This window comes from Setaria viridis, chromosome 4, assembly GCF_005286985.2.
Source record: "Setaria viridis chromosome 4, Setaria_viridis_v4.0, whole genome shotgun sequence".
In the NCBI taxonomy this organism is placed as follows: Eukaryota; Viridiplantae; Streptophyta; class Magnoliopsida; order Poales; family Poaceae; genus Setaria; species Setaria viridis.
Genome location: NC_048266.2, coordinates 32518262 through 32588258, shown reverse-complemented (window position 1 = coordinate 32588258; position 69997 = coordinate 32518262). Strand labels below are relative to the sequence as shown.

Genomic DNA, 69997 nt, shown 5'->3' with positions numbered 1-69997 from the left:
AAAAAGTTTGCTGCTGCTGGTTGAGTCTTTGAGATGGGATGGGGACAGGTTGATTAGTTATTTTATTTGCCCTAGCCGTGTCTTCTTTTTTGAGAGAGGGTCCTAGCCGTGTCTTCTGATGGTCTGTCTGCACCAGTCCCAGGGCGTACGGTCTCTTTTCTGGGCCGTGCCCTGGGCCTCTCGTACGTAGCCCAAAAAACTGGCTGTCGTGCTGGCCCCTATTTTTCGCGCCGATCAGCGGAGAAGGCCAGCCCAGTGGGCAGCGGAGGGAAATTCAAATTAAGGCCACCAGCGTTGAGCAAGCTCCCGCCCCGAGGAAGTCCGATCCCGCCGTGCAGGTGGGAGATGATGCCGTCCAAGGCAAAGACCCAATACCAACGAGAGTGGAGACCGATGAGGTGAAAAAAGGAAGGGAGAAAAGCACTTGACAGCAAACTTCTAAGGAGGCGACCAAAAACGAAAAGTCCAGAGCAGAGGCAACGAACTGAGACCTAGCAGAGCCTCATCGGAGGTACCTAACGTAACTGAGACCTAGCAGAACCGCATAAGTCAGCGTGTTGGTTTGGGAGAACCAAATTGGGGTGATTGCGGTGGAGGATGGCAGGAAAGAGACCTTGCTCGCCGTGCACTCAGTAACACAAATGAACTATTTGAATACAAATGAATTGAGACCTTGCTTCCTGGCTGATTTCGTATTTGATGACACAACCTATTTGAATACAAATGAACCGCTACCAGTTCAAAAGGTAAGGCAAAAGCAATAAATAACGAAAAGGTTCCATTGTTTCAGAAGCATGCACACAAATGTTATCGTCAATGTAGAAATGTGACACAAATGTTTGAAATCACATTGCAATTGAATATCATCTAGGTTCTAAATCTGTTACTGTCAGTTTATTTGATGAAGGATCTTCTTATGTGGAGCATTCAGGTCGCTCATTGACACAGCAATTGACGTTAGTATCATCACCACCATGATCCTATAAATTAACGTTGGTTCCGGATAGGGCCAAGGGCAGGAATTTTATCGGGGTTGGGGGGGGGGGGGGGGGGGGGGGGGGGGCAGTTCAAAATCATTCGTTCAATCACATATATAGTCAACTAATCGTATAGCAAAAGAACAACATGTTGGTTCCAAGTAAGATCGTTCCCAAAGGCATAAAGTACGACTAAAAAGGATAATAAATACAAAATAAAATGCTTGATGTTCATTTTAGTTCCACACGATACCATTTTTTTAATCGAAATCATCCACGCTAGAATGGGGGGGGGGGGGTCACGCCCCCGGTAGCCCCTAGTTTTGCCTCATCCCTGGTTCCTCTCGAATTAACTTGATTACATAAAAGTTTAATTTGTATACTTGAGGACATTATCTTCAAAAGAGATGGTACGCAGTGATGGATGCAATACATGTATTATTATCCTATTAATCCAATTCTCCCATACCTGTACAAAACAATTACGCGTCAGAACTCAGGATTAACATATCACACATTCAAACTAGAAATCACTAAAAACCATTTACCAACTTTAATCAGAAGAAGACTATCGTTGTATCTCCTCCCAGTTAGTATCTCCAGGATTATTATTCCAAAGATGTAAACATCTGTGGGACACTTCACCCTTGATAATGTATTGAGGAGCCATATAACCAATGCAAGTTTGAAAGCACCTAAGCTCTGGGGTGAAATAAAAGTAATAAAGCTGAATTATTAAAAATGCCAGTTTGTTGTAGTTCACGTACTATGTCCCTGCTCGGCGTCTTGTTATACGATTTGAGTGACCCTTGGTAACACTCACAAGCCCAAAGTCTGATATTTTTGGATTGAAATCTGCCTCTAGCAATATGTTGTCGGCTTTAAGTCTATGTGGTAACCCTCAAATGACAGTCATTATATAAACATACTAAACCCCATGTAATACCGCAAATTATCTTATATCATGTACTCCAAGAAATGGCGGAGCTTGAAGAGATATTCAGAGGGGGCAAAGCTAAGGAAAAAAAGGGAGCTTGAAGAGATATTTAGAGGGGGCAAAGCTAAGGAAAAAAAGAACTCCGCGTCGACCGCCGCCGCGTTGTGCAGGTGCAGACTCGTGCGCATCGACGACCAATCTGTTGTTCCTGTTCGTTGTTCCTCACTCCTCAGGCTGTTCCTGTTTGCTTTTCCTCAGGCTGTTCGTGAATTGTGACTCATCCTGTCGTGCACTCGTGACCTCAGGGCTCAGGCTGTTCCTGTTTGCTGCCTGTTCCTGAGTCCTAACCAGACTGTTCCTCAGACGATTGATGTGTTGACTGTTGAGAGCTCTGTTCTACAAAGTTTAGCTTGCGGACCTTGCGGTTGGCAACAATTCGCTTCTGTGATCAGGTGATTCGATTATCAATTCCCCAATTCTTCATATCATTAATTATTAATTCACTATTACAAGTTATTTAAATTTCAACTGATTAATAACTATTGTGTATTTATAATAATTTCAGCATTGTGGGATATCATGTCCTCTAGAAAATATGAATCAGGTAACGAGAAAAGGAAAAGAAAAAGACGTGTCGATGAGTTGATAGAATCAAAGAGAGGAGCTATGGATAAATTTTACAAGAGTAATCAGGGACCTAAGAGTAATACGGGCGCTTCGACGAACCCTGAGTTGGTAATAGTTGTTGTGGATGAAACAACTAATGAAAATCATGAAGAAAATGTTAACATCAACGTCAATGATAACAATGTAAGTGACTCTGAGAACACAGTAAATGCATCAGGTGCACATGCACAGTTTGCTAGTGTTGATGAGGAACCAGTTTACACTTAAGATATTTATAATCCAAGAAATTGGGATAATCTTGATAATAAAGCAAGAGACATGTTAGTTGAGAAAGGGCATATAAGAGAAGAAAATATCGAATTTCCTCTAGATGCTGCCTCAAGATATTTTTCATATGCTCATTATTCTAGAAATTTAAGCAATGGAGAGGTACATGATAGAAAATGGTTAGTTCATTCGAAGCATGTTGACAAAAAATTTTATTTCTGCTGTAAGATCTTCAAGTCTAGCACTAGCAAGAGTCGTAGTTCCTTAGCAGGTGATAGGTTTAGAAATTGGAGGCGTATCAGTGAGAAGCTTAGAGAACATGAAAATAGTGTCGAGCATATTAGTAACATGAACAGTTGGAATAATTTAAGAGCTAGATTGCGGAAAAATGAAAAAATTGATAAAGAATTGCAGCAACAAATCACAAAGGAGAAAGAATGGTTGAGGCAAGTTTTGTTAAGAATAATAGCCATTGTGAAATTTCTTGGTAAGCGCAATTTGGCTTTTAGAGGAAGCAGTGAGCAGCTTTATAATGATAGTAATGGTAATTTCTTAGCTTGTGCTGAGATGATTGTAGAATTTGACTCGATAATGCAAGACCACCTTAGACGCATTCAGAACAAAGAAATTCATTATCATTATCTCAGTTAAAAAATTCAGAATGAGTTGATATCTCTTCTGGCTTCTGAAATCACAAGTTCTATCATAAAGGTTGTTAAGGAGGCCAAGTATTTCTCCATTATCCTAGATTGTACCCCTGATGTCAGTCATCAAGAACAAATGACTTTATTAGTTTGATGTGTTAATTTGTCTGATGGTAAGATAAAAATTGAGGAGTACTTTTTGGGGTTCTTGAAGGTGGATGACACATCTGGTTTGGAGCTTTTTAATGTATTGCTTGAATCTATGGAGTCCTTTGACCTAAATATTAGTAACATAGGGGTCAAGGCTATGACAATGGTTCTAGTATGAAAGGAAAATACAAAGGGGTAAAAACACGGTTATTTAATATCAATCCAAGAGCATTGTATATGCCATGAGCATGCCATAGTCTAAATCTTACTCTTTGTGATATGGTAAAATCTAATGGGACAACTGTTTCATTTTTTGGAATTGTTCAACGCATATATGTATTATTTGCTGGTTCTACGAAAAGGTGGAATGTTTTACTTAAACATGTTCCTAGTCTAACTGTGAAATCATTGTCCAATACTCATTGGGAGAGTCGAATCAAAAGTGTTACAGCAATAAGATATCAAGCTACTAAGTTAAGATTTGCTTTGTCTGAGTTACATCATGCTTCTGATATTGAACCTAAGGATAGAAGTGATGCAAAAAATTTATTTGATGCACTTGGTAGCTTTGAGTTTCTACTTGGTATGGTTATCTGGCATGATATTTTATTTGCTGTAAATAAAATGAGAAAGAAGTTGCAATCGCCAGCTATACGTATTGACTCTACTTTGAAACAAATACAAGGTATAACGCAATACTTTGAGAATTACTAAAATGAGGGGTTTTCTTATAGTCCGATCATCATCAAAGGTATTGCAATGGATATGGGTGTAGAGGCATCATTTTCAGAAAAACGTCGTGCTACAAGGAAGAAACGGTTTGATAAAAGTAATTGCCAAAAAGAAACTCTTGAAGTTGAGAAGGCTTTTGAAGTTGAATATTTTTTTGTTTTGGTTGATATGACGATCGCTTCTTTGAAGAACATATTTGAAGAACTCATGGTGTTTAAAGATATATTCGGATTTTTGATGAGCTCAAGCGCTTTGAAGTCATTAAATGATAATGAACTTGAAGAATGTTGCACTAAATTTGAAGAAACTTTTTCTTTTGATGGTTCATCTGATGTTGAGGTATATAATCTTATTTCTGAATTAAAGATTATGAAATTCACTTTGCCAAATGGCGTAATGTATGCTATGGAGATTTTTGAGCATGTCAGGGATGTGGATTGTTATCCTAATGTCTCCATTGCTTACCGACTCTTATTTACTAGGCCTGTGACTGTCGCATCAGCTGAAAGAAGCTTTTCAAAGTTGAAGTTATTGAGAAACTATTTGAGGTCAACAATGACTCAGGAGAGGTTAAATGCTTTGGTAACATTATGCATCGAGAAGAAATTGTTGGATGAGATTGACATCAATCCTATCATAAGTGACTTTGCATCGAGGAATGTTAGAAGAAACTTTTAAGGTAATATGTATAAATAATTTGATATAAATATTACTTTTAGATACATTAAAGTATTTATTGGTAACGTTTCATATATATTTGTTATAATATTTATATTAAATGGCCCCGAGTTTTACTTTCACCCCGGACCTCCCAAATCTCAAAACTGGCCCTAACTAAGATTTGCCCCTTACTCCAAGATAAATGTGCTTCTAACAATGAATTAGATGATATGTAGAACATACAACCCATAAAATATATATTAAGTTTATCTTATATACTTTCCAAAATCTGCTTTCGCCAAGTTCATTTTCTTCTACGAAATTTTCTATCGTTATTCTTATTATGGAAAGAGTAGTGACTTAAATTCTTCCATATCCTCTAAATATGTTGTGTCTACATTTCAAATCGAGAAGATATAGCTTGTTTTCACGTTGAAAAAGAAGCTTAAAAAAGAAGCTTATACTATACTATACAAAATACTTCATCGTCTAAAAACATTCTATAACAAATAGAAAACCAAATATAACCACCCTAACACATGGGTCTTCAATAGTTACAAATATGTACTTGCTTACTATAATTTTTTTTATTATGAAAAGTCTTGCTTACTAAGTTTTTTAAATACGTGCGTGTCGTACATGCACTTTACTAGTAATAATAATGTACCAAAGATCCAATATCTACACAAACAAAATATGCACCACTTTTTAAGACTTTATGGCTGCAAGTTATCTCTAGATGATTATGTGATCACCATAAATATTATTTCATGATGCTCTTGCTCTCCCCTTAAGATGGTTTCACACAAGCTATGGCATGTGAAGTGAAATATCAAGGGCGAGAACATGACAATCTCTGTAAACATACCTTAAAAATAACGCATCGTGTCAAAACCAACATGCATCTATATATACTATAAAGATCGAGAAAACAATTGAAAACTTTTTTCATTCAAATTAGGATCACCGTACCCTTCATGCTGGACCCACCTGTCAGGCCGCGAGGGGTGGGAGTGGTTGCATACCCATAAAAATTGTGAGTTAGAAAATATTTCTGCCGAAAACATAATTTTTTTCTCACCGTCCCGTTTTTTACCCGCGCGGCGTACACACGATTTTACCCGCCGAGCTGATGCGCACGCGGCGCGCTCCTCCGCCCCCGCCCGAGGCCGCTCCCCGGACCGGATGCGCGGCGCGCTCCCTACAGCTCCTCCGACCCCTCGCCGTGCCGTGCGACTCTCCCGACCCCATGTCGCGGCGCGCTCCCACGACCCCTTTGCTCATCCCGCGACGCTCCTGCCGCCACTTCCCCGCGCTCCGTCGTCGCCCCGTATAATTCTTCCTCCACCGCCTCCGCACCCGCCGACCGCCGCCCCGCGACCGGCGTCTCTGCCAGTGCCCCGATTCCCAGCGTCAGGCCCCGCGCGCGTGGCCTCCCTGATCAGGGTGCGGGGGGGGGGGGGGGGGGGTGTGGGTCTCCACGGGCCGCTCTACAAGTTACTCAGAGGCTGCAGTGACGACGCCCGAAGGATGAAGGCGGACAAGGGGTTCCATCTCCTCAAGTCCGAGGAGGTGAAGCTGCTGGGTGTCTGCTCCTGCCCGCTCGCTCACGACGCGCAGCTCCGCCCGGGGCGGCTCTACTTCCTCGAGTAAAATATTACTGTCGATTCACTGTTATCCTGCAAGTTTCAATTTGATTTTCCTAACAGATTGCATCCATTGATTGCTGATTTGGCATTTGAACCAGATTTTGATTGATCATCATGCCTCGACACCACAGGCTACCAGGTGCAGCTAAATTTTGTCTTTCTCTCCGTCTGTTTTGATTCCGTATCAGTTTGGATAGAAAGTACTGAAATATACACAAACATACGACGATAATCTTTGCAGTTTAATTATGGTTATCTATTTTCAATTTTGAATCTCTATATTCTGAATCTTACTTTTGCTAGCTCTTGACATGATTGTTTTAGTGCCAAAATTTCAATTCAATAGGAGGATGCACAATTCCTTTTTTTTAATTATGCATAGATTTCAGATTATTAATCACAGCAACTATGTTCATAAACCAATCTTAAGAATGCATCATGTACAGTTAGCAAGTAAAAATATGAGGAATAGGTTTATCTGCAACGTCAAACAATACACACCATATCTTGCCATCTTGTGAATTCAAATGTGTCTATTCTTATTTTTTAGGTAGCTAAAATGGAACAGTAGGTGTTTATGTGCTATGAGCCTATGAGAAAGCAGCGATGATAGAAAGTGATAAATCCTTCTGATTCTAGGCAAGATCTGCCTGACCTTGTTCCTTATGTAATCTAATTGCGGGATGGTGTATCATGCACCATCTATGAAAGCTAATTGTAGTGTTAGATTATTGGACTCACACATTCTAGAATGGTTAAAAACAAGATTCATTCTGGATAGAGTAAAATGCAAATGATCTTGTAAACAATTGGGATTGGGAAGCTTAATGAAGGTAATTGTACTGAATACTGATTACATTAAGTGGTGGTAGGCATGGTAGTTTCAGTAATTAATAGAGGAGGGAGGAGCGACAAGGGCTGGGGAGACGGCCATGAACGTGACGGAGGAGGTCTTGCTAAGATACATTTGTTGAAGTATGTTCCATAGTAATCATTTCTGTCTCATGCTATGGTATTTGTCATATTGTTATTAATACAACAATTTGAACTATATTTTTCAAAAAATTTGTTGAAAATTCGGTAATAGAAATAGTTTATGCAATACTCTGCTATTTACGTTGGTTCAATAAAAAAAAGTCTTGTTTAATGAGTAGATATAAAGTTCTTTGAAAATATTGTTTTTAAAAATGAACTTGGTGGTTTCATCCGGTTCAAGTGCAATTAATCTACTGAGTTTAAACTGACTTAATAATGTGCTCACAAAAATTATGTGGTGTTCAATAGATTTTTTCTAAAACAATTTTTTTCTAAAACATGTGCATTTTACTAGTGACTTAAAAAGATCATGGGGAAGGTAAATAATTTTGATTGTTAGAAATGTGCTCAAATTTTTTTCTTATTAATTTTTAATAACTATAATTATATGCACCCCGAAATTAATGATAATTGAAACCTTAGGGAATGATTTGGCTTCAACATAATGCTAAACATTTTTTGAGCGGGACTAAGGTCTGTTTGGATAGGGGGTGTTAAAATTTAACACCCCTTTTAACACATTTTTAAGAAATTTGCTGTCAAATACTTGTGTTAAAAGAGTAGTGTTAAAGTTTAACACCTCTTTTTTCATAAACACATGGGGGGTGTTAAAACTTGCTAAAAGTGTTAAAAGTGGTCCCCCTCCTAACTTATTCCCTGGTTGCCCCCCCCTCTCTCTCTCCTCCTCTCTCTCCTACCCGCCGCCTGTGCATCCTCCACTCCCGCATCTGTTCCCCATCCTCCCCTCCCGCATCGCTTCCTCCCCGCCCGCCGCCATCCATCCCGCCCGCAAGTCATCCCTTCCCGCCATCCCCTCACCCCGTTCTTTCCCTCCCGTCACCTTCCCCTCCCCCCCTTTCTTCCCCCCGCCGCCATCCCCGTCTCGCCACTAGGAACTCCCCTCCCACCCTTCTTCGTTTCCTCCCACCGTGCCCCAGATCCACGACATCCACGCCGCCAGGAGTGCGCCACGTTGCCCTGAACCCTTCCCCGGGGCTCATGGACGGGCACGACGATGATGGATTGCAAGACCTTTTCTCCCACGTGGATCCACCTTTTCCCGCCAGCGGCTTCAACTTCTTCTCGCAGGAGGAATCTTCTGGAGCTCCTCGTGAGGGTTTGCAAGCCCTGGATCTCAACTCCCAGGCCGAAGATTTCCCCGACCTCAACTCCTACTCCGAGATGCTTCGTGGAGAAGGAGCACCCTGAGGCTGCGGCAGTCGTACCCTCGGCTTACGCGTGCCTCGCAATGGAGGAAGAGGAGGCGGCGGCAGCAGGGGAGGTGGTGGCGGCAGAGGCGGCGGCGGCAGCAAAGGCGTCAGCGGTAGCCGGGGAGGCGCCAGCAAAGTGTCTGTGACGAGGTCTCTCTTCGTTGGTTCGTTGCCCGATGGTGCCGACAACAGCGGAGGACGTCCCTGCGGCCGCGGAAGACGTTCCGATGGTCGTGGAGGAATAGCCAGTGCTGATGATACAGTGCCCTTTGGTGGAGAGGATTGGGTTGATGTTGACAACCAAGATGGTGGTGCACAGAATGTCGAACTTATTTTCCCCACCTCCAAGGTTAATTCTTATACTCATCCTCTTCTTTTTGGTTGATCTGTTCATAGTTTTGGATGGTTAAATTTGATGGTTACAATGATGAAATGGCTATAATGTGTGTCTGCTTAGTCCTTGATGGTCAGAAAGATTAAATAGTTAGAATGTGTGGATGCTTCAAGGCAATGTCATGGTTCATCTGTTTTTGTTGTGGTTAGTTAGAAACATGAATTTCTGTTCAATTTGTGATGGTTTGTACAACAAATCGTAGATTATTTGTATGGTTGTATTGTAATGATATTGACAACCTTTGTGCACTCTTTGTGTTGTATTGTGTTTATAGGACAATACAAATAATTTGAATGTTTTTTCTCCTTCAGTTCTCTGATTTGGCCGAATGAGAAAAAAAAACCAAACGTAAGAGCAGCAACAACAACCGTTTCAGGACTTGGCGCCAAAACTCAACGCCGGAAAGAGGAAGCACAGGGGTATTAGGCAGCCATTAAAAGCATTAATTGAGGGGTAATGGTGCTATTTTCCAGCAAAGGTGTTAACTATCCTAAGATACTCTTTTCAAAGGCGATAGTGACTTGGCTCTGGCCTGTTGTACACGTGGACGACGAAGCCCAATAATCGATTTCACATTTGAGCTTCTAACTCATAGTATATCATCATGGTCTCATGGAATCCAAATTCAGAAGCTAATACGAAATCAGAGACGCTATTCGTTGGACGTCATCCAGTAGACAACGGAGTCGCAGTACAGTTGGTCGGTGAATACCATGCAATGCAGGTCGTCCAAACAGACGTTTGCCAGTTCTTCTCCTCCTAGACTCCGCCGGGCAAAGGGAAATGAACCAAGAGCCCCGCCGTCCGTCACTATATACAGCTGGTCCCGGGCTCCGATCGACCAAAAGAGTCGTCGGCGGGGACAGGCATGGCGCACGCGGCGGCGGCGTCGCACGGCGCCACCACCGTGACGAGGCCCCGTGCTGGCGGCGACGAGGAGGAGGAGGCGCGGCGCCTTTGGGCGGAGCTGGAGCGACTGCCCACGCCCCAGCGCGCCCGCAGCGCGGTCGTGACGCTAGAGGAGGAGGAGGGGGAGGATGGAGGGGCCGACGTCGGCGCCGCCCGCAGGAAGGCGGTGGTCGACGTCGGCCGGCTCGGCGCGGAGCAGCGGCGGGCGATGGTGGGCCGCCTCGTGAGCTCCGTCGACCGCGACAACGAGCGGTTCCTGCGCGAGCTCAGGGAGCGCATCGACCGGTACGTACGCACGTGCTCATTGATGGCCTCATCGTGCTCGAGCTCCAGCCTACATTGCGATCAGTTTGATTAGAAATGATGCGAGATTGGGCGACTTCTATAGTAAACCAAATTAGTTTGGGGTAAATTAAGGTTATGTTCTAGCAATCCAGGCAGTATGTTTTTCTTTCATGAACACGCGGCATGGCATGGGGCTGAGAGGGACGTCTAGAGTGGGATCGCTTTAGCCGTATTTGGGTGAAGTTTGTCGGACAGTCTCGGATCCACCGTCAGCAATTGGAATTGTCGGAATCTAGGATGACGTAGGAGTATCTGCGTACCTAAGTATTTTATATTAGGGATTGATCCTTGACCGTTATTAGACCCATGCATGATCAAGCCGGATATTCCTACAATTAGTTAACTACAATTTCATCCAAGTACGAGAGTGATGGTTATTGCTCATGTAGCCATGTCATATTTTTTTTTCAAGACATCCAACCTGTTCGCTTCAGCTTATAAGCCGGCTGAAAAGCTGAAACGGCTGATTTATTGTGAGAGAAAAACACTGTTTGGTAACTGATAAGCCGGCTGAATAAGCTGAAGCGAACAGGCCCATCAGCGATGACGTGAGCCGCTGGATGACGCAATTAAGCGATCGACGGCGTGACCCGGCCCGGGGAAGGCTCACGGTTCATCTTCTTTCTCTAGTCTTCTTCTTTTATTTATTTTCACATTTAGGCATACTAAATCTTTTTCATTCCAAATATCCCCGTATTTTGTTTGCCACTGTAATCTAAACTTGAAAGTGAAAGTGGGAAAATTCCTGTACTATCGCTTGCTGGACTGGTCGAGCCAGAACCGTTCAGCCCTTCCATTCTCTCCATCGACTCGGCTTCCAGCGTGGCTGCCCGACGCCCTCCGCCACCGCCGCCATCTTCCCCTAGCGCTCCCTCCGCGCGGAGGCCGCCGCAGTTCGCTGCGGCGTCTACCGCCGCGCCGCCCCTAGGAGTTCCGAACCAATAAAACTCTGCCATTGCCGGGACTGGAGGTATCTGCCGCGCCCGCACGGCCCGCAGCCGTGCACCCAAGCGCTCATGTGCCGTCCCCACTCCCCACACGATCGACGGCTCGACGTCATGCTCGCCGTCTCCATTGACCATTGTCTGGAAATTTCATGTCAGTTTGTGGAGATGGACTGGAGCAATGGGAGGGGTTGGAGGCGAGTCGACGCGCTCGTCCTTTACCCGTAACCGTAAGATTTTGTATTTTCTTTGGCTTCTCAACGCGCGCATATTATTTGCCGGTTTTTCAGTTCAATACAGCGAGGAAAGTCGTGATCTTTTTGCTAGGTTGCCATTAACCTAGGACTGAATGTATCAAACCGGTTCATTTCTTCTCATTGCTTATGTTGATTGCAGCGTTGGGATCGTTCTGCCGACAATTGAGGTGCGTTTCGAGAATCTTAAGGCATATGCTGAAGTTCACGTTGGGACCAGGGGCCTGCCAACCATTCTGAACTCAGTGACTAACATTTTTGAGGTATAATAACATCTATCTGCCCCTGTACAGTACATGCAACACTGACTCTGAACTTCATATTTCTTTAAAATTCATATGGTTTGGGATTTTCTTTGTTTCTTGATCAGGGAGCTGCAAATGCTCTGCGCATATTGCCAAGCAGGAAGCAGACGATGCCAATTATCAATGGCATCAGTGGTATCATCAAGCCTAAGAGGTATAGCTTCTCCAGTGGGCTTGTGCTTCACGAGTTCATGTAGTTACCTTGCTCTGGTTCTTCTGCAGAATGACTCTGCTGCTCGGCCCACCAGGGTCAGGAAAGACCACATTGCTGCTTGCATTGGCTGGGAGGCTTGGCAAAGATCTTAAGGTATTAAATTGTGCATTCATTTCTTATAGCTAAATGCTTTTCTTGGAAAAGAAATTTGCAGGAGGCTGAATGCATCTATATGAAGAACAGAGCTTTTAGCTCTGGTATTTCTATAGAAAGTGCTTTGCACCGCTTATATTCATGTGTCCATGGTCCCAACTCCCAAGTAGGCAAGTACCAGTTTTTGGTACTGAATATATCTAATTAAATAAATTTTATTTGGCTTCCATTTGAAACTACTACTCGAAAATGTTCTGCTTTCCTTTATTCGTTAACTTTGGGCATTGTTTAGGACTTTAGGTTAGGCATTGAAGCTACAATCACACGCCAAATTCCTCTCCTATTTCACAGGTTTCAGGAAATGTCACTTATAATGGGCATGGAATGAATGATTTTGTACCCCAGAGGACAGCTGCCTATGTAAGCCAGCATGATCTTCACATAGGGGAGATGACCGTGCGGGAAACGCTTGCCTTCTCTGCAAGGTGCCAAGGAGTTGGATATTTCTATGGTATGGTGCACCATTTAAGTAATCACAATAACAAACACTGTTGGTACTTAGAAATCTCTTGATTGGTACTGTCTTTCCTTTCATTACTCAGATTTATTGTGTGACTTGTTAAGGCGAGAGAAAGAGGTAAACATTAAGCCTGATGCCGACCTTGACGCTTTCATGAAGGTATGACATACGAAAACCATACACAAATAAATATTTTTTTTATGCTTCCTTGTGATTTACATGATCACTAATCATATGGTTCACACTAGATGCTTTATGCTCATTTCAGGCAGCTGCACTGGGAGGGCAAGAAGCCAATGTGGTGGCAGAGTACATGCTTAAGGTATGTAAAAACTGGAGATTACTTGTAGACTGCAATATTGCATGGCCTGATGCTGACTTGTTAGGTTTACCAATCATTGCTGTAGATATTAGGACTAGAGGTATGCGCAGACACAATGGTAGGGGATGAGATGTTCAGGGGCATATCTGGAGGACAACGGAAACGTGTTACTGCAGGTACAGACATAACAACCAACAGTTATGTCCTGGATTTGGAACACTGAGTTTACCATTTTTCCTGTAGGAATTAAACTATAACTGATTGTCTGGTTGTATTTAACTTTGGTACGTCCTGTAGGTGAGATATTGGTTGGCTCAGCGAGAGCGCTGTTCATGGATGAGATCTCCAATGGGCTTGATAGCTCCACGACATTCCAGATTATCAACTCCCTCCGACAGGCTATCCACATCCTTGGCGGCACGGCAGTAATTTCCTTGCTGCAGCCTGCACCCGAGACATACAACTTGTTTGATGACATTATACTCCTCTCGGATGGCCAGATCGTGTACCATGGGCCCCGTGAGGATGTTCTTGATTTCTTTGAGTCCATGGGGTTCAGATGCCCTGACAGGAAGGGTGTTGCTGACTTCTTGCAAGAAGTATGAGCGCCTGCACCATGTTAATGGTACTTACATTTATGTGCAATTTTTAGTAAAATGTGTTAACTCTCTGGTTAGGTAACGTCAAAAAAAGATCAGAAGCAGTACTGGGCTCACCATGACCAGCCCTACTGCTACATATCAGTGAAGGAATTTGCAGAGTCATTTCACTCATTCCATGTTGGCCAGGTCATGGCAAATGAGATTGCCGTGCCATTCGACAAGAGCATGAGCCACCCGTCAGCTTTGGCAGTCTCAAAGTACGGTGTAAGCACAAAAGAGCTTCTGAAAGCCAATATCGACAGGGAGATTCTGCTGATGAAGAGGAACTCATTTTTCTACATGTTCAGAGTTGTACAGGTAATTGTCCCCTGAACTTCAGAAGTCTCAGTTCAAAATACTATTTATGCACCTACAATAGCTTTGGTCGGTGGAGCGGTTTGTCCCTCTTCTTACCCAGCAGTCTATTGTGTACTGTTGTATGCTGCTAAAAGACAATAGTCAAAGTTCTTTTTTTGAATTAGCTAGTGGTAAAATGCCCACAAGGAAGGTGATTTCCTAACATATAAGTAGCATAAACATATTTCCTTTGTCAAATATGTCGCATGCTTCACCAACTAGCAAGTTAGGATGATCCTATTAGGTGGCGTTTAATTGGAAAAGTCCCAGTATCTATTGCCTTCGGAATGTAGGGGTTTAAAGAAAATACAATTCCTATAGAAATATGCAAAATTACCGCATCCCTAATGGAGCCTTATGGTTTCAAATGCCATGAATATTAATGAAGCTTAGTTATACAGAAGATGGCCAATGAGTGGTTGATTAACACGAGCAGTTATATGTTGCATTCATTACTTAACAAAATATGCAATTGTGTCTACCTGTTCTTTTGGCACCACAGCTGATAATGTTGTCAGTCATTGAGATGACACTTTTCTTCCGTACGGAAATGCACCGTGATTCCGTGGCGAATGGAGGCATCTACATGGGCGCACTCTTCTTCACAACGCTCATGATCATATTCAATGGCTTCTCTGAGCTTACCCTAACTATTTTTAAGCTACCTATTTTCTTCAAGCAAAGGGATCTCCTCTTCTATCCTGCTTGGACTTACACTGTACCATCATGGATTCTCAAGATCCCAATCACATTCCTTGAGGTTGGTGGGTTTGTTTTCATAACCTACTATGCCATTGGGTTTGATCCAGATGTAATCAGGTGGGTTTCACTAATTATGTCCTATTTTTTTCTATAATGTATCTAATAGCTTTGCATGCTTGCTCTTTTTTATGACCGCCTGACAAAGTTTCATTATCCTCAGGCTTTTCAAGCAATATCTGCTTTTCTTAGCAGCTAATCAGATGGCAGCTTCACTCTTCCGGTTCATTGCTGGAGCAGCAAGAAACATGATAGTTGCATATGTCTTTGGATCATTTGCAATTTTAGTTGTTATGCTTTTGGGTGGATTTGTTGTTTCTAGAGGTACTAATCAGTCATCCTGTTCCATGATGCTGAACTCATACTGCAGCCCTCCACGCTGCTAAGTTGCCCCTTCCTTTCATGACTTCCAGATAACATAAACAAATGGTGGATTTGGGGATACTGGACCTCTCCGATGATGTATGCGCAAAATGCTGTGTCGGTGAACGAGTTCTTGGGACAAAGCTGGCAGAAGGTCTTGCCAGGAACGACCGAGCCCCTTGGTGTGCTTGTCCTGAAATCTCGTGGAATATTTCCGGAAGCCAAGTGGTACTGGATTGGCTTTGGTGCTTTACTTGGATTCACAGTTCTCTTCAACTCTCTATTCACGCTCTGCCTTGCATACCTCGAGTGTGAGTGCACGCCTTCTGGACTTATTTACTAAGTAGTGTCTTTCTGGCAGCATCATCGAGTGATCAAAACTCGGTACATCAGTTACACTGTACGAACCGAAACAAAAAACTGCAATACTTTACTGAATGCGTTCAAGCTTCAGTCCACCAAATAGCCAGACGGCTTTGCTAAGAGACATGCCCTCTTTGGTTTTACAGCATATGGTCACTCCTATCCATCAGTATCAGAAGAGACGCTGAAGGAGAAGCATGCAAATTTGACTGGTGTGGCTGTAGAAGTTCCCTTACATAAAGGGAAGGGACTAGGAAGTAATTGCCAGTCATCTGAAAGTGCTTGTCAGGCAACAGGCAGCTACAATGAAACAAAATTGGCAAGTGTTGATGCCAATTCTATGCCTGCACCAAGAGGGATGGTTCTCCCCTTTGTTCCACTCTCACTAACTTTCGACAGTATCAGATATTCTGTCGATGTCCCACAGGTAAGTTTTATATAAGAGTGAGCAAATAATTATAATTTTTTAACTATCGTTATTCTCATTTTTTTCCTGAACTATAAGCAAATAATGTCGATGCAAAACTTTAGGAAATGAAAACGCAAGTTCTAGAAGATAAATTGGAGATCCTAAAGGGTGTTAGTGGGTCATTCAGACCAGGAGTACTGACTGCCCTGATGGGCATCAGTGGTGCTGGTAAGACAACTCTGATGGATGTTCTGGCAGGAAGAAAGACCAGTGGATACATCAAGGGAAGTATCAGCATTTCTGGATATCCAAAGAAACAAGAAACATTTGCTCGTGTATCAGGGTACTGTGAACAAGATGATATTCACTCTCCACAGGTTACGGTGCACGAATCACTGCTGTTTTCAGCGTGGCTCCGACTGTCAGGGGACGTGAATTCAAAAACAAGAAAGGTCAGTTGAATTTGATAACCACTCACTTTTAGTTGATTGTTTTCCGAAATTTCGTGATTTGTGGATGCAGATGTTTATTGAGGAGGTGATGGAGCTTGTGGAGCTCACGCCAGTGCGAGATGCTCTGGTTGGGTTACCTGGAGTAAATGGCCTGTCAACCGAGCAGAGGAAGAGGTTGACAATTGCTGTGGAGCTTGTTGCAAACCCTTCGATCATTTTCATGGACGAGCCAACATCGGGACTCGATGCTCGCGCTGCAGCAATTGTGATGAGGACAGTGAGGAACACTGTCGATACTGGTCGAACAGTCGTCTGCACAATCCATCAGCCAAGCATTGACATATTTGAAGCTTTTGATGAGGTGCATGGGATGTTGCCTTAAATCATTAGGAAAATTATTTTGAGCAGACCTCATTTCCCCTATAATATTTTTTTTTATCACTTTCCCCTACAATAGTTAATGCTAAATTCAACTGAGTTTAGCTCAGTTTTGTGGGATAGTCTGAGCTTATTGTTATTATAAAGATGCATAGTTCCTGTGAGGTCTTATACATAAAATTTTATTTTTGAACAAACTTTAGTCCCTAGCAATACCATTTAACCAAGCAAGCCATAAGAATTTACAAGAGGAAATGGGGAGGAATGTGAGGGTACTAGAACAGCGTTACTCGCTTGAACAGATGAAACTATGGCAATTAGCAATGGAATTAGCGATTTTTTATTTAATCCTGAATGATGCTGAGAATCCTGAAATTCATGATTCTATTCTTGCAGCTTTTACTGTTGAAGCAAGGTGGAGAGGAGATCTATTTTGGTCCACTGGGGCATCATTCCTCAGAAATGATAAACTATTTTGAGGTAAATGGATGGCCTCAACTTCAAATGTTTCTACACTTCAATTTCGAGATCTCGTGTTCTTCCATTTTGTTCAGGATATTGAAGGAGTTGCCAAAATCAAGGATGGCTATAATCCAGCGACCTGGATGCTGGAAGTGACAACAGTCTCACAAGAATTTGCGCTAGGTGTTGATTTCAGTGACATATACAAGAATTCCGAACTCTACCAGTCAGTAACCTACTTTCAACCTTACGAGTATCTGCATATAAAACTATAAATGCTACTTCTAGAGCTGTAGTTTTTGGTTTTAAATGGTTAACTGTTAGAGTTGTAGTTTTTGGTTTTAGATGGCTAACCGTTTGTATCATTTTTCCAGTTTGGTTGCTACTGTAACTTGGCAACCAAAAGCATTTCTTGTTGTAATAACTAACAGCACCATTAATGTTTATCTTTTACATTTTACAGGAGGAACAAGGCCTCGATATATGAACTGAGTACTCCACCACCAGGTTCAAGCGACCTACACTTCCCCACCACACACTCACGGTCGTTCTTCACGCAATGCCTGGCTTGCCTCTGGAAGCAGAACCTTTCCTACTGGAGGAACCCGCAGTACAATGCTGTCAGGTTTTTCTTCACCGCCATTATAGCTCTACTTTTCGGCACCATATTCTGGGGCCTTGGCGCCAAAAGGTTGAGCCCTCTACACTGTAGTTCATACATAGCAAAGATGGCATGATCCTGGTATCACCTTAATTAAGTGGCCATTATTCTCTTTCGCCTCTTAATCCAGGGAGAAACCACAGGACCTGTTCAACGCCATGGGGTCCATGTACGCTGCTGTTCTAACCATAGGCGTGTTCAGCTCAGCGTCAGTTCAGCCAGTGGTGTCCATTGAGCGAACGGCCTTCTACCGGGAAAGAGCTGCAGGCATGTACTCAGCTTTCCCGTATGCGCTTGGTCAGGTAGTTTCTACAAACTTTTCCGCCTTCGATGCCATGAGAAAACATGTACTGCCTGAAAATGTAGTGTTAACTTTGGAAGCTCTCGTCACACCAGTGAGTGTCTCTGTTTCAGGTTTTGATTGAGCTGCCTTACACGTTAGTTCAGACCTGCATATATGGTGCCATAGTGTATGGCATGATGGGGTTCAAGTGGACAGCTGCTAAATTCTTCTGGTATCTCTTCTTCATATACTTCACGCTGCTGTACTTCATCTTCTGCGGGATGATGTCGATCGGGCTGACACGTAACCACACCGTAGCATCCATTGTATCTGCAGCGTTCCAGGCAACATGGAACCTCTTCTCCGGTTTTCTGATCCCCCGAACGGTAAGTCGTCTTTAGTTCTTATTGCATTTTGAACGAATTGGCTTTTAAAATTTGAACCTTGAGACAACAGCTACCTGATCTGTTCTGTTCCAACACCATCATTCAGAAAATTCCTATCTGGTGGAGTTGGTACTACTGGCTCTGCCCTGTTGCGTGGAGCTTGTACGGGATGGTTGTGTCGCAGTATGGTGATGACGTCGACACTCCGCTCTTCGATGGAGTCAGCAACACCACCGTGGCGGATTTCGTCAGGGACTACTTCGGCTTCAACCACAGCTTCCTCGGGGTGGTTGCCGTGGTGGTTGTGGCATTCGGGGTCCTTTTTGCCGTGTCGTTCGGCCTTGCCATAATGAAGCTGAATTTCCAAAGGAAATAACCAGAGAACTTGACGCCTTTGGAAATGGCAGAGAGAACTTGAGACCTTTGGAAATGGCAGAGAGAACTTGATTTGTAATTTTGGAGACGCTAGTAAATTTTGTTCTTCAGAACAAGAACAATTAGGCTATTATTCTTTCAATCTCAACATTGTAATTTCTTTGTTGGCCAATTAAGGGTCACGATCCAGCAACCTGTCCTGTGTGCTGGAACTGGAGACTTTCCTACCAGCACTCACGATATGCTGTCCAGATTATCTGTACCATCAATACAGTTCCACAACCATGGCACCCAAAAACCAAAACGTAGTACGCACATCAGCCAGGACGGGACATCAACCAAATGATTCGGGCGTCGTCTTCCTTCTGTGACGACGCCTAATCGCACAAACACAGACGTAGAAGAAGAGAGCAGCAGCAGCACCAACAAAACGGTAAATATATTTATTATAAACTATTATAGTATTACATTATTCAGTGAAAACAATGACATCAATGTTACAAGCCTATGGTGCATTACTTTGTTACAGATGCCTTGTGCTTTATTGACTGCGCAATATCTTCTGCCATTCTAGTGTCATCCTATCTTCTGCAATGCCCCGAAGGACCTAGTTACAACAACTGTATGCAAGAATCAACCTTCTTTACTGTACATGTGAACCTACATGGTCTTAATAAGGCCTTCAAAGACCTTGCCAACAATCAACTCAATGTTTCTCAAAAAATGCAACAACCGGGCTTTTGGTTGTGGCTCACAGGAAGTAATAGTTGCCCTGATCGAAATGCTTTCAATGGTCCCCGACAGCACATGGCGGAAACGACTTGTTAACATGTAATCTGCTAGGGCCATGTGGCTCCTCTCTTCAGGAGCAAGGTTGATCCCTATAGTAAGCAACATGGCCATTTCTGATTAGAAGGTCAAGTTTTGTCAGTGGCAGAGTAACACGGAGCATTTAATATATCGCACCTTGGAAGGGCTGGTGCTCCAAACGGTGGTGATCATGTGGTCGGTCTGGTCATTGTTGAAAGACCCCGGCCTCCCATGGGAGCCATGCCATGAAGATCCATATCAGCCTCATCATCTGCATTTCAAACAAAAAAGGGATAAAACCACAACAGATGACATAATCTTGGATGTGTTTAGCCAATATATGCTGTTACCCCTCATGCGAACAAGTTACATGACACAAAATGGCTGTTTTATTTACGACGGAGTACTATTCTTGCTCAAGTTTGAAAACAATTCGGGCTGATTAGTGTAAACAGTAAGGTTAGGAACTATTTTTGGTAATTGAATAACTTCCGGTTCATTTTTACTTATTGCTTTCAGACATGAACACACACCTTTGATCATTACTCTTTTTTCTATATACCTACTGAAAAAAGATGGACTAAATCAATATAGAAGTATTTCTCATAATGAACACACTAATACCATTCTCATGATAAATCTATGTAATTTGATATATAATAGTGACCACATGATTAAAGTTTAACTTAGCATTAGTAGCTTATTACCATTTGTATCTTCACCAGATTCAGCACCAGCAATTCCAATGCAAGCAAACAAAGAAGAATCGTCAACTTTCAGATGCTCATATGCAAGATACAAATCCTCGATTGTGGCGCTTTCATATAATGTCGTCAATTCCTTGATACATGATACGTCCTGCAGTTTTGGAGCACATGAATGATATTAAGACAACAAACCAGCAAAAGCAACAAAAAAACAGAGATGCAAATTGAGCTTTTGAAGTTAATAAATTAAGGATAAGATGCAGAAGAGCTCCATCAACTAATAATAAATGGATAGGTCCTATAAGCAATATAAGTTAATAGATGAAGGAAAAGATGCAGAACTCCATTCAACACTAACATGATTAGATATTAGCACTACTTTCTTTTGCCCACAACACGCCCAGCTACTGTTCTAGATTCTTCATAACCAAAAAAGGTCCATAGCAAGCATTTAGTTCAAGTTCAGACATCTAGACATGATACTTTTCAGATTTAATCATTGTTCTTCCCCACTCATGGCCATCTTCTGGGTGGAGTTCAGTTAGAACTTAGAAACCAGAAGAGCAATTTTAATAAACCAACTGAATTCAATAGAACTTCTTTCTTAATATACCGTGTGCGGGAAGCTGACAGGTTTCCTAAGTTCCAACAAATAAGTTACAAATACTAAATGCCATCCACATTTATTGTTTCTGTTTCTTCATATACCATCAAATTCAATAGAACTTCTTTCTCAATATACCATGCTGGGAAGATTACAACTGCAGCCAGGTGACATGGCCTACAATATCGTTTCTGTTTTCCTTCTGTTGCAGAGAGAACTGCTGCCAAATTTTGTTCAGGCCAGTAGAGTAATTTTAGTTTCATTTTTGGTAAGAGTTGCTATTACTTTCCCAGTTTAAAAACCCTGTATTGCATGTGGCTGTAAACTCCTTTTCATCTCAATACTAATAAATAGCTCTCCTGCATATTCTTGAAAAAACTGTGACTAGATATTATATTTTGTCATAGCATGCCCAAGGGATGGTATCAGGTCAGCAGGCTTGCCAAAGTTACATTCAGAAACTATTCAAAGTTGCCAACAATCTAGCAAGATTAGCTAGAACATGAGTTTCTAGCAAGGAAAACAGTGCCAATGCAAGAAAAGCTCAAGAAGATAATCACTTCATTTTGGTTCCTTAGTTCTTGAGGATATGTGATGACAAACAATAAATGAATTTTTACCTTTCTTGGCACAGATGAAGACTGTAGATGGGCTAGCAAACCAAGCCAGTAGGCATTTGTCTTTGTCTCAGCCTCGTGTTTCATCAATAGCGTCCTCTTTGCCTGAAATTATGCATTTCAGATGATAAAAGAGCATTTTAAGTTCAATATACCTCAAACTTTCAAAATGTGTATTCAAACAAAAAGTATTTTAAAGTGTATACCTCAAACTTTCAAAATGTGTATTCAAAGTATTTAAAATTACATGTATAATTAATATGCCAAAACTTAATCTTTTTATACTGATTCACGCCATAGATCTACAAGAACCATATTCCTACACATACTGGCTCTGCGATATTGACTACAGAATGAAAAAGAATTGCAAAGTTCAACTAACCCGGTCGAGCTCCCTTTCCACAATTCGGCTACTATGTAATCCTCTCAGGACACCTTTGCATGCATCAACAGCTTTATGGACCTGGCATCAAAGATGATAAGATGTATTATAAAATGTAGCACACAAAATACTTGAATTCAATAGGACTAAGTAAAATACCTTGCTTGGAGTTGAAGTGACCGCGATCACATACCAACCAAGATCCAATTTGTCAAAAAGGTTTAATTCAAAAGAAACATCATATGTTAATCCCATGGAATCTCGAACTGTTGTAAATAGCCTGGCAACAAAACAGTGCAGCACATTATGTTAGGCCTGCCAGCTAAATACCCAACAAAACTTTCCCTCAAAAAAAGAAGAAAACTATCCATCGCACAAACACTATCAATAATGTGATCTAGTCAGGACTGGTGAGGCTAGCATATAACCGGTATGTACAAACACATTCAAATTTATAGGGACAAATTCAGGTTTAGTACATGCCAAACCACAGCATGATGAACTAGTATTAGCGCAGCTACCCGCACTTCATAGATGGTATGCAAACTATTGACATTGTCATGTTTGAAAAAGCTGTAATAATCTTACAGGAGAATCATATAGAAAAGTTTTTACCTAGAATTGATAATTTCAGCAAGCAGACTCAAAGTGATGCCGAAGAAAAGAGGATGGCTACGAACATCAATGTGTTTCTTCCCTGTTAGATCCAAGTTTACTGGTTCGGATATTTCTGCTGCAATAGCATGACAAATATCAGCCAATATACTAACAACACATCTATGCAATCACTAGCATATACCAGGCCTAACTTGCAAGGTATTTGGATCAACTAGGAGATGAAGTGCAAATCTAGCCACATATCAAATTGATATTACCATCAGCACCAGATCTCCGAATGACATTAAACAGGTCATTTCCTTCAGTAGCGAATCCCCAACGATTAGGTGCAGGGCCTGCAATATACGCACAGGCTCTCTCATCTGTGTCCTTTATATAAACCTGGAGAAGCAGCAGCACAATCAACAAACATGTCTTGAAAGCACATGCATTAGAAACAGTAAAAGATTTGAGAGCTATGGTTCAAAATACATAATTATAAGGCAATGAAATATTTAAGCACGTGTTTTTCATTCCTCGTCAACGTTTCAACTAATCAGTATTGTAACGACAATGTAACAATATATTAATGCTTCAACTAACATCAGTATTGAAATGACCATGTAATCATCTCTCATGTTGTTGTGCCAAAAGAAAACAGTGAAACTAGAAAAAAAAAGTTCAGCTAAAATAATAGAAACAATTATGATAACATATGACGCAGGAGACTTCATACTTGCTGGAAATGCAGATCTGATGGAAATGGTCGGAAGGAAATCTTTTCAATACGCTCCTCTGTGTTTGGAGAACTTGCAGCCCTCACAGTTCCAAGATAATCAAGTACACAAGATTCTACTTCTTCTTCAGTGAAATCACCAACAATGCTGACCTGGAGAAAATATTTCAATACAAATCGATACAAAATTAAATAAATGTAGAAAATCATAAATTAAACATATATGTTGGAGCAAGCAAAAGTGACATGAGAACACTTTAAGAGAAAAGAGAAGAAATACAAGAAGGAAAAAGTAATTCACGAACCTCCATGTTGCTACCCACAAACTGGTTCATCACAGCATCTTTAACTGACTGAAGAGTCAACTTCTGCAATGAATGTGGTGATGGCTCTACAAACCTTTCGTCATGGTTTAGCATGGCCAACATAAGCTTATGAGCTGTAGAACGTTCCAAACTTTTGGGGATAGAGCGATAGTAGGACAGATATAACTGAGTGGCTCTATCAAATGCATCTTCTAGCCACACATTATGCTGTAATACAAAGGGGGAAATGTTACAAGTATCAGACCTCCTTTGCTTGGAAAGAACTAGTTCTCAGTGAGGCAGGTGACTGTGTTATGTTGTAAAAAAATATCCATACCTCAAGGACCATGTGGAGGAGTTGGAAAGCAGCACGCATGCCATTGTCTCTTAAAGCGAATCTAAATTCCATAAATATGAATTCCTCATTGGATTCCAGGGAGCAGTTGATAAGATTATTCACGCAGAAAAGTTCAACCTGAAATTAATATCCATGAACTTCTATGAACACAGCCAAACAAGTAGTACCGAACAGACATTAGCATTCAGAAGATGAAAGGCAACCCAAAATGTCACTTTTTATGACTTAAGAGGGTAGTTTTTGTATTATTATGGAGATAAAAGGATGGACTACAATATCATCGTAGAAATGAGACCCCATAGGTAGAATATACCTGTTCCCTTGAAAAGTTACCAACACAGCCACCTTCACTCAGGGTACGAACACCAACAATGACAGATCCCTTTGACTCAGAATCTTCCGTTGCTCTCCCTCCGCCTACTATCAGCCGCATAACACCAACCCTTGCTTCATTTTGCGTGATCTGTGATATCATAAACCAACTTTCAGTAAGGCTGTAAAGGACATGGAAAAAGCTGAAATACATGCAAATAGGCACATAATGTGAAGATTCTTCTATCCACTGAAGAATAGCAAGAGGCAAACAGTTGAGCAAATTACCTTGTAGTTGATGGAAATTCCATTAGAAAGACGGCGCTGTGCTATACCAGTTTCAGTGTCAAACACTTTCACCACATCCTCTTCTTCGGTTAAAGGAACGAATGACGGTTTGTGTTGCAATTTCAGTTTATTGAGCTCTGATTGAGTAATCAATTCCTTTGGCACTTCAAGCTGCAACAGGAATAAACGTAGTCAATTAAACAGCCCAGAGCCCCAGGACACCATGTGCTGCTTGGATGCTTCCAGTTTTCAGAGGTTCAGAGAGACTTTAAACTCTGTTGAACTGAGTTAACCCAATAAATTGCTTCAACAGGAACCAAGAGATACGGAAACAGATCATCATACCTCAGGCTCTGGGTAAATAGGTTCGCCAAGGCCTGCCTTGATAGCCTCAGTGATTCCGTCTGGATATATCTCAAAATCAGTTTCACCTACGCCATCAATATGCACCTTTTTGGGGACACAGGCCACAATAGCAGCAGGAAGGGGAGCATTGGGTTTTCCAAAATCCGAAATGAATTCCAATACTTCTGCGCCAACAGTGTTGACCTGCATATGGTAACCACATTAGTATAATAAAAAAAAATAGTGGTTCTTTTTCTAAAAAAGAGGGGGACAGGGGCTGAAAGTGGAGTGAGGCCATCAATTCCTACTGCAATTTGTACAAAGAAATGATAGTACCTCTTCAAGGGTGACAGTTTCAGCAACTGCAAGCAAACTTTCATGTCCCTGCAACTGATCCATAACAGTATGGCCAAGTGCATCACTCTCCATGATAAAGTCCAAGTTGTCGACTGAGGGAACACTGTCAATCATCATAGCCAGCTGCTCACTATCTTTGATTAGTGCATCCATGTAACGGGTCATTTCTCCCATTGTAACACCAAATTCTTTCAGCCTCCGCACCTGAAATAGCACAAAGAAATGTTGAGGACAAAGCACTTATGAAGTGGTAACTGGTGAAATATACATCAAGTCACTTGTGCAGAATAAATCTTTGTTCCGCAATGCTGAAGTAAAATCAGCTCAACAATTGCACCACAATGACAAAAATCAATGGCAGACATTACCCCATTTTCATACATCAGTTGAAATAGCTCAAGAATACTGAATATCAATTGAGCAAAGTAGAGCTCTAGGACTGGATTTGACCTGGTTCAAACACGCTTTAGCTGCTCTTGGCTCTTAACTCTGGTTTGGGCGGAGTTCAGGAGCTTAACATGCCCTTAAGGAAAGGTATAAGGTGGGTTGAGCCCGGATTGGCTTGCATCATAGCGTAGTATTAGGCTAATTCGCGATTGGATTTGCATCATATTTGGCACTGGATTGAATTAGTTGGCTTCAAGATGGACATAGGCTCATAACTAGGACTGGGCAAACTCAAGCATGGTTCATGCTGGCATGATCTTGGTTAATATCATTATCATCCATTTTTTATTCCTTGTTTCTGTTCACTTTCAAAAGTCGTAGTTTCTAGTCGATTTACTTGTGCAAAAAAACAAAGAAGGAACTTTCCATGCACTAAACCAAACAAAACAGTAAAAGTTACCAAGACTTGCATCGTATGACCTCAGAATAAATGGGGTTCTTCTAGTATTGAAATAGTTCAAAGCTTAAACACTTGAAGATTTGTTGTCATCAAAGACACATGTATACATTTCAAGACATACAATACAATGAACTATAACAAGATTTGGAAAACAAACCTCGTGAACAGCAACTTTGATTGCACTTCTCCAGTTCTCGGGTTCAGCAGTTACTGTAAGAGTAGTGACCGTGCACCCTTCTCTTCCTGAGTCACTGTGGTCCAGCTCAACGGACGTAAAAGGAGGGTTTGAGCTCTGTACAAAGTCCAGACAGGAAATTATTCCAAAACCCTCAGATGCAATAGACAAAACCGAAATTTATGAATATCACAAACCTTGTATCTTGTATTAATTCGAAAATGTAGGGCAGACAAAAATATCCTTTTCATGAGTACACTACGCAGGTCCTTGTAGGTCTGAACTTTGCTAACAGGTATCTGTCCAAATGCAAAACAACATTAGGGATATACAATTATGCAGTGTTAAGAAAGTATCCTATTCAAATACAACAGGTCCATATAAATGATCATGTTCAGCAAGCACCATTGTTTACATAAGGATGACACAATTAATGAAGGTGCAAAAGCCATCAAACCTTGCAGGAATTGTGACAAAGGCTGATCTGATTTGTTAACCCAAAAAATATAATAACAGGAACTACTAACAAAACATTTGGCATTACACTCAGGCCACAAAAGCATCACTTAGATTACCAGGCATGAAACTTGAGCATACCTTACAGAACATGTTGATAGAGAAACTTTGAATTAACTCATGCTGAAAAATTGCTGGGGGCTTGGCATCCTGAGCAACTCCAGGAAGGGACCACTTATGCTCCACAGGTGGTCTAACTGCTTGTCTTTCCCTCTTTATAGGCTTTATTTTATCTGTGGTAGGTGATTTCTCACCAGTTAGGTTTGCAGCAAATCCACCTGGGAGCTTTGGTGCAAAAAGGCTTGCCATAGCACCAAATGGACTACCACTCGGTACAGGGTTTCCTTCATTTTCTGAAAGAGTATGTTCGAAGACAGCCTGCAATGCAACAATTCAACCCATCAATCTGCTATAGTTCTACAGTGGCCACCAATTTTTTTTAAAAAAAAACTTGGATATAATTTCTGACTACCTCTATTTCTCGCATAGCTCTAGGAATATCATCAATTTCTCCCACCAGATATAAAGTGGCATTAGCAGGATAGTACCAGCGCTCATGAAATCTGCGGATCTTATCTGGATCCCATTTATGTATTTGCTCTTCAAGTCCAATAGGAAATCTGTTGCTCAGTTTGTTTTCTGAGTGCAGATGTTGCAACAACTGAAACAAATGAAACAAAAGAATCATTATTAGCATACCAAGATGGCACCCTCATACGTTAATCGATTTCGCATGAAATTTCAGGAGCAATAAGGATATAGCCTTCTCAAACAAAGTCCCATATTGGTAAAACAAAGGACACTAGGAGTTTGTAAAAAAAGTTCACTTGCCTGACAATCAACACGATACTCGATTGTGTTCATCATCTGGAGCTCAGAAAGAATTGCTCTCCTCTCCTTCTCAACACGAGATGAAGAGAACTTTGGATGAAAAGCTATCTGGAAAAAATAAATTGGCATAATTGTTATATTCTGCATGACAACTGAAAGAATTTGTTATAAAGTTTCCAAACACCTGAGCAACATTGACCTAAAATTTCAGGTACTGCTTGGACATGCTTCCAATTTCAAATTTGGTAAAAAAAGAAAAGGCCAAAATTGATATTTGACAGATGATAGCTGCAAAAAGGAATGCCATTCAGTAACACATTACCTCATTCAATGCATCCAGCACAGAAGGTAGTAAGTCTTCACCATATTCCTGCGAATATAAGACATGCTAACATGTAAACATTACATGCCACAAGGAAATACATCTAACTAGGATCAATAGTTCTAATAAAAAATTCAAACATCAAAGTCAACAAATATATTTTTTCAGTCTATTTTCATGTGATTTTTCGTGCAAGGACAGCTAAAACAAGAAAACAAAATGGGCTTAAACAAATTAACAAGTTTATTTACAATTTAAAAATGGACATTGAGAACTTTGGCAAAGAAAACTGAAACTCAATAAAGATAGAAAAGTAAAAACCTTTGTTTTAGTTGGGGAGTGGATATGGAACACTGTATGGTGGAAGTCCGTATACGCATTAGACCTTGCACCAGTTCCCAATAGTTTTTCACGCTTTTTACTGCCAAGAAATGCAACATGTTCAATCATATGTGCAATTCCCTGCTCGTCCTCCTCCTCGTCAATTGATCCAACATGGACTTCCATGTGAGCTTCAAACCTGCGAAGTAGTTAAAACTGTAATATACATATCCTCCATATATATCATCGTAATGTTAGGTTGCTTCACAGTTAGCACAAAACTTAGCATGAAAGGATAATATTTTTGCTCGCCTAATCACTAATTACACAGGTCTGTTGTTCAACAAGTCAGATAAACACTTCACACTAGTTCAGATGTTCTAAGACTCCACCTATAGTTGTCAGCTTTCAAGTATATTCAAATTTTGAATTCAAAAATAAAGAAAACCCTCTAATGTCTAAAACCACTAGAAATTAAGAGTAACATCGTCCAAATGATACAATGAAAAAAATCCAGTTGAAAGGAACCAACATTACTAAATGATATCATGTTAGGAAATCAAGTTACAGGACAGCAAACAATGAAAATACTTTTGTGCTAGCGGCAGAAGATATGGAAGTACTTCACCAAAAAAAATTAGAAAAGAGCAGAAAGCTTTCTAACCTGTTTGCAGGAACTTTGTTTGGTAAAATAAGATACCGAAGGCCATTCTTCAATTGGCCCCGAATTAGCTTTGGGTGTTCAGGAAGCGGAGTGTTGAGAACATCTTCAAGCTCTTCCTTACTAATAGCATGATCCAGATCAGGTTTATCAAGGGAAGTTTCAGACCATGTTGGACTTGCAACATGTGGCTCGTCAGGTCCAGCAGCATGTAATATATGACTAGGCCTGACCTGAAAGTTAAAGAAGGATTGATTAAGGCTGTTCACATTCTGCAAATCATAGAAAGGACAAAAAGATGATGCAGGTGTGATTAAGTGCATCAGAACAAACACATAACAACTACCCAGAAGAAATAATTCTTCCAATACAGCACGATTGAGATTAACCATCAGGGTGTTGATGGGACATGGAAAACTATCCTGGTAAAATGTCACTCCTTTATATTGATATTTAGAAGACCTTTCACTAGGTTCAAAATGTGAGGTTAGTTCAACAATTAGCATACCATATATTAAAAAACAACTGTGATTGATCCTTTAATAGATTCTAGAGTTGCGGAAATTAACCCCTCTTTTCTTAACAAAACATGGAAGTAGCACTTAATGTTTTACTGATGAAGAACAAAAAAAAAAAGAAGGTTAAATTTCCAATCCATGCATTTATTGTTCTGAACTGAGCACATGCCCCTTGCATCCCTCACACACCGCTAAGCAAGCAAGCTAACAAAAGCTACCCAGAGAAGTAAGGTACTATAACTTTTTACGGCACTCATCTCACGCAATCCAAAAGTGGCGAGAGCAGCATCGTGATACCTAATCAGACAATCCATTGGAGCCGTAATAGTGGATGAGAACGAACCTTAGCCCCGCTCAACCTGCTGCGAAACGAAAGCCCCGACGCGTGCGGGAGCGCGCACGGCGCGAACCTCGCGAGCCCCGACCGGCCGCGCCTGCTCTTGGGGAAGCACGAGAGGCACCCGTCCCTCCCCGCGGCGGCACCCCAAGTGGACGCCGCTGAATCCGACGCGGACGCCGACGCCGCGCCGAAGCCTTGCGCTCGCCTCCTCGACCTGCAGGGCACGCGACACACCGACGCGAGTCAGAAGGGGGGGGGGGGGGGGGGGGGGGGGCGAGGCGAACCCGCCAACAGGACGGATGGACCCAACAAACTGGAGCTGGCACGGTCAGTGGCACCCACCTGGGCGAGACGGCGCGGCGGTGCGCGCAGCGGAGGGGGTTAGCCGCGGCGGCGGAGGAGCGGAGCGGGAGGGCGGGCCGGCGCGCGGCGGGGCGGAACGAGAGGGAGGAGCGGCGCGCGGCGGCGGCGGCGGCGAAGGGGTGGCGCGGGGCCAGGCGCGGCGGCGCGGAGGCCGCCGCCGCCGCGACGGGCGGGAAGGGAGAGGAGGCCATCGGGGTGGGATGGCCGAGGCCCGAGAGGGGGAGAGAGGAGGATAGGAGGACGCTCTCCTGTTTGTTTTTTATTTTCTCTTTTTCTTAATGCTTTTGTGAAAGGCAAGGAAGCCGGGGAAGGCACGGGCACGGCGGCCGCGTTCCTTCGCGGAGACGAGGCGCAACGCAAATATCGTGGCTCGCGTTGGCGGTGGCGGTGCGGGATTGTGGCTTGGGTTTGGGCTTGGGGTTTTGTGCGTGTTTGGGTTTTTTTTAGGGTGACATGCGTGTTTGGGTTTGAGGACTGGGTTCGGCAGGACTGCGAAGATATTTCTGCTTTGACCACACCAGCCATCGCATGGTGCAAGGCTGTTTTCTGTCCTCTTTTGGGATTTTTTTTTAATTTCAGGAGCTGGTTTTTTTCTTGATGTACAAGTTGAGGCCTATATTCGGGTGACTTCTATTGAACTTAATTCAGCCGTGAGTTCCTCGTAAATTAAGAAGCCAGCCGTGATAAAACAGATAGGATAATAGTATTATTGGGCCTATTTGGATGCAAAGGTATTTTTAGAATTTGGAGGGAATAGTAAAGAAATAGCATAGTATTAAAAAACTTTAAAGCGGTTGGAGCCATCCACTCTTCTTTTGTGATTCTTAAATCCAACTTCTCTTGCCATGCTTTTATGTCCCTTATTGATCATTTCTTATTGTTGAACCAAGGTTTTAAATATCATTTTCAGCATTTTTTTGTCACCATTGAAATGAGCGAAATTCGCAAAATTTCAAGCAAAATTTAAGTTGTTGGAACCACAGTTTTGTCAAACATGCCACGGGTTCAATACCATGAGATATTTTTAGCTACATACTATAGTATTTTATAGATAATGCTCAAAACTATTTTTAAATATACCGAACCGTCAAAATCATATCATCCAAGTTCACTTTAAACCTATTAAAGTAGTAAATTTAAAGAAATGTAAAAATATATGGGCAAGAGTCCCTTTTGCCAACAACTTCCATTGCAATCAGTAATAATCATGATGCAAGTTGTTGTTGAGGTGCTTGTGATAACAAGTCCAATCAGCCTCATATCAAGAATTGAAGATTGATGACAATAAATTTTTGAGGCATAGTTATTGGTTCCTATTAGACAATTAAAGTGAAGTATGTCGAGTGAGGTCGTCATTTCAGGAGCTTCTTGTAATTTGGCATGTACCACATGTCAGTTTTAGACGTAAATTATGTTTGTATTTATATGGTTGTCTAACTGAAACTCCATCTATTTTTAATGAAATAAAAATAAAAATAGATACAACAATAAACTAATATCCACCATTAATATAATTTATTTTCCTTTCTTATCATATTATATGTTAAAAAATCAACATAACACTCTATTCTAGCAACTGCAATGACTTTTTTCACATACTCTATTTTGGAGTATTTTTTAAAAATGAAATCTTTGGAGCATTCTTTTTTTAAAAAGCAAAATCTTAGTGGACTAAGCAAATACTCCTTTCATCCCAAAATTATAAGGTGTGGTATCATTTGCCATGATCTAAAAGATCACAATTTGGTAAATAATTTTTCTTTACATATTACTGGTATCTGCAAAAGTTTGATCATTAGAAAGTATTGTAAATACAAATGCAGTGTAGCTTTTTTTTACCATAAAGTTTTCGTATTGTTAGCTAATTCTTATTCATAAAATACGAAGTTTTGAATCTTATAATAAACGGCACTGCTAGCACCGGACGTCTGATGGGAATTTTCCCATCGGACGCTCCGTTGCAACATCAAAATAAAACGTCCACAACATCAAAAATTTATAGTTGTAACATTGAAAAATATGCTAAAAATGACTACGTTGTTTGACTTTGGGATAAAAAATTCCCGCCGCAATATAGACGCATGTCTCCTGAAATCTAGTGGACAAGCTCGTTCTATTCGGACAATGTCACTCCTCCATTCTATGTATGTCTACGCATGAAGTGATCTTAGCTTCATGCAGGGGCGGACCCAGGAACTAACAAGGACCAGGGCTGATCCCATGTTAGTAGAAGCTTATATGTATTTATCCTTTTGTTATGTGACTAATTTTTATGAAACCACCATTGGAATTTTAACCTTGGACCCGAGCTGTGTTGACGGCGGTTAGCACGCTAGTTTGAACCGCAAGCGCATGGATTAATTGTAGCTTTTCCCTCAGAGTATTTCCCCAAGGTTTATCAATCCATGGAAATAAGGTCAAAGGATTTGGAAAACTAAGCATCGGAAAACATGATTCTGGTTGCAAGATGGTCGTGAATATGAATGAATAGACATGGGTAGATACGAAGCATGAGCAGATATGAATAAGAGGTAACTCATCTAGAGCAAGACTAGACTATGCATATGTTGTACAAGCAAACATATGGTTCTCATTCAAAATATTTTTAAACCACCACCTCCAGTCTGACTCCCGAAACCCCCACCTTAAACATCATCAGATCCTATCACAATCCTACCTATCAGCGCTATCAGCGCAAGCAGTCTAAGGGCATGAACATAAAGCACATGTCTAGATGTTATGATAGATCAGGCATGCAATTCTAGTCACCATGACTACAAGAACACCGTATGCAATCTACTACATAAATAGATTGGAATAAGCAAACTCATAACATGAGAAATCATAAAAAGGAGACATATAGATCGCTATTGAATTGGAACCAATCTATTACTTCACCATGAATGATTGTTCATCACAAGATGTCCACCGAGACCATATTTGTGACTTATGAATCCTAGCTCCGGTATGGATCTTCCTTGCAGGGTGATCACGCCGACCAAAGCCTAGCCTAAGCTAGCCTCCGGACAACTGCACGGCCCTCAACTCTCTGTAGATGGTTGTCCCTCGAGTTCCTCGACTCCTTCTGCTTCGAATCTTCAATCCAATCTCGGTCCTCAATGAAATATCGGGGTATTTACAGTTTGGAGGTCCCGTGATTTAAATTGGAAGGCCAACGGGTGAAGGAAAGGGGTAGGCCGATTGGCATGGCCCTTCCTTTTACCCCCTCACGTCTAGTTTCGTTGCCAAGTCTTCTCTGATGTTTTAGAAACTTATTTTTACTTGCATGCGGCCCTGGCACGTTGATAGCCTCGGGATAAGAATGGATCTTGATATCTTTCTAAACTTCTGCTTGCTTCCATCTGAAGTGAACTTGCCATATCTTGTGAAACTTAGCCACTAAGTATTCTGGAAGGAGTCCTCACCGAAGACGAGCATAAATGCGGCCCAGGGGACCATAGGCCGATCGACCTGGGTCTTTTTTGGGGACTCTGGCCTTCGTCTTTCTCTGGGTTGTTGCTTGTAATGAGCCTCAGCCAAATATTCTTCAATTAAATCTAATTTTCTGCGAAAATAGAATGTCCTTCAAAATACAATGCATATGCAAAAATGATCCGATTATTGAGTATGATTAGTAGTTATGATATTTATATACCAATATTAAAAATAAACAAGGGTAAAAGTATGTAAAAAACGAACGTCTGCGTGGCTCCGCATCCTAGGTCTGCCACTGGCTTCATGTGCATGTGTGCGAGTGGCAAGTAGGGGCGCCACGTAAGCTCTGGCGAGTGGTGACGTCATGGTCGCTGCGGATCCCCACAGCGTAGTTCCAGACCGATGCTCCGATTTTCTCTTTCGTCACCAGGCATCGTTCTTAACACTGCAACAAGCGATGCTTGAACGGAAAAACTGCATCGGTGATACTATTTTCCTCGATGCCCAGTTAATATAATATAGTTTCCATCGGCCGGCTTGCTGCTGTTTGCCTGCTCGCACGCTGCCCGAGGGAAGAAAAGGACGTGTTGTGCTTAAAATGGCTAACGAGGCTTGCTGAGGGGCTGTTTGACAGGAGATCCCGTGATGTTCGATGCTAATGAGGAGAACTAAATATGAACTAATTATAAAACTAATTGCAGAACCCTGTGCTAATTCGCGAGATGAATCTATTAAGCCTAATTAATCCATCATTAGCAAATGGTTACTGTAGCACCACATTGTCAAATCATGGACTAATTAAGCTTAATAGATTCGTCTCGTGAATTACACTCCATTTGTGTAATTAGTTTTGTAATTAATCTATATTTAATAATTCTAATTAGCATCCAAACATCCGATGTGATGGGTGTTAAACTTTAACATACAGGAGCCAAACAAGCCCTAAATCGATGCCGAACACTGCAGAAAAAAACTGAAACGCAGCACCGATGATACATTATTTAATGATGTTTGAAGCCTTGTCTACACTGTGCATGCTCTTAGCATCAAATCGAGTTCTATGATTCTATATGCCCTTTTACGGATCCTTAGTCTCAAATTGGGGTTCCACGAAGGCGAGGGACGGACGGAGGGGAGCATGAGTGCTCAATCGGATGCTGATGCGGCGGCAAGCGTGAACGTCGAGCTTGATGCGGATGCGGAGGGCACGGAGAGGCTAAGGGCATGTTCGCTTCAGCTTATTGAGCTGGCTTATCAGTCATCAAATAGTATTTTTTTCTCACAACAAATCAGCTGTTTCAGCTTTTCAGCCGGCTTATAAGCTGAAGCGAACAGACTCTAGTGGGTGGGCCAACATAGTGCCATCTCCTTCTCCAGACCCGCTTCCTTTTTCTGCGATTTTTTTTATTCGCTTGGTTCAAACCGAGTTTAGAGAGGTCGAACCGAGGAATATTTCGCCTCTATTCGATGCCCACTATGTGTAAATCGAATCGTGCTCTTTCTCTCTCCGCACTGTTCAATTTTCTTACATACGGGAGCTGCTCTTATTTCCCTTGAAGTTGAAACTTTAGGGTATCCCCTTTTGAAACTTGGAGGACCCAAGTGAGCATATGTGTGTGTGGAAAGTTAGGAATCAAATGCTAGACTATTGTGAAAAAGATAAGGGATTGGCAATGCTGCCCAATAACCAACCCAATTCAAAGGCATATTTTGAGCCCAGCACCTCCCAGAATGCTGGGCTCGCTGTCGCGCCCAGGCCCAACAACATCAAGCCGAGCCCCGCCGTCGTCCTCACGCCGCCGCCGTTGCATTCCACGCGCCACCTCAGACCTCACCAACCTGGCAGCCTCCCCGCACATCGGCCAAGCCCCGCCGGTCTCAGCCATCACACTCCCAACAACCAGCCCAAATCCCCCACCTCCTAGGGCTCACCCCCCCACCCAAAAGTCAAAACAGAAACCTCCAGGCCAATTCCTCGACCGCATCGCCCGTCCGCCTCCATGGCCACCTCCGCCCTCGCCACGCTCTCCGCCACCGCCGCCACCGCCGCCGGCAAGCGCCTCCTCCTCTCGCGCCCCACCACCTCCCTCGCCTTCACCTCCCGCCGCCTAGCCGCCGCGGGCCCCCTCCGCACCCGCGGGTTCCTCGGGGCTCCAATCCGGCCCGCGGCGTCGTCCGCATCGGCCCCCGCGGCGGCGAAGACCATCGCGGTCGGGGACCGTCTCCCCGACGCGACGCTCTCCTACTTCGACTCCCCCGACGGCGAGCTGAAGACGGTGACGGTGCGGGACCTGACGGCGGGTAAGAAGGTGGTGCTCTTCGCGGTGCCCGGCGCGTTCACGCCCACCTGCACCCAGAAGCACCTCCCGGGGTTCGTCGCCAAGGCCGGGGAGCTCCGCGCCAAGGGGGTGGACGCCGTCGCCTGCGTCTCCGTCAACGACGCCTTCGTGATGCGCGCCTGGAAGGAGAGCCTTGGGGTCGGGGACGAGGTGCTGCTCCTGTCCGACGGGAACGGGGAGCTGGCGCGCGCCATGGGCGTCGAGCTCGACCTCTCCGACAAACCCGTCGGGCTCGGCGTTCGGTCCCGGCGGTACGCGCTGCTGGCCGAGGACGGGGTGGTCAAGGTGCTCAACCTCGAGGAGGGCGGCGCCTTCACCAACAGCAGCGCCGAAGACATGCTCAAGGCGCTCTGAATTGCGACCCCTCCTCGCCCGCCATGGTTTGCTGTCCCCCTTACTTGAAAAGTTAGCTTTTGTCTCTGAATAATCGTTGCGGCAACGGTGGCTTGTGTTATGTTGCTACCTCGACTGAGTTTAGTGGCTGGTGAATACTGCGCACTGCACCTCAGCATATGAGTTGTTATCTTGATGTGAAGGTTCTAGCGAACATGGCAGTATAGGCATGATAGCTCCTTGTGATTGTGAATGTGCTGTTTGGCAACTTCTGATGACATATATCAGTTTTGTTTGGGAATTAGTACTTGTTTGCGTCATAATCCTATGTTTTTTGCGTCTCTGAGCTGCAATGGTTGCAGTTGCAATATTTTCGTGCAGACCAAAGAGGGAGACAGCCCATTTTTATTGGAAAGTTCAGGCTTTGATGCGCACCTGACCAAACTAAGACGTTTTGATATAGGCACTCTGCACTTAAGTTTGGTGCTATGGTTAGCTTGTTTGATTGGGGATTGACTGTGTTGCAGTGTCCTTAAAATTTTATTAGACATTCCCATTTCATCATGTTTACGGTTTCAGTTTGCAAAGCTTCACACAAGTTGTTTTCTTTATGGACGCTGAAGCTGCTACGGCTGTGATCTTCCTGAAATGTTGAGGGATTCAGATTCCTGAGGGAGCACAAGGGGTCACATGCCTCTTGGGAGGAGCAAAGGCCTCATCTTTCATTTGCTTTGCTACATCTCGTTGGTGTCAGTCCATTATTACTATACTGCTGGCCAATGAAACCTTTGCTAATGCCTTGGTATGCTCGTGTTAGAAAATTAGAGCTAGACAAGACCACAACGGAAGTTCTGAAACCAGATCGGTGGACTCATAAGCTTGATCGAATCTAAACCGATTGCCTTCTTTGGACATCAACCTGAACTAAGCTAAGCAGAAGCATAAACACCTTGAACTGGGTGTGTCTTGTTGTTTCTGAAGCTCCCCTCCTCTTCATCTTCACTAGTGTGTCTATTGGAGAAAGGTAGTCTCCCCAAAACAAGGCTTAAGAACATCCTTTTTAGAAGGACAGAAAAATCCTCCATGACGATAACTTTACTGCAGCGGCTAATTACGGCTTCAGATGCAGCCTGTTGCTCCTGAGAGAGCGCAATCTGTTGTGTAACTGGCTCGCTCTCACGGGTTCCGACCAGATATGGTTTGCAGCGATGGATATAGGCTTGTGGTTTAGTAGCAGTAAGCATGATCCCTGCCGCTTGTAGCTGTGCACTCGGCAGCGAACAAATGCACTTTGCACCTTAAGTGCTGAAGAGGCGTGACGGTGGCTTGAATGGCCTGTTTGGACGGGAGGGAGTGATGTGCCTGCGCTCAGGTGTCCATGGTTCCTCACCATGCCGTCGTTTTCGTTCCCCTGGATCCCGGATCTTTGCAGTGAAACGCACAGTCGCACATGGATGGTCCATTGGCCATTGATGCGTTTTACTGACGGATGTCGCCGGCGGGACACTGGGAATATCCGATCATCACGCCAAGACGCCTGCTTACCACGGCATACCGCATACAGATGTGCGTTGTGGGCTTGTGGCCCGTCGTCTCGTAACCCTCTCGTCATTTGCTTGATCTCTGTCTCTTGACTGCTGCATGCTTAATTTTACTTGCAATTTTTTTTGGGCGAATGGGAGCGATTCTTTTTTTCAAATATCAGAATTGTACTCTTCATATGACCGCAGGGCCTACTATATACAGTAGGCATGGAACGAGGGCTCGTCAGTCGTCACACTTGCTTGGGATATAGGCAAAAAGGCCCTTGTCAAAATTTCACTCTTTTTTTTTTGAGAGAGCACGGGACGAAGAGTCCCCACCTGAATTTTGTATTACCATTGATTCCGGCAGGGCCGGTGATGGCAGCGTTGGCCGGTTACAAGAGTTTGTCCAAGTACACAGCAAAATTTCGCTCTGAGGCCTTAGTTGTCAAAATTACTGTGCCGGCAGTGTAGTACAATGTAGCGTTTCGTTTGTATTTGTGAATTATTGTCCAAACATTGACTAATTAGGCTCAAAAAATTCATCTCGTAAAGTACAACAAAACTGTGCAATTAGTTTTTAATTTCATCTACATTTAGTACTCCATGCATGTACCGCAAGTTTGATGTGATGAGGAATCTTCTTTTTGCATAGTGTCAAAGTTGGGAGTTGGGGGTGAACTAAACAAGGGCTGAGTGGAGGAGCCAACAAAGAGAAGACATAGCAACTCCAACCCACCTCTCATCCCACCCCTACTCTACTTTTAGGAGAGAGAAACGCAAAAAAAACGTCTACAACCGACCTCTCATCCGGTTCCTAAGTTTACGAGAACTCTCATCCAGCAGCTATGAACTCCCACATCCAGGAGCCCCGTTCTGGACTCTCATCCGAGCGAGAGGAGCAACTGCCGGCCTTCCCGGCGCAGCCACACGGACGCCGCCGGCGCAAGTATGCCGCCTCCCTGCTCGTCTCCTTGCTCGGGCTGAATCCGATTTACAGAGGGGGGGAGTACCTGGGATAGAAGAGAAGCGGCGCTTGCGAGCCCACAACGCAGCTGCGCCGTCGTCCCCGTGGCTCCGTGCCGGCGAAGCGGCGCCGCCCCACACGCAGCGTCCGGCGGACCCGCAGCTCCACAAGCCAGCCCACGCGTGGAGCCGCTGTCCTAGAGTCGCTTCGCGTTCCTGCACGCTGCCCCGGTCGCACGCTGGCTGAGGGACAGGGAGCCCGGGGAAGGGAAGGGCGTCGTGGAGGTGAGGGAGCTCGGCGGCCGCCTGTTGCCGCTCTCCTGCGTGTGCCCGGCTGCCCGCCCGCATGCGCTCTGGCCCAAGCTGTTTGCGCTACAGCTGCTAGCGGCAGCAAGAAAAAGGAAGACAGGGCATTTGGATTTTGCAATTTTATTCATATATGCCTGGATCTTGCAATGCAGTGAGCAAGATGAACAGATGGGTGAACGTATTTGATGGAAGCAGCTGTTCGCTCTACTTTCGGCTGCAGCTGCGGCTGTAAAACAGCCCAGCCGTTCGGCAGCCAGCATCGCAGGCTGTTATGTCCACCGTTCTCCGTCCTGTTTCACGGACCAACTCTTAAACGCTCCCAACCCTCGTATCGCTTCCTCTGCCTGGCTGCTGCTGCAGCTGCAGCATAGCCGTAAGAAGCTATACCGAACAGCTTGATTCAAGCTGTTCGGTATTTGATTAATCACGTTTGGTGGTAGTTATTCGATATTAAAAAAAAGAGAGAATTGACTATACGAGAGCAAGTACGAGGGGTTCGTTGGAGTTCATTGTGAAGTAGGAGAGAGAAATTGGATGAGAGACTCTCATATAGGTGCATAGGAGGTTAAAAATAGGAGGTGGTTGGAGTTGCTCTAATATTGAACCAGAATTGCAATTGGCAAGGCGCCGGAGAACAGCACAGAACAGTCAGCAACAGGGAGGGACTCGTGGAGCGGAACAGAAGACGGCGACGGCCCACCGGGTAGTCCGGAAGACTTGGACCCATCCGGAAGAGTATTGGCCCAAAAAGGCCCATCTATCGGGTGCAGAGGAGAATGTAACCGTGTGAATGCCACGGAGCGGAGTTCGAGTTCGAGTCGGTGTCAGACGACCGCCATCGGTGCCGATGCTGCGCGCTGCAGTCGGACTCCGGGCTCCCGGCTCCGGCTCGGGTTCAGCGATGGCGTGTTCGGACGCACTCGAAACTATAAGGGGCGTTTTTTCCGGTGATTTATTTTTAGCATGCCTCACATCAAATGTTTAGATACTAATTAGGAGTATTAAACGTAGACTATTTACAAAACTCATTACATAAGTGGAGGCTAAACGGCGAGACGAATCTATTAAGCCTAATTAAGCCTAATTAATCCATCATTAGCAAATGTTTACTGTAGCAACACATTGTCAAATCATGGACTAATTAGGCTTAATAGATTCGTCTCGCCGTTTAGCCTCGACTTATGTAATGGGTTTTGTAAATAGTCTACGTTTAATACTCCTAATTAGTATCTAAACATTCGATGTGACGGGTGCTAAAAATAAGTCAGTGGAAGAAAACGAGGCCTAAATCCCCACCTCCACCGATCAGCTCTCTCCCGCCTCCTCCGCTCGTCGTCGTGAGGTGCTTCTGCTGACTGCTGCTGAGCGTGTCTTCTCTTCCCAGTCCCACTCTAACCTCAACCACTGCTAGAAAAACTTTATGCTGGCGATAAGAACAGATTTATGCTGGCGGGTATCGTACCCGCCAGCAACCTTAATGTAACCATACCGCTAGATCAGACAACATCTGTGCTAACGGGTGATGTTACGGGCGAGCACCCGCCAGCACAGACGGTTTCTATGCTGGTGGGTGCTTATGCCGCCCGCTAAGAATATGTATTTTCTCATTCAATATATTGTTTCTAATAAATTATTTATTATTTTTATTTCCCGCTAGTTTTTAGCTGCCAAATTGAAATATGTATCTCCAACCACGTAACAACAAACTTGAATAATAAATAATTCATATTATTAAAAACTGCATCGTACATAATATATAATTCACATTATTAAAAATCCAACATTTGGAATAGAGTTGTTCTTTGCCACGCTAATATTAAAACTACTACGTCCATCTATGAAGATTTATGCACTCGTCCGCCATCAACACGTCATCTTTATCAAAAAATGCTCCATCCTCATGAAAAATCTCGCGTAGGATGAATTTCGCCATGTCCGTACAAATGTTGTCGATTTATTTGTCTTCGATCTTGCTATAGGTACTGTCGATGGTAGCCATCTACAGGTATATAGTAAACGGAGATTAGGATGTATTACCATTAGGAAGTTAGCACATGACAGTGCATAAGAGACTTACGTCTTCAGGGTTCGTCCGGTACCTCCCATTATTTCTGATGAACTCGCACACGTAATATCCACATAGCACAGAGCCAATAGGTTGCTTGTGGCGCTGCAAACAAATAGAAAAATGATAAGTTGTTATTAATGACAAGTCTACATTATATGAAAAAAATCAAGTTTTTATGTTCTTACAAATCTATGATATATTATTTTCATAGTTTTCATCCTTTTTTATTGTGAATTTCACCTTTTAGTATGTAAAGCTTGTACGCACTTTGAAGATATAAAGACAAGAGTTAGTAATACAACTTAGATACATAGAATGTCAATATGCATTTAAATACTGTCAAGGAATATCTTACTTTTGTATAATGCCTGTGAAATCCTTGTACCTATCTCTATGATAGCTGGCTGAGTCGAGGACCACTGCTTCTCCTAATTTGGGTAAAATAATGATGCAAATCCAGTGATCTCTGCATTATATTAAAATAATTTATATTATAGACCGCATTAAATAGCACCTAGTATAATATAGTAATTAAAACTAGTTTAAGGAGCCATGATATAATCCTTGTCAGCCTTTTTATTTGTTACTTTTGCAATGTATATGGACACTTTTTGCATTTCTTCTCTGTGAGCTTTTTTTATAGCATCTTTCTCCGTTTGTGTCTCTGTTGCTTCTATTTGTGCTTTGATCATTTCCATCATTTTGAGCTTGTGCTCTAGCTCGCTTATTCATGCTAGGTCAAGGTACGCTATCTTGAACCTGCCTTGTGTCAATTCTTCGTCCCTCCATTGCATCCTGCAGAATAGATTGCTCAGGTACTTGACATAAAATACATATATATATTTAAAACTCATGTATGCGGTACATGTGGACTTACAAGCACCATACGGACATGTGGACTTACATGTAGACCTCCAATTCCTGAAACATCTCCCAAGGAGGCCCTCGGCAAAGTTTCTTGCGAATTTCTCTTGACCTTCAGGAAAAGTGAACCTTTCTTTCATCGTGTCTCACAATACATCCTTTGTAGTGGTAGGCACTTTCTTCTAATTACTAGTCGTGATCCAGGTCTGCAATTTATCCCTGATCATAGCTCCACATATGTTTCGAAACCTAACAGATATCCCCTCAGGTAATATGGGCTCACCTTTGACGCCAAGCTCTTCTATTACGAGACTACCTTTTTTAGGGATCTGATTTCGGCTTCGTTGCCCACGTTTCCTTTTTAGATGACTACTAGAAGCAGTAGTAGCTGAAGGTTGTGGTGCAGAGACAGCTACCTCCTCTTCATGTAGAGTAGATGTTCTACGACGTCGTGGCAGGGAATGCACCGGGGATTGGTCATTGTTCTATAGAGAAAATAATAGTTGAAGTTTATCATCTTCATGTGAACAACAAACATATCACTAGCTAGTATATGAATGTGCATGCCGGTACCTGATGATCCGCGATTGGATCATATTCAGGGTCATCTTCATCTGGACGCTTGCGAGACCTAGGTGGACTTGGTTCGTACTCAGGTGGAGTAGAATACGATCCACAATCATTGTCAGAATCTGAATCCTCCTCGGAGGAGGATTCAACATTGTTCTCATTGTTGTCCATCACTCTTAATGTGCAAAATTGTAATACTTACAATTAAAATAATTTATGGATTTATACATATCAATATCATCAATTTAAAGAAATATATATTATTCATGAATTTATAAATATTAGTAAATAGTACACCAAACTTTTCCTATCACAATTTATACATATTTATTATTTATGAATTTATACATATCAATAATATTAGTACACCAAACTTTTCCTATCACAATTTATAAATATTTATTATTCATAAATATGAATTTATGCATATCAATAAATATTTGTACAACAAAATTTTCCTATCACAATTTATACATATTTATTATTCATGAATTTTTACATATCAATAAATATTAGTACACCAGCTTTTCCTACCACAATTTATAAATATTTATTATTCATAAATTTATGCATATTAATAAATATTTGTACACCAAACTTTTCCTATTACAATTTATACATATTAATTATTCATGAATTTATGCATATCAATAAATATTTGTACACCAAACTTTTCCTTTCACAATTTATACATATTTATCATTCATAAAAATTGCAATCCATAAATATTTATACACCAAATTTATTATTACATTTTCTTTTCTATAATAATTTGCAATCCAGTAATTATATTTGCATGAAAAAAAACAACTGTTCGGGCTCGGGGAGAGGAAGAGGCGCTTCGGCTCGGGGGAGAGGAAGAGGCGCGGTGGCCTCGGGGAGGACCGGTGGCGGCATGGCTCGGGGACAAGCGGCACCTCGAGGAGGAGCGGCAGCGCTGGGAGAGGCGGCGCTGCGCCGGCGGTCGCGGAGGAGGCGGCGCTCGGGGAGGAGCTGCGGCGCACGGGAGAAGGGGTGGCGGCGCACGGGGAGGCGCGGCAGTGCTTGTGGAGGAGGGCCGCGGTGGTGCATTGGAGGAGGGTGGCGGCGCGTGTTGATGACGGCCGCTGCGGCGCCCGGGGAGGTTCCGCGGTGTCGCTCCGGGAGGTGCGGCGGTGCACTGGTCAGTGACGTCGTCGTCGATTAAGGTGGCGGTTTCGATGCGAAAATTTGGCAGCCTGATGGCGTAGTGAAACTTTCGCGCCGGGACTTAAGAAAATTTGGTGCCCTGGTCGCGCGTTATATAGGAGAGATCCAGCACAGAGCCTTTGTGCTGGCGGGTGGTGCTCGGCAGCACAGCTCTTCTGTGCTGGCGGGTGTCATTAAGCACCCGCCAGTAAAGGGTTTTTAAGAAATTTCAAACATTTTGAATACTTGCTAAGTAAGTTCAAAGTTGTTTGAAACTTCTGCACCTGAACATAATTGTTTTACAGTGCTTGTGAAAATTATATTTTCATAAGTAATACAATTTTTTGAGTAGTTAGTTCACATGTCTCTATAGGTTGAAACTCCTCATGAGTTATAGGGTGATTATGACTTGGATATCCATTTGGGAAGGACGACTATTATACTATCTCAAAATTGTCTTATTATTTTTATCCATGTTGGTGCACGGGTAAAGTGGTTACATGCCAAATATCATGATTGTTGAACAAAATTATTTTTTATTTAAATTTAGTTAAATCAAAAAGTAAATGGATTTTCGTGTTAAACCTTTTAAAAATGTCCATATTTAAGAAAATTCCATGATTTGAGATAAAAACTAAAATGTATGTTTACAAGAAAACACCAAGGGGAAGGTGGATTGTGCGTTTCCATCTAGGTTTAATTTAATTTTAATAAAATATAAATTTGTCGAACAATCATGATAATTGGCATGTAACCACTTTACCAGTGCACCAACATGGATCCAAAATAATAAGATAATTTTCAGATAGTATAACAGTACGTCCTTCCCAAATGTATGTCCAAGTCATAATCACCCTATAACTCATGAGGTGTTTCAACCTATAGTGACATGTGAACTAACTAGTCAAAACATTTGTGTTATGTATGAAAATATATTTTTTACATTCACATATAATATTTATGTTTAGGTGTAGAAGTTTGAAATAATTTTGAACTCATTTAGCAAGTATTTAAATTATTTGAAATCTGGTGAAAACTCTGTGATGGCAGGTGCTTAGTGCCCCCGCCAGCACAGATCGTTTGTGCTTGCAGGTGCTAATGTCATCCGACAGCACAGAGGAGCTGTGCTGGCGGGCAACGCTAGCGCCCGCCAGCACTGATGCCTCCCTACAAAGGTTAGGGAGCACCTAAAATTTTCTAAGTCCTGGCGTTGTGAACGGAAATCACGCCGTCAGGCTGCCCGACTCCGCCGCGACCCCCGAGCGTGTCGGTCTCCTCCCCAAGCGCTGCCTGCTCCCCGTCGGGCCACCTCTCATCCCCACCAGGCCTCCTCGTCCCTGCCAGGCCGCCTCCCCGAGCACCGCCTCCTCCCCATCGGGCTGCCCCTCATCCCCGCCGGGCCGCCTCCTTCCACAAGCGACGTCTCATCCCCAAGCGTCGCCTCCTCCTCAGCTGGCGGTTGTTTTTTTCTTTTTTTAAGTAAATTCATTAAGGAAAATGGATTGACTAGAAAAACCTTAAATATGTATTCAATTATTAAATTTGATGCTTCTCTATTATTAATTTTAGGACAATAGTTTGTGTCATTTTTATATTTTTGTACAATATATATCCTTTTTGTGCTTAAGGATATAATTGTTACCTTTTTCTATTTTTATCCCATGCAATTGCAACGTGATAATAAATATATTATGATTAGTTATAACAATGTATATGATATCTAAACCAACGATTGTAAATTTCTTTCATTATTTTTGAAAATTTTTTATTCTGAGAATTTTGTGAATTAATCAATTTTTGACGTAATTATCATTGAAGTTGATGTTTGTGGAACCACCTATATCTTATTACAATTTTATTTGGATAGTTTGGGCTAACTATGACAAGTGGAAGTTCTTTTCCCCGTGGTGGTGGCAACTGTGGAGGTGGCCGCCGTGGTGGTGGCAACCATGGAGGTGGCAGGGGACAATACATTTTCGAGGACCCTCCCGCTAGTCATCTAGAACTTCACTTCCCTAATGGCGCCATTGACTTGCCAACAGGCGATCAAAGGAGCGGATCGGTTCCCAACATAGTAATATTCTTACTTTTCCTGTAGTGCAAATCGAGGTTGTTGGTGAACCTCATTTTAAAAGGAACATTCTTTTATCATTCTTTTAACTTTAGTTATATTACATCTTTTAATTTGCATCATGTTATTATCATCTTTTAGGATATATTTGGTACTACCATTGTGGCAATGAGCTTTCGTGCGATTCTGGATCAAGTCTTGGATGTGTTTGATTTGACTTACATGGGTGGAAACTCTATGTTCACCACAGATTGGAAGTTCCAGGTTCATCTCACTTTATGTAGGCCACATCAGTTAACGTCTCCATTGTTCGAGATTTGTAGTAGTGTATGTGATCGTCCATGTGAAGTGAAGGAGAGTTCACTCATCCGTGCTCTAACTTATTTTGATGAAGTTCTAGGCTAGACGATTGGAGACCTTAACTATGTTCCATATCTAAGGAAGCGAGCCGGAGTATGAAATATGTAAAATGCATGGTTGTACCCAACCCTTTTCTTATGGATTTGAACTTATTCTCTCTAGGACCTTTAAGTATTGATGTACGAACTTGCACTATTATCAGAACTGGTTATATTGTATTGTGGCATGGATATACCCCTACCCTTTTCTTATCCTGGCGGTTAGTTTCAAGATAATAAAGTCTAATTCACATTAGTAAAGTATTACGGGATAATTAGTAAGTCTTACAACATACCTAATAAGAAATGTTAATTTATCCTTTAACGATTCTTCCTTCACAGTCACTACGTAACCATGGCTTCATAGATTTATCAATGCTTGCTTCAAAATGCTTGTTTCTTCGTTCACGATCTTTGAACAGGTTTAATTCCTTATACTGATTATAATCCTCAATGTCCACTACACCTTCAACTCCAAGGATCCTTTATTTTCCAGAGATGATAATGTGCTTCTTTGCATTCATAGGGTCGATTATGTAGAATCCCTGTGCGACATGCTCAGCAAGTACCCATGGGTCGTCTTTGTAACCTACATTGGCTAGGTCTACAAGTGTCAACCCATAATTGTCATCTGTAACGCCATTCAGGTGTTTGACCCATTGGCACTGAAAGACGGGGATCCAGATATTCTCTCCATAGTCAAGTTCCCATATTTTCTCTATGAAACCGTAGTAAGTTATGTTCTGTTCGAATATATCAATCGCCTCTATGCGAATACCACTATTTTGGTACGCCACGGTTTTGTTGTCCTCTGCAGTGGTATAAAATGTGTATCCATTAATTTTATATGCTTGCCATGAGGTGATATTGCTTGTTGGGCTAGAAGCCAACCTAGTCAATGTTACTTCGTCTATGGAATTTCCTTCAAATAGGTGCTCATGGTCCTTCAACCATGATGGGAAATGTCACTTTTGCTCTTTGATGATCCAATCCTTGGAGCAATCATTACTTTCTCCACGGACCTCATTAAGGTGTTTCTCGATGAAGGGCTCCACTATTGCAAGCTGTTGTAGAACGCTTGAATGTGATTTCTCCAATTGTTGGTTGTCATTGTCAATGAATCTTTTCATTCCAATGGTACCTCTCCCGGACAATCTGCCCTCGTGTCGAGATTCTGGTAAACTAATAGCTCTCTTATCTTTTATGTAATCTATGCAGCAATCAACACTCTCTTTTGTATGGTAGCCCTTGATCATGCTGCCCTCTGAAAATGCCTTGTTTCTCTTGTATCCATTGAGAGTTGACATGAACTGTTTGTATGTCCACATCTGATGGAAGTACATAGGTATTCAGTTATTTGCTGGACCACGAGATGTTCCCATGATATCTAAAAAGGACGGATGGAAGCATGTCTAGAGCTGGACCTGAATTTCCGACACAAATAACTGAAGCCTAGCCAACTCGACACAATCGATCACTTTCTACGAAATCACGTTGAAGAAGTAACACATCCGTGTGATAACCATCTTTTTAAATACTGGTTTGATAGCTTGGATCGCAATAGCGAGAAAAATTGTGATCATCACATGGCAATCATGAGAGTTATAGCCGACAAGCGTCATGTCCTTCAATGAGACTAGATGTTGGATGAGAATCCGGTTGGCACTTTCAACTAGCGCAAGCACTTGCACATAGCCAATCTCTCATCTGGTGTTAAGTTGTAGCTAGCCGAGGGAAGGTATTGCTTACCATTAGGAAGTTCTTGCGGGTGGAGCTCTGGCCTGATTTGAAGGTCAACCAAATCCTTACGTGATTGTAGTTCGTCCTTTGCCATGCCTAATAAGCCAAGAATCCGATGGTGCTATCAAACACATTCTTCTTAAGATGCATCCCATCAATGGCATGGTGCACCGCCAACTCTCGCCAGTATGACAAATACTTAAATAAGATAGACATTTTTTTAAATGGCACGTTTGCAACGTCTGTAGTTTTAGCCTGCTTCCTTCCCCTTTTCAAATTATCAGTACCACCTAATGACTTTTTACCGAGTTTGAACTTGACCTTCTCGCACATTTCAAATACTATTTTACCCGTAGCCGGTTTTGGAGCAAAATCATTCTCATTAGTGCCATCGAAAAAGTCCTTCATCCTGCGGTATTTGTGCGTCTTCAATAAGAGGAGCCTGTGCTGCATGAACACTGTCTTCATAGATGCCTTAAGGTACACATATGATGTTTCATCCAAGCACCTTTTACCTGACCTGTCAGGGCAAATAGGGTAGGATAATCATTGATGGTAACAAAGATAATGGCTCTTAGTGTGAAGTGCTCCTGTTTGTACTCATCCCATATCCGAACCCCATCTTTCTAAAGCTTTTGCATATCTTCAATCAATGGCTCAAGGAAACCATCTATGTCGATGCCAGGTTTCTTCGACCTTGTATGAGAATGGTTAGAAAAAGAAACTTTCTCTTGTGACATAGTCATGGGGAAGGTTGTATATGGTCATCAGCACTGGCCACATGTTGTGCGTGCTGCTTCTTTCATCAAACAGATTCATGCTGTCTGTACTCAATGCGAACCGTACATTCCTTTTTTCATCTGAAAACTCTAGATGATTGGCATCGAAGGTCCTCCACTGGCGAGCATCAGAAGGATGTCGAAGTTTTCTGTCAGCCTTTATTGGGCGTCACCATGCCAAGTCATTATTTCAGTGGTCTTTTGGTTTGAGAACAAACACTTTAGACGGTTCACTACCGGCAAGTACCATATCACCAAGGTAGGAATTCTGCACTGAGTCGTCATGTCAGTACCTATACAGGATTCGTCCTCCACTTGAGCACCAATACTTTTTTTTGCACCCTTCTTCCTCTTATTCCTGATAGAGTAATCGGCACGGTCCTCACAGAAATTGGCATTACTTTTATAAAGGCTACCATCGCAATTTGGACACTTTTCCAATGCTGCGTACTCACTGTGGTACAAATATGTAGTGGTTTCTGCACGCGTGTATTCTTTGCACACACATCTTCAATGGATTGATAGTCTTCTTTGATTCGTATGTGTTTTTTGGCATAAAATTAGGCTTCAGGGGTAATTTGCCCAGCAGAGTAAGGAGATCATTGAAACTATTATCTGACCAACCAAATTTAGCCTTCAGATCAGAAGATGAAGGATGAAACGCAACATGGTCCACTTCTTCCCACATCCCTCATACAAACGGTTCTTTGCTGCCTTCTTGAGTGTGTCAAAATTTTCTAACCCTTTAGCACTCCCTAGCAACACTTTCGGTTCAATGTGGCACAACATATCCTCCATATCAACATCACGTTCCTCCTCCACCTGTGGTTCTATACGTGGATATGTTTGATCACCATTTTGATCTCCACGGTCATAATCATCATCCATCATAACATGATCAGTTTTGTTTGTATCATCACCACCCACTTCATCAGAGCCAATATCAATATCTGTGTTGTTGAAAGTATCTCATGCCTCACTATGGTGGGACCAAATTGTGTATCCATCTACAAAATCTTGCTTTATCAAATACCTCTTGATGACATCAGTATCCTCCCATACAATATTGTTGCTACAGTCAAAACACGGATAATGTATTTTCTTTGTCTTGCAAATGCGAGCGTGCTTCTCCGCAGCCTTCACAAACTTTGATACCTCTGACATGAATGTATGCGAATGTCTCCGTATGCCATACGTCCATGCTCTATGATCCATCTTTAACAACCTATGACAACAATTCTATGTTATATGAAATTCAATAAACCATGATGTAATAATTAATAAGTAGAAGGAAAAAAAATCAAACTCAATTATATATTAAATTCAATCAAACTCATTAATTAAAACTATGGATGTAATATGGATGTAATCATTAATAAGTAGGAAAAATATAATCAAACTCAATTCTATATTACATTAAAATGACAAGCATAGCATTGTAATGGTTATAATATGATCATAGAATTTTATTTAAAAAATAATCCATCTCTGGTTATTTTCTCTCTCTTCCCTCCTCTCTCTTCTAGGTCTAGATCTAGATGACAATCTAGTGAAGCTAGAAATGATGAATATAAGTTGAAAAAGAAAGTTGGAATGGCACAAACCTTTTATAGCCACCTCCTCAAAAAAACAATAGCAAAACATTTCCCCTTAGATTTGGTATTTTTGGAGCTTTTCTCGAACTCCTCTCGGGCAAGCTCCAAATGGAAGGTTGGCTAGGAAAGAAATTGTTCACGGCTTTATCTGAGCCGCATTTGTGTTGATGGGCCCCCTAACGCACCCACAAGCACAGACGCATTGCATTTGTCGTGACGGACGCTTAGATTGTCCGCTAGCATATAGCCATCTGTGCTGACGGGTACTAGCCCAGCGGCCTCGGTCATCTTTGTACTAACGGGTGCCACTAGCATGTTAATTTCGACGTGCCAACTCAAATCGTTTCGCGTAGGGCGACCCATGGCGATAACCTGTCGCGTGCGTGCACCTCGCCATGGCGCACGCGGCTCTCCCAGCGCTGCTCCCGACCTCACCCAAGTGGAAGATGGCGCCGCTGCTCCCACCACCGCCACTGTGCGTCGTCATCCTTCCCGTGCGCAAGCCCGGCCGCACCGGGCCAACGCCGACGGGAGGTGGGGCGCGCGCAAGAACGCAACCGAGTCACCGTCGTCGAAGCCCTGCCGCGCCGACGCCGTGGAGAGGTGGGACGCGAACAAGACCGTGAAGATCATCAGGCCAGCGCAGAACCCCGGACGGCAAGAGCACCGGCAGTCCCGGCCGCGCGTCGGCGTGCGAGAAGTGGGACAGCAACAAGCGCCGCCCTGCAGGGACTGGGAGCCGCGCGTCATCCGCGGAGCGTGGGACGCGCACAAGAAGCCTCGCCTGCCGCAGGCCGGCGGGATCGACGACGACGACGGCCAGAGCAGCACTGGCAGCAACGACATGGAGTTGAACTTGGACGAGCTGTCGCTGCAGCGGGCGTTCTACGCTGGACCTGGCTTCCTCGCGTCGCCGGAGCCGAGCATGCTCCCCATGCCATCGTCGCTCATGGTGCGCGTTGCTGCGTAGCTGCACTGCACGCGGAGTGATATACGCGCTAGCGTTGATCAGGAATGATCGCTCGAGTTGGTGATCACGTGGTGTCGTGGTGGTGCGGATAATGATGTTTGTAATCTGCGTGTGCTATCTGTTTTGTTTGTAACCTCGATCTGATCATCTGAGTGTCCCTAGATGAACACTTGCATGATTTCACTTTTAGAATTCAGAGTCATTTAATTTCTATCCGCAGCATTGTAGCATTCAATATCTTGTGAATGGAATGATCCATATGCAAGTACCCTCCTTGTTCGCGCTGTAGTGTTGATTTTGATCTGAACTTCGATGAAGAATAATCCAATATCCAATGTCCACAGGGACTCGGTCCCTATACACACTAAGGAGGTTGATCTGATGAACTAAATGCTTGTTTCTACTAAAATTGTATAAAGAAATTCACTATGACGAGTTGAGAGAATTACAAATGGGCTAGCACAGTATGCTTTAAGGTCACAACTCACAAAGTCCACCAGTTCAATTACATTCAGTATTTGAAATTTCAGAATTTATAATATTTTTCTTCAAGAACATCCCAGGCACGTTTCTTTTTATTAAAAGAAACAAAATGTTTTTGCACATGCGGCGAACAAACAGAACATTTTTCAAACAAGAAACAGGCTACCGAATATTGCATAAAGACAACTAGACAAGCCAGCCGACCTCTCTCTCTCAAAAAAAAAAAAAAAGACAAGCCAGCTGACGAGGAGCGAGCGTCATTTATCTGTTGGGCTGCGGCCCACTGACGTTTCAATGGACACAACTGCACAAGCGTGCGCGCAGCCCGCAAAAGAGGGAGGATAAAAAAGAAAGGAACGGCGCCACGAGTACGCCGCCCGTGGGGCGGCGCGTCATCTCCGTATTCTCCCTCTGCCGCCGAAACGCGCGCGCGCAGCCGCCGCGCAGAGGATCAGTGTGGGAATCGCGGAACAGAGGGCAGACACCGAAGCCCTGCTGGCGTGGTGTGCGTGTGTTCCCACGGCCGGCCGGCCGTCGGCATGACGGCACGACATCCCTCCTGCTACAGTTGGCATCTACCCAGTGCACCGCCGGAAACTAACCACCACACACGCCCTTGGGCCCTCCCCTGAGATTGTGTACCAGGCAAATTACCCGAACCGGCCAGACCCGTCGGCGGCGGCGCGAAATCAAGCGCTGTTCCACGTGCAGCTGGCGCTGAAATTCGAGGAGCATGCGCGCGCGACGCAACAGCAGCCGGAGGGAGGGAGGAAGGACCCGACCGCGAGCGCTGGAGCCGGCGCCTGACGCCTCGTGCGAGGTCGGGCAAAAGGGCCCTCTCGTACGTCCTACCATCCGGAGCCCGGAGGGCGCTTGCCACATGGACCAGCCCTGCCGGCGCCGGTCCTAGCAGCCAGCGCTCCGTTAGAGCAGCTCCAGCGTTATTACTTTGGGGTTGCTCCAAGGAGGGAGAGAAGAAATCTGAGGCTGCTTCACGCTGGAGCATGGGATGCCACACAGCAGCGAGCTCTGGTGCTTGGTTTGGCACCAGCCGCTCCGAGTAAAATATGTCAAATCATGAATTAATTAGGTTTAATAGATTCGTCTTGTGATTTAGTCGTAATTAGTTTTGTAATTAGTTTAGATTTAATACTCCTAATTAGTATCAAACATTCGATATGACGGGGGTTAAAATTTAGCCCCCTCCTTCCAACCATATGCTTTTGGAACAAAAATTTGTGGCTGCGCTGCCGGGCAGGTGGGGGAGAGAGAGGAGGAAAGTTGGATTTGTGATTTTTTTTTATTTGGCTGGGAATCAGAGTAGGGGCTGCTACACGCTGGATCAAAATGGTGTGAACCCTATGAGGCTGACATGTCCTTGGCGCTACTTCTGAGATGAATATACGCTGCTGCTGCTCTTACAGCAATGAATAGGGAGCTCTCGCTGCCTGCTCGCCCCAAACTCCCGGTCCGTGAATAACCGCAGCCACCTCCCGTGTTCCCGACCGACCTCGATCGCGGACGTCGCGCCATCGATCGCCTATTCGCGTCGGCTACATGGTTGCCCCGAGCGCTAGATGGTTGCCCCGCGACACGATCGCTTGCATGCAAGCTAGGATCTGTGCCCACGGGGCACGGGCCCTCGCCAATCGCCATGCAGCACCGCATGCAGTCCCATCGGCGATGTGATCTGGCTGTTTCCACTTTTCGCGAACACGACATTCGAGTTCACACGAGCCGGAGCCAGAGGTTGGTACGATAGAATATAAGGCCACTGTCTTGTTCTCGGTAAACATCGTATTTACGAAGAGAGATAGGAAACAGGTTTCATGGGCATTTACATGGTTTTCAACCAATGAAACTCTTCCACACCTTCCGTTGAAAGTTAGAGTTTCATTTCATTTGATCATGTGTTCAATTAAAAAGTTCTACGTCATGGATGAATTAAATACAATGGCTGCGTATGAAACAACAAAAATGAAATTTGCATTGTAAGGGTTGTTTCATTTGAACTTTCATTTCACTTTAAATGATGTGGCATTTTTGGAAACTGTAAAATAAAACTTATCACTGAGAATGGTCTAATGATTCCTTTTTCATATGAAATCTAGCCATTTAGGCTAATTAGTGCTACTTTGTATGTGCTTGAAATACTGTGAATTAATAAGCCGCTGGCCTTTAACCTTTAGGCCAGTCTCAATAGTAGTTTCATGGCAATAAATGAGGTAGGAGAAAAAAAACTATTTTCATGGGCATGAAAATTATGGGCATACTGTTTTCGAGGTATTTATGTCTTGTATGTAGTCTTGAAAAATAATAAAAGATGAAGTGTGAGCTATTTCATCTGTAAACTAAATATACTTTTGGTTTATGTGGTATTTTTGAAAATATAAATATGAAATGTTGCACTGAGAATATCCTTATTATAAAATCAAATACCACGCACATTTTTTTTCCAAAACACAATAGACACGTTGAAAGCTTGCATGTCACATGCATGAACATTCATCCCTATGATGAATGTACGCACACCTTTGGTTAAGATAGAAATCACATATACTAGGTGGCATACCTAAGGAACAAATCCGGACATAACTTAGGGAAGTTGTTAAGCGTGGAACCTCATGGGTTCCAGTTATCATATAGTGACGCAAATTAATAAGATGCACGTACTATGCAGTACTTTCTCCATTCCAAATCACTAGGCATTTTAAATTTTTAGTTCATATCTTTTACTATGTATTTAAATATAATATATGTCTAGATGTATAGTAAAATTTATAAATTAAAAAAAAGCTAAAATGACTAATAACTTGAGAGTACTAGCATTAATGCATGTATACTCGAGCAGGAGAGAAGTAATGATCGGCAGACAGGAGTATCCACTCCAGAATCAGGGCACTTCCATGCATGTCCTGGAGGTCGATCGATCGATGCTCATGTTTCGCTCTCGGCCCGGTCAGCCGAGTGAGTGACCAAGGCAATCCCATCATTGCGAGAAGGGCGATAGCCGACAGGGCCACAGCGACATAAAAGATGCACTCCAGTTGTGGACCGTCCTCCAAGGACGGAACGGAAGGACACGACTCGAGTGCGATGAAGTAGATGGCATGGCCAATGGCGTTGTCTTCCATCACGGAATTGAACTGTGCTGGTGGTACCTGGCACTCAACACCTCGGTAGACACTGAAAACGACGCCCACCGTGATGGCTACGAGCTAGAGCTATATATGTGGAATGAGCATATGGAGATTTCAGAGTACATGGTTCAGGTTCATCATATCCATGGACACACGAAATGTAGAAGCAGCTCGCATCGGCATCGGCGCATCGCAACACCTAGCGATTTTCCACCACCGCCATGGAAATGTAGAAGCAGGGAGTAACTGCTCGGAAATGGCAGCGAACAATCCTGTCGTCGTCTCACGCCGAGATCCCTATCAATGGAAGGTGCGGCGCTTCATGGCTAACTCCTAGCCCGGGTCCTCTGTCCCCGTCGACAATCTCAACCGTCGGCGCCCTATCACCTCTCCGATGGCCCAACATCTCCGATATGCCGGCCGCGGCCGGCACCACACGTACGTACATGTATCCGAGGAACACATCCGCGTGCCTTTCGGGCAGCGAGGCGCCCCACCGTCCATTTGCCACAAGACGATGATGAGAGGAAGGGTACTGTTCCATCTTAGCCTAAGAGCAACTCTAAAAACTCCCTTAAATTACCTCTAATACCTTAATCAGAGAAAAAAAGAAAAAATTCAGCCTCGAACAGCTCTCCAGGAATCGTTGTAAAGATTCGCAGACTCATATCCCGCGTAGCTCGCTCCGCATATTTCCGCGGATCCCTCTCCTCCCCAATCGCACCCCCAGCTGCTCCTTTGCGCGCGAATGCCTCCGTCCCGCCCGCGAGTACCGCTGCCCGGGCTGCGGCAAGCGCTACGCCGTCCGGACCAACCTCAAGGGGCACGCCAAGACCTGCGGCACCCGCGAGTACCTCTGCAACTGCGGCACGCTGTGATTGCTCGCTCGCTCGCTTCTTCTTCCTCGTGGCTCGAGCTGCTGCTGCCTCGTGTGGTGACCGGAGCGGACGTGAGGCGTCGCCGTGGCCTCGCGTGGGGGTCGGAGCAGTCGCCGCCGCGCGTGGTGATGGGTCCAAGCTGCTGCTGCCTCGCGCAGTGACCGGAGCCCCTCCGCTAATGCCGCGCGTGGTGGGCTGGTGGTGTGTGTGGGGCTGCACAGGAGCCACTGCCACCGCTCGTCTCGGGTCGTGCGCGTGGAATCGTGGGCATGATGGGAGGAGCTGCGGTTGAGGATAAGAATGGATGGACTATTTTTTATTTTTCTATTAATCATGGGGCTCACATGTGATGATGTGGTCAGTTTTGAAGTATTGAGGAGTTTATTATTGAGGATCTGCTATGGATTGACATGATTTTGGAAAAAAAAAACTTTTAGTAGAGCCTCCAATAGATAGTTTTGGGAAGAATTTTTTGGGACATTCTTAAAGTTGCTTTGAGCCCCCCTAAGCTACAGGGATCACCCAGCTGGAACGGGCAAAGGGACTGAGCTACCGACACAGCGTGTCAGCCACCCGGCGAAGTACATCTCTCGCGCATCGCACTGGATCGGATTGCTACATGCATGCATTGTGACTTGTGAGCCATAGCTACCTGCTGATGGCTCTTGTTCCCTCTCAAAAAAAAAAAAGGAGCTGCTGATGGCTCTTGAGGGATAATCTTTTGTTCTAGATGAAGATAAAATTTCTTGAGAGATGGCTTACATGGATTACAGAGAGTGATTTCTGGCGCAAGGAATATTCTAGCACTGCTATGATGCGGTTGATTGAGACATCAGCATACCAATGCGTTTCAAGCATTCTGCAGATGATAACAGGGTCAAGTGTATCTACGAACTATGGTTTACCAACATAAGCATTTCTAAAAATCATGTCAGAATGTATGGAAATTTCATGGCTATGCAGGACTCGTCCTATAGGATTAGGTAGCCCAGTTCAGCTCAAAGCTTATTTCGACCTCTATGTTCGTTTTGTTTTACATTTGAGATTGCTTCTCTACCTCCAGTGTCGTATATAAATATAACCATTGAGGTATGTGTAAAAGACATGTGTAACACTTGCAAGTGCAATATCTACATCTATATAGCACGGCAAAACACCACAAAAAAAAGAGTTGATAAAACATGTCAAACTAGAATACCTCCGAACACTTTGAGTAAAAAAAACCCAAATCAATCGACCATGGGTGAGCAAGAAAAGGAAGTAACCTTGTTAAACCAAAAAAACTTTGTAGACATGCAATGAATCTAGATCTATTTTTAGTAGTTATGGATTGTTTTCCTTAGGTGAATATGGACACATACAAAAAAGTTACTTAATTCAATGCATATTGGAATATCAAAGTACACCATCCTAATAAAAACAACAATCCAAACACCATAAATGTAGCCATCAGCATTTCAAAAACGTGATTACAATACATTCTAAATATAGAAATATCACTATGCACATTTATTAAATAAATTAAATGTCTTTATGTTTAAAAATTAAATCATAAACCACGCAAATATGAAGAAACTATCATAAGTCAGCGTGAACGCCAAGACTGTATAACATTAAGAACATGAAAGGTTGATTGATTAAACACGTATTTTAACAATAAATATACCTTCAAACACACTAGAGACAAAATAAAAACATCAAACCTCCTCATCATAATCTTATAGGAGCTACAGATAACAAACCATGCCATCAAACCTCCTCCTCATAATCTTATTTTAACAATGTAGTTTTTTCAAAGCTCTACAAGTTAAACCGCATAATACAAATTGGAAGAAGAGATATAAAGAAGCCATAATAAATCAGTACGTACAAGATGTATGTAACACATTCTTTAAACAAAATAACGCCACACTAGCCAAATAAAACCGAAAAACCTTCTCATCGTAAATAAGAAGCTATTGTCAAGAACAAAACAATACAAAGTTGTAATCATTACGGAAAATACACGTGCACGCCAAAAATCAATGAATTCGAGTAAGTCCACACCTCATGAATGATTGCCGCGTAAAACAGATCGACAAGTTTGGATGTACTTCTTTGATTGAAAATTTAAGTCCATTTATGTTTTTTTGAAGTCAAACCTTTTACCTCCGAGTAAAACCATCTAAAATTTTATATATATTGACGAGCATTAGTAGATATGAAAAGGTACTTCCACATTATACAAAAGTTTTATTGAAGGCAATATATTTTTATGAGTATTACTACTCAAAGTGTTATCTTCTAGATTATGTGAATATCGTAATATATTTATTTATTTTTTTCTATGGAAGGAAGTATTTACTCACGATTCCAACAAAATCCCAAATGTATCAGGAGACTGTATCCAGCATCCACCCCCATAAATGAGAACGCAAAACGTATACGCATCCACACACCCAAGCGATTCAACCTCGAAACCACCCTCACTGCCATGTCGGCCCCACGGTCAAAACCACCGGCCACCGACAGCCGGCGGCGTCCCCGGCACTCCGGGGGTCACCCCCTACCCCGCCGTTAAATCTCCCCTCGCCTCGCCGTCTGCACCCCCCGCGACAGCCGACAAAACCCACCACCCTCTCACCGTCTCTATCTCCCTCCGCTCCCTTTAATTCCCCTCCGCGCGCAGCCAGAGCCAGCAAGCACCACCGCCCCGGCCGTCGGCGCTGCATTCTCACCCGGCGCGCCCCGCATTGCGAGCCATTGCCGCCGCTCTATCATCTCTCCTTTTCCTCCGGCTCTGTCAGCTCGGAGCAGAGAGGAGAGAAAAGGAACGGTGTGCGAGCGTAACACGATGGCCGGAGCAACGTTGCTGGGGTGGGGGACAGTTCCGGCGTACCGCGGCGACGCGGCGGGGCAGGTGGCGGCGGTGTGGCAGCAGCTCAAGTCCCCCGTGGTGGTGCCCCTGCTGCGGCTGGCCGTGGCGCTGTGCTTGGCCATGTCCGTGATGCTGTTCGCGGAGAAGGTGTACCTGGCCGCGGTCGTCCTCGCCACGCGCCTCCTCGGCCGCCGCCCCGAGCTCCGGTACCGGTGGGAGCCCATCCGCGGCGGCGAGGACGGCGACCTCGAGGCCGCCGGCGGCGGGAGCGCGGCGTACCCCATGGTGCTCGTGCAGATCCCCATGTACAACGAGCGCGAGGTGTGTAAGTGTTTGCTCGCGGCCGCCGCCGCCGCCGCCGCCGACCATACGTGGTCTGCGGGGAGTTACAATTTTGTTGTCTACAAGTGAAGCTACTGATGAGGACGTGTGCGTGTGGTTGCATTGCATGGTGGACGGACGGACGTGCAGGTGTACGGGGTGTCGATCGGGGCGGCGTGCGGGCTATCGTGGCCGGCGGACCGGATCATCGTGCAGGTGCTCGACGACTCCACCGACCCCGCCATCAGGGTAAGAAGACCATGCATTATCTCCGGCTGTCACGTGCTGGCTTAATCAACAACCTTAATTAACGACTACGGGATACGATCCAGCATGCACTTGTTGCCCAACATATACATGGTTCTAGCTAGGACTTGCCAGTGCAATTGTGATCGAGGTCGGCGCTGACGAAGTAAAAAGCGCGAGCCAGCAATGTCAGTGGCGGTTGCAACTGCGCGCCAGGTGGCGCCGCTGTGGCCGAAAGAAAGCTTAATCCTCGGGAAAGAGCTTAGCAATCACGTAGGCATGTGCAGACAGTGGTCGTGCATGTATCCGTCTTTAATTGTCAGAGACAAGCCAGAGGCAAGCTGCCTGCCAACAGGTTTCGATCCAAACAAGTACTCAAAGCCCAGGTTCCATTTTAGTCTCATGATCATCATTTGGCTCGCCTCGAGTCCACCCTGGATATAGCAGGCTCGTGATTAGGTTATAATAGGCAATAGTACTAGGTGTTATCCTTTCCGGAAACTCTTATTAGCAAGATTCCGCAACGAGAACTAGGAGGAATTATGTGGTTTTTTCATTAAAAAAGAATAGACACTCTCCAACCAGTTGAGTAAGGCTCACTTCTTGTTACATAGCAGCGAGGCTCACTTCTTGTCACAGAGCCATCAGAGAACTAACTAGAATTGAGCACGCTAACCCCTGACGAGGTGAATTTTTTGTAATTTGCAGGAGCTTGTGCGGGCGGAGTGCGAGCGGTGGGCGAGCAAGGGCGTGAACATCAGGTACGAGGTCCGGGACAGCCGGCGCGGGTACAAGGCCGGCGCGCTCCGGGAAGGGATGAAGCGCGGCTACGCCCGCGGCTGCGACATGGTGGCCATCTTCGACGCCGACTTCCAGCCGGAGCCGGACTTCCTGCAGCGCGCCGTGCCGTTCCTCGTCCACAACCCCGACCTCGCCCTCGTCCAGGCCCGATGGAAGTTCGGTACGTTACGTTATACGTCACCCACTTCGCTTGTTGCTGCTAAGGTAATCGTCGAATTTCGGGTGGGACACGGCCTCGGTCTGAACTGCACCGGCCAGCCGTGATCAGGAGGGTGGTTGGTCGTTGGGTTAACTGGGTCAGTGGTGCGTGATGAGATGAGGTAAGAAAGTAGAGTAGGTAGCAGCTGGAGAGGTAGTAATCAAAGGCAGCGCTGTAGTTTCCTTGTTGCTGCTGGACATTTTTGGTGGTTGGAAGTATATCTGGGTTGGGAAATGGCGCCGGGAGATGATCGATCATGTGCCCATCTGCATCCGTGACCAGCTTCTGAGGGAGAGGCCGGGGTAGAGCCGCCGGCACCGGCAGGCACACCACAACAGGGGACCCAACTGCCCGGTCGTCCATGGGGACTGGCAAACACTGGAGTGTCGGTGCCGGGCTCCCATCAGAAGGGTCAAAGTATCCCTCTCACGGGCCCACCGGTCCCGCACACAAACTGCATGCAGCCACGATGCACACGCCTCTTATTCACAGTTCAGCAGTTCACACTACCAGAAAATCGAAGATTCCTGACGGTTTGAGTTTTTCCTGTCCGTTTCTGTAAAACCGTCAGGAACTAATATGCTCTCCTGTCGGAAGAGAAAAACCGAGGAAACCAAATTCTATTGCTGCCGGTTTCTTATAAACCGTCAGGAACAGTAAAAACCATAGAGTAACCGTCCTCGGACTCCTAACGGGTGAAATAAAACTGACAGGAGACCAGTTTTAAACCAGACCTGAATGAGTGATAGTAGAATTACAGGGGAATTAGTCCGTCTTCTTCCTTCCTTGCGGGTACTGGAGATCTATCCCCGACAAGCCCCTGAGTGCTTCATAGTTTAGTGCAGCAATCTTCAAGTACTTTTCAGATCCTCATCGAGTAGTTTAGTGCTTCTCGAGTACTTTGTCTAGTTGAATCTTTAAAATTCTTCAAAGCTGCCATGAAGCTATGGTGTGCTCAAACCCTTGATCGTTTTGATTTCGTAATCTTCATTATGATATGGAGGGCAGCGAAAGTCACACTTCATATGGAGTAACCCTCGAGCCTTAGGTTAAAACAATTAGGTTGAGGGTTAATAAATCTTGAATCTTCTTTCTTCATCTTAAAAAATCAGCTGCTGGGTGTAGCTTATCAGCCCCCGATCCTTGGAATGATTAAATAATCAATTCAAGAGTCTAGCAAACTTTAGTCTTCATGCCAGTCGTTGTTTGAGTAGTTTTGCAGCGTTCAGCCCCCGAGCTTATGCATCAGGTGAGCCGTAGGAGCCACGTTGAGTAGTTATTGGTGCCCAGCCCCTAAGCATGGGAGCTAGCGAAGCCACTAGAGGTATTCTGAGCATCCTGGAGAGTCGTTGCCGAAGCTTGACCTGCAAAAAGAGATGCATACATTATGTAGCATATTTGTAGAATATTAGAACTACTGAAATTTATTCAGTGATGATATAATGTAAATGTCGTGTGTCATGCTCTTGTTTCGACTATATTTTTTTTGAGTAGTTAGCCTATTATGTTTAGGCTCTCAGTCCTGTTTAGCTATTGCCACTACATGTGAGATCTTTATCTCGTGTACGCATACTGGCATTGCTGCTACGAAGATCTTTGTCTCGCGTCCTAGTGCTTAGGTATGATAGAAGATCCGAGGTTTTCATGGATTAGGGCATGTTCAGCTCGAGTAAATTAGTGACCACTAAGAGAAGATATTGAAAATAAGTAGTCAACATTGCGACAAAAAGACTGCGCGATTGCGCATAAAGTAGTTGTTGAGACTTTTCTATCTTTTGGCGAGGAGAGCGCGTGTTTGCTGCGCACAGGATTTGTGTCTCCTTAGGGTGTAGCCGTTGTGAGCCTCCAGCACTCAGTGCACCAAACTCGTGGCATAGCCTCCTAATTCGGTGTACCAAGCCTGTGGCTATCGGTCAACATACCCTAGGAGTAGTCAGCAAAGTGTAGCTCTGGAGGGTAGTTTCCATCGAGAGACATACACAAGTAGCTCTGGAAAAATTATATAAAATAATTAAAAAAAAATGACTTAGCTTGATTCGTGAACGTTGTCGATGAAGCCGTGACGGTCGTTGATGAAGCTGACTAGTCAGAGTTGATTCCGACTAGTTGTTGACGGTATGAGGCCCGCCCTCGACTAGTTTTCCAGTCGAGACGAGTAGTTGAAATAGTCGTTAGCGAGCCGGTTTAGACATCTTGCTCTTCCAGAAGTAGTCGATCGTATCGTCGGAGATTTGTTGGTGTTGCCACGCAAGCTGAAGTCCTTCTGGTAACTTTTTTAGTGTGCGCATAGCTGAATACACCATTGATTTATAGCGACAGGTGTTTCTTTTGATGCTTGGCGTGCTTTTTCGTCTCCGATCAACAAATCTGGCCTCCATTTCGGACTCGACTAAGGAAATCGATTCCCTGTAGGATTTCATCTTGATGCCACCTAATTCTATTCCATCTCGATCTTGATGCTTGGAAACGATCAACAACAGGTGAATTGCTCTACTCCGCACTCTATTTCGAATTCCAATTCGGTGAGAACAGATGCTGGCTCGGAATTAGCCTGTCCGGCGACCTCACCTCGGACTGTGACGCTGTTGGACACCGAGTCGTCGATTGGATGGGAGAACAACGTTCTTGTCTTGTAGAGTAGATTGATCTAGAGTAGATTGATCTTGATGAGGTCCTTCAAGCTCACCCGATGATCTCGACGATCACCCCTACCTGGCGTGCCAGATGTCGGTGTTTTATACCCAAAGGGTATCCCGAGGTAGTAGATTGGTTGGTGGGGGATCGCCGGACCTGAAACTCGAAGGTAAAAGAGAGGACACAAGACATAGATTTATACAAGTTCGGGCCGTCAGAGTAGCGTAATACCCTACGTCCTATTTGGTGTTGAGGATTTGATCCTCTGTTGTGGTTCTACGAGGTCTTGGCCTACCGATCTAGGGACCCTGCCCTCCTTTATATACTCCAGGGGGTGGGATTACTAGTCGGTTACAAGGTAGGAGTCCAAGTAGAATTACAAGGTATGGGTCCTAGTAGGATTACATGGGAATGCTAGTAGGAGTCCATCTTCTTTCTTCCTTGCGGGTACTAGGAATCTATCCCCGACACAACCATCAGGCGAAACTCATCTTTTCTGACTACCCACTTCTATCAGCGGATTCCTGACGGTGGACCGACAGGGATCGCTTTCCTGATGGTTCCTTACTGTTTCTGGCTTTCCTGATGGTTTTTTGAGCTTTCCTTACTGTTTCTGGCGTCAGGAATTTCCGACCCTGTGGTACCAACACTGCATTCGGGTATTTTCATCAACGTGGTCGGTCTCCACCACGAGCTCCGTGGGTCCTGCTAGCTGCTCTGTGCTTTGCAACGCCATTTCTTCTCGATCTAGACACCAAAGCTCGTAATAGAGGGGGAGCCTAGGAGGCTTGGCGCAGCAGAACCACATGGAAGTGAGCAAGCAACGTGCCGAGAGCGTCAGTGCGTCACCTACCAAACACAGCATCAAGTGTCCAAATCCAGCAGTTTCGTCTCACCTACCCGTACAGCTTCCGACGTTAACCACACCCATCTGCTTTTAGTGTTATCGTAGTGGCCCAGTACCGCTCCAAAGCCCGTACAGCAAGATAGTTGCACACAGGCCCTAGTGTCTCCCCTATCATTAGCAACAAATACGCATCCCTGCCGCCAACAATAATCATCTCCATCTCTGGAGCTTTGTGCCCATGTGTGTACTCCTCTTATTCAAAATGCGTGTCTCTTCGGAACATATACCTGCTCGTTAAACTTGTTAAACTTTGACCATCGATATATAAAAAGCTATATAGGATTGACAATGTAAGATTGGACACATTTTATTTTACTATCAGTTTCACCATTAAAAAGTATATCCAATATAATTGCCTTTCCTCAAAACGCAATATTTCTATAAAAATTATTGGTCAAACATTCACCTTGTAAACCATCATTACACATTTACACGTGACAGGGGCATGGAGATGTACCACTGGTTAGAGCATGTAAGATGCACTAAGGATTGATGATACCACGCTTTCGGTTGTTCGTACTAGTACATAGCAGTTTCAGTACTCAACTTGTTCTCGGTAGAGATTTTTCTTGCACGTTGATGACATGTTTGGTGTTGCTGCTGGTTCCTTCCGTTGTGAGCAGTGAATGCAGATGAATGCCTGATGACAAGGATGCAGGAGATATCCCTGGATTACCATTTCACCGTGGAGCAAGAAGTCGGCTCCTCCACCTACGCCTTCTTCGGCTTCAATGGTAAGCTCCATCGGGTCCCTCTCTTCCTATGTTTTCTCTTGCGGGGGACGTTCTCTGTGTTTCCTTTCTCGTTCACATGATTCTGCATGGTCCCTCAACCTTTTCATTTTCTACCACGTGTTTCAGCTCTCACAAAGTCGCAGTGAGATCACTCTGTCTCCGAGTCTTTGTAAAGTGAAAAAAAGGGGGGCATGTCCCACATCTCAAAGTCATATGAAACTGCATAAAGAGGGCGCAAAGGAATATCACGCAGTAACACAGAGAACAACAAGACAGGGACACAGGGCTACCATTCAATAACATCCTAAATTCGATTAAACAAGTTAAATGCTGGCATGTCTTAGGAAGAGATTTAGGAAATACAGAAACCATGAATGGTGAATGACAATTATGAAAACATAATTGAATGACCAACTTTTATTTGCACTTTTTTTTCTCAAGTAGTAGTCACTAATAGACATAAGCGCTGGAGTAGTTGCTTATTAGAAACTGGTTTAAAGCAGCATTATATTATACGTTTCTGCATTTGTTCTTACCATTCCAATGTTTGTCGACAGGAACTGCCGGTGTATGGCGCATATCAGCTCTGAATGAGGCAGGAGGTTGGAAGGATAGGACCACTGTTGAAGACATGGATTTGGCGGTCCGAGCAAGCCTCAAAGGATGGAAGTTTGTATTCCTTGGCGACCTCATGGTAAAAACCCAGCAGTACCTGTGTATTCATGTAGCAACCACTGCATTATTTTGCATTGCTCTTGGTGTTGCGTAGCTGCTAAGGTTAATGAGTAAATGCACAGGGAAGCATGGAACTGACCCAAATATGTATTTTCAGGTGAAAAATGAGCTCCCAAGCACACTCAAGGCATACCGATATCAACAACACAGATGGTCATGTGGACCAGCAAACCTGTTCAGGAAAATGTTGATGGAGATTGTCAGAAACAAGGTCCCTTGCACCAAGTTTATTTTTCAGAAAATAAAATTAACACAATCATCAGTTATTTCTAACAGGTTATTTGTCAATCTTGATGCAGAAAGTGACACTTTGGAAGAAAATTCATGTCATCTACAACTTCTTCCTTGTGCGCAAGATCATAGCGCACATTGTGACCTTTGTGTTTTACTGCATTGTCATCCCGGCTACAGTCTTAGTTCCTGAGGTTGAAATACCCAGGTGGGGTTCTGTGTATATCCCAACCATCATCACCCTTCTCAATGCTGTTGGCACTCCAAGGTACCAATCTTCTCAGGAACTTTGTGATCATAGTTGAGTAATAAAAATCAACATATACCTTAAGGTCTGAAGATATGATAAATCTAACATTTACCTGAAGATTAACAACAAAATCATTGAATCATGCAGGTCGGTTCATTTAATTGTCTTCTGGATCCTCTTTGAGAATGTGATGGCGTTGCATAGAATGAAGGCCACTTTCATTGGCCTACTGGAGGCAGGCAGGGTAAATGAATGGGTGGTGACAGAAAAACTTGGCGATGCTCTGAGGATGAAAATGCCAGGCAAGGGATTCAAGAAGCCCCGCATGAGAATAGTGGATAGGTACATAACAAAAATTTGTCTATTCTGATTCATCTAATTATTCCCGTTGCTAAACTTTAAATTGGAACCAGGTTGCATATTCTGGAGCTTTGTGTTGGAGCTTACCTCTTCTTCTGTGGATGCTACGACGTCACAGTTGGGAATAACCACTACTACATATTCCTCTTCCTCCAATCCATTGCTTTCTTCATCGTTGGTCTGGGCTATGTCGGGACATTCGTCCCCCATTCATAGAAGTGTTATCAGACCATCCATCATGGATTCATGATTGTGTTCAAATCTTTACAGTTTCATGGTACATAGCCAGATGAAAGATAAGATCAAGCAGCCTTCTCTTGTGTGTATTGTTGTCAGGGAGAGCAGCAGTGCAAGAGCACTGCAAGACAAGCCATATATATATATATATATATATATATATATATATATATATATATATATATATATATATGTTTAGCTGCTAGGAATGTGCTGCGATGCACATGAGATTGGTGATGACAAGCAGGCTGTTTTGAGTCTCAGCGCCACCATAGCAGAATCAGCAGTAGAAAATGATAGCAAATCGTGAAAATTTCATCATTTGTTGTGCAAACAGAAAACAAAAACCGTTTGTTCATTCATTGTTGGCAAGTTTGCTGTGAGAAGAGGAAGAGAATAAAGTCTGTACATGTTCTGATATCTATTCACCTTCATTTTTTCCTATGTCAATGTCAACTGTAATAAACATATTGTATTTGAGAAGATTAAATTTCAGAGCAATAGTACAAATAGAGATCAGATGTATCAGAGGAACTGACCTCTTTTGGTTGTTTTCTGAGAGATCGTCTGTTCTACTACATCTCGTCTCAGATTCCCAGTAGCTCTACAAATGAGTCACTCTAGTGTTTTTCTAATTCATTTAGGATTTCTTTCAATCGTACTGCCTGTCAGTCAGGTGATGAACAATCTGTATGTGGATTCGACTTGAGTCACTGATAAACAAGGACATGCATGTGACTGAAGAAAGCATAGAAGTACTGGATCTCCAAACCCTGACAATACCACAGCTCTGCAACTCCAAGGATCCAACTCACAGCTCGATGTGACATTCTGAGAACCATGATCGGAGACCTGAATAGTTGATGTGATCTTGTGGTACATGCTGCTTCTGGAAGCAAGGTAGAGATTTCTAGTGACTGACAGGCACAGCCCAAATGAGCAAAGGAAGAAGGAGCTCTACCTCTTAAACTACATGTCTTTTGCTCAGGCAGCTTCTTCCCCAGGTTGTCTATTTGGGCTTCCTCCGCTCCTTCAGATTTCATCAAGCTGTGGTAATCATTTGTGGTTAAAAATAGTGTAGCAAACCTGATAGTCTTGCCCACTTGTAATTATAACCTCGTTCAATCATGAACTTCTATATGTGCAACAAGAATGAGCTGTGGCAACTGTCAGATCAAAACTGCGCAGCCAAGAATGGCGCATTCAGATCACCGAAGATGATAATATTTCTGTGCAGGATGTTTTCTCCAAAGAAGCAAGGCATTTTCAATCGGAACTGCAGCAGTGACCACGCAGACGATCGTTCAGTGATCAGCAACGACTGACACCATCAGGCAGTTGCTCCCACGGATTGCTCAGTGATGGCGGAGGTCAATGCATTGCAGACCTCATATATCGCCGAGCATTCGTCGTGGTACGAGTCCCCAGCGAGGAACGTGTGCACCTTACCCTGCACTTCGACGGCGCTCCAGGCGCGGTCCTTCTTTACTCCGAGCGCCCTCATCGCCTCGTGCGCGCCGGCCACGCTATCCCACATCCCGCGGGCGGCGTACGTGTTCGCCAGGACCACGTACTTTCCGGCGTTTCCGGGCTGCAGCCGGAAGAACCTCCGCGCGGCGAGCTCAACGAGCGCCACGTCACCGCCGTGCTTCCTGCAAGCACCCAGCAGCGCGCCCCAGACCACGGAGTGCTCCTGGCAATCCGGCAGGTTCTTGACGAGCTCGTAGGCGTCACGGAGCCTGCCGACCCTGGCCAGCATGTCGACCACCGCGGCGTAGTGCGGGTCCCTCGGGGCGAGCCCGTAGTCCGACGACATGGACGCGAACCGCCTCAGGCCCTCGTCGACGAGCCCGGCGTGCGCGCACGCCGAGAGCACGGCGAGGAACGTGATGTCGTTGGGCCGGAACCCGTCCGCGGCCATCCGGTCGAAGAGCGCAAGTGCCTCGGCGGCGCGCCCCTGCTGGCCGTGCCCAGAGATGAGCGCGGTCCACATGGTGACGTTCCGCTCCGGCGCCGCCGCGAACGCCCGACGCGCGTCCTCGGGGCAACTGCACTTGAGATACATGTCCACGAGCGCGCTGTTGGCGAAGACGTTGCCGCCGACGTCCAATTTAACCGCGACGGCGTGCACGCGGCGGCCGCGCTCCAGCGCCGCCAGCCTCGCGCACGCGCACAGCACGGACGCGAACGTGAACTGGTCCGGCGCCAGGCCCTCTGCCCGTATCGCGCCGAACAGCTCCACCGCCCGCTCCTGCGCCTCCGCGCCGCCGCGCGCGCACCCGGAGATCATGGCGTTCCACGCGACCACGCTCCGCTGCGGCATTCCGTCGAACAGCTTCCGCGCGCAGCCGAGGTCCCCGATCTTGGCGTAGAAGATGAGCAGCTTGGTGGTGATGAACTCGCCGCAGCGGAACCCGGTGGCGATCATGCGCGCGTGGATCCTCTTGCCCAGCCTCGCGTCCCTCCGGTTCACGCACTCTTGCAGCAGAAGCGCGTAGGTCCTCGCGCCGGGACACACGGGGCTCTGGCACAGGAGACGCACAGCCTTGGACAGGTCCCCCGCGATGCACAGGGACTTCAGCGTTCGTGCCAGGTCAGCCGAGCTCATGGTCGACGGAAATCGCACCCTTCTGGATTCCACTTGAGTGATCTTATGACAGTAGCTGGGGACCTGGGGTCTGTTGGAGGTTTGCTGCGATGGCAGATCCGGTATTCAAATCTCGATATCCAGTCGACCAATGAAGAAAAGTTTTGGTATTTACGAGAGAAGCTGAAGACCTAAGAAAATCAGGCTGCATTTACACGACAACTCAACATCACTTACAAAATCTAGCATATACAGCTGAAAACTTTGTTTCATCTCCTCTTCATCTTTTACTCTTCCTACTATGTTCATCTTCTCCAGAGAGTTTCAGGGGTTCAGACTTCAGACATAGTACATCATGCCGACCTCCAGCGTGGAGGCGTGCGGGATGGTGACGGCGTAGTTGGGCCCCCGGCTGTTCCGCCGCAAGAAGTCGTAGCAGAAGTTGATCACGAACCGCCGGAGGAAGCTCGACCCGATCTTAGCCTTGACGTGCGAGTTGCCGAGGATGAACGCCATGCCGGCCTCCCGCGCGTCCGACAGCTCCTGCAGCTCCTCCTGCACACCGACGTTCGGCTTCGGGCTCGCCGCTGGCAGCACGAACCGCACCCGCTTCTTGACTCCCACCACCGGTGCTGGTGCCGGTGTCAGCGACGGCGACTGAATCTCCCTTGCGTGCGAGGGTCCAACGGTGTTCTCCACCGGGCCGTCCTCCTCCAGCATGCGGATGCTGCCGGAGCGGACGACTGACATCCGCTGCTCCTCGTCCTTGTCGAAGTCATCGGACATGCCGTTGAACTTGGAAGACCCTGAACGGATGAACTCCGCGATGCTGCACACCAGCTCCTTCTCGAACTCCATGTCGTCCTTGTGGAAGTCATGG

At 44.3% G+C, this 69997-nt stretch overlaps 7 protein-coding genes and 1 long non-coding RNA gene across 10 annotated transcripts in view; 5 read left to right on the top strand and 3 right to left on the bottom strand.

Moving 5' to 3' along the window:
- The window catches only part of LOC117853056 (protein REBELOTE), a 6274-nt gene extending 6259 nt beyond the window's left edge, over window positions 1-15 (top strand). The window contains exon 13 of the mRNA XM_034735413.2: window positions 1-15. This exon is cut by the window's left edge and continues 287 nt beyond it. The gene's annotated coding sequence lies outside the window, so the exon portion shown is untranslated.
- A 6114-nt stretch (window positions 16-6129) lies between these two features.
- On the top strand, window positions 6130-7745 carry LOC117853765 (uncharacterized). The gene is made up of 2 exons (XR_004640105.2): window positions 6130-6643; window positions 6742-7745. It is a non-coding gene; the product is annotated as an uncharacterized lncRNA (long non-coding RNA).
- Window positions 7746-10151: 2406 nt separating this feature from the next.
- LOC117852171 (ABC transporter G family member 36) lies at window positions 10152-19344 on the top strand. Its single transcript, XM_072293475.1, has 23 exons — window positions 10152-10477; window positions 11878-11998; window positions 12106-12194; window positions 12263-12347; window positions 12699-12858; window positions 12950-13026; window positions 13136-13189; window positions 13275-13365; window positions 13487-13788; window positions 13867-14148; window positions 14690-15006; window positions 15110-15270; window positions 15360-15620; window positions 15819-15884; window positions 15915-16099; window positions 16204-16533; window positions 16604-16894; window positions 17308-17391; window positions 17466-17599; window positions 17837-18064; window positions 18165-18336; window positions 18449-18703; window positions 18810-19344. The coding sequence occupies exons 1-23, from the start codon at window positions 10152-10154 to the stop codon at window positions 19077-19079; spliced, it is 4341 nt and encodes a 1446-aa protein (XP_072149576.1). The 3' UTR covers window positions 19080-19344.
- A 152-nt stretch (window positions 19345-19496) lies between these two features.
- Window positions 19497-30596, bottom strand: LOC117852172 (stromal processing peptidase, chloroplastic). Of its 2 annotated transcripts, none has more exons than XM_034734151.2 (25): window positions 30370-30596; window positions 30031-30241; window positions 29173-29402; window positions 28509-28707; window positions 28188-28235; window positions 27866-27973; window positions 27507-27695; window positions 27116-27412; window positions 26716-26817; window positions 26501-26635; window positions 25476-25700; window positions 25140-25343; window positions 24795-24965; window positions 24508-24657; window positions 24174-24311; window positions 23837-24064; window positions 23532-23684; window positions 23074-23197; window positions 22814-22931; window positions 22358-22478; window positions 22199-22279; window positions 21820-21921; window positions 20596-20746; window positions 20045-20159; window positions 19497-19959 (listed from the first exon to the last, which is right to left on the bottom strand). In XM_034734151.2, exons 1-24 carry the CDS (start codon window positions 30579-30581, stop codon window positions 20077-20079), a joined length of 3780 nt encoding a protein of 1259 aa, XP_034590042.1. In that variant the 5' UTR covers window positions 30582-30596; the 3' UTR covers window positions 19497-19959; window positions 20045-20076. The 2 variants fall into 2 exon arrangements, with proteins under 2 accessions (XP_034590042.1, XP_034590043.1); XM_034734152.2 differs by having other exon boundaries at window positions 22814-22928.
- Window positions 30597-35681: 5085 nt separating this feature from the next.
- Window positions 35682-36820, top strand: LOC117851367 (peroxiredoxin-2E-1, chloroplastic). Its single transcript, XM_034733172.2, has one exon. It carries the CDS (start codon window positions 35826-35828, stop codon window positions 36516-36518), a length of 693 nt encoding a protein of 230 aa, XP_034589063.1. The 5' UTR covers window positions 35682-35825; the 3' UTR covers window positions 36519-36820.
- A 21780-nt stretch (window positions 36821-58600) lies between these two features.
- LOC117852312 (probable glucomannan 4-beta-mannosyltransferase 9) lies at window positions 58601-66619 on the top strand. Its single transcript, XM_034734340.2, has 9 exons — window positions 58601-59196; window positions 59347-59445; window positions 60151-60403; window positions 64607-64717; window positions 65275-65411; window positions 65550-65663; window positions 65752-65951; window positions 66081-66275; window positions 66347-66619. Exons 1-9 carry the CDS (start codon window positions 58852-58854, stop codon window positions 66507-66509), a joined length of 1617 nt encoding a protein of 538 aa, XP_034590231.1. The 5' UTR covers window positions 58601-58851; the 3' UTR covers window positions 66510-66619.
- Window positions 66620-66987: 368 nt separating this feature from the next.
- LOC117852313 (pentatricopeptide repeat-containing protein At4g16470) lies at window positions 66988-69140 on the bottom strand. Of its 2 annotated transcripts, XR_011898068.1 has the most exons (2): window positions 67492-69140; window positions 66988-67419 (listed from the first exon to the last, which is right to left on the bottom strand). XR_011898068.1 is itself a non-coding variant. In XM_034734343.2 (1 exon), the coding sequence occupies exon 1, from the start codon at window positions 69136-69138 to the stop codon at window positions 67861-67863; it is 1278 nt and encodes a 425-aa protein (XP_034590234.1). In that variant the 5' UTR covers window positions 69139-69140; the 3' UTR covers window positions 66988-67860. The 2 variants fall into 2 exon arrangements, 1 of the variants encoding a protein (XP_034590234.1); XM_034734343.2 differs by having other exon boundaries at window positions 66988-69140.
- Window positions 69141-69269: 129 nt separating this feature from the next.
- Window positions 69270-69997, bottom strand: part of LOC117852311 (potassium transporter 10) — a 4729-nt gene continuing 4001 nt past the window's right edge. Inside the window, exon 9 of the mRNA XM_034734339.2 lies at window positions 69270-69997. This exon is cut by the window's right edge and continues 125 nt beyond it. Within this exon, the coding sequence (XP_034590230.1) occupies window positions 69457-69997 (541 nt within the window). The 3' untranslated portion in view covers window positions 69270-69456.

Bases quoted from the DNA above. Each gene is read 5' to 3' on its own strand.
- LOC117852171 (XM_072293475.1), top strand. From the start codon at position 10,152: ATGGCGCACGCGGCGGCGGCGTCGCACGGCGCCACCACCGTGACGAGG. The intron at 12,195-12,262 runs GTATAGCTTCTC...GTTCTTCTGCAG, and splicing joins GGTATCATCAAGCCTAAGAG to AATGACTCTGCTGCTCGGCC. The intron at 16,100-16,203 runs GTAAGTTTTATA...GCAAAACTTTAG, and splicing joins ATTCTGTCGATGTCCCACAG to GAAATGAAAACGCAAGTTCT.
- LOC117852172 (XM_034734151.2), bottom strand. From the start codon at position 30,581: ATGGCCTCCTCTCCCTTCCCGCCCGTCGCGGCGGCGGCGGCCTCCGCG. The intron at 25,344-25,475 runs GTACTATCATTT...TACCATATGCAG, and splicing joins AAACTGTCACCCTTGAAGAG to GTCAACACTGTTGGCGCAGA. The intron at 24,658-24,794 runs GTAATTTGCTCA...ATGATATCACAG, and splicing joins GAATTTCCATCAACTACAAG to ATCACGCAAAATGAAGCAAG.
- LOC117851367 (XM_034733172.2), top strand. From the start codon at position 35,826: ATGGCCACCTCCGCCCTCGCCACGCTCTCCGCCACCGCCGCCACCGCC.
- LOC117852312 (XM_034734340.2), top strand. From the start codon at position 58,852: ATGGCCGGAGCAACGTTGCTGGGGTGGGGGACAGTTCCGGCGTACCGC. The intron at 59,197-59,346 runs GTGTGTAAGTGT...ACGGACGTGCAG, and splicing joins CCATGTACAACGAGCGCGAG to GTGTACGGGGTGTCGATCGG. The intron at 65,412-65,549 runs GTAAAAACCCAG...ATGTATTTTCAG, and splicing joins TATTCCTTGGCGACCTCATG to GTGAAAAATGAGCTCCCAAG.
- LOC117852313 (XM_034734343.2), bottom strand. From the start codon at position 69,138: ATGAGCTCGGCTGACCTGGCACGAACGCTGAAGTCCCTGTGCATCGCG.